General features: G+C 42.5%; 2 protein-coding genes across 2 annotated transcripts; both read left to right on the top strand.

Moving 5' to 3' along the window:
* Positions 1–30,279: 30,279 nt before the first annotated feature.
* Positions 30,280–38,978, top strand: CAV2 (caveolin 2). The gene is made up of 3 exons (XM_072344457.1): positions 30,280–30,518; positions 30,602–30,789; positions 37,460–38,978. The coding sequence occupies exons 1-3, from the start codon at positions 30,372–30,374 to the stop codon at positions 37,608–37,610; spliced, it is 486 nt and encodes a 161-aa protein (XP_072200558.1). The 5' UTR covers positions 30,280–30,371; the 3' UTR covers positions 37,611–38,978.
* Positions 38,979–44,684: 5,706 nt separating this feature from the next.
* On the top strand, positions 44,685–61,773 carry CAV1 (caveolin 1). Its single transcript, XM_072340494.1, has 3 exons — positions 44,685–44,871; positions 45,460–45,624; positions 59,433–61,773. The coding sequence occupies exons 1-3, from the start codon at positions 44,842–44,844 to the stop codon at positions 59,772–59,774; spliced, it is 537 nt and encodes a 178-aa protein (XP_072196595.1). The 5' UTR covers positions 44,685–44,841; the 3' UTR covers positions 59,775–61,773.
* The last annotated feature ends 10,316 nt before the right edge of the window (positions 61,774–72,089 follow it).

Here is a 72,089-nt window from a genome sequence, read left to right as displayed (position 1 = left end):
TGATAAGAGATTTCAAAACTATTGACTCAAAGGGAGTTTCCCACTCAGAAAGCAATATGTTGGAGTTGAAACAGCTTACATGTACTAGTCCACTTTAATAAGAGTGAATTATCCCATTATCTAAGAACCTGAGGAATTTAGGAAATATTTTACAGTTGCTTTTTACTGAGGTAGGAAAGTATTGAATTCAGTAGCAGAATTTGTGGGCTTGGTCTTAAATGTGTGCCCCAAGGCAAAAAAGCACAACTCATCTCTTCAGCTAAGTAAAGCTATCCTTCCCTCCTGGGACACCACCACCGATGTTGTTACAGCTGCTTCCTTGTGGCACTTTCTGGGCCATCGCATGTCCTTTTCGTACAGATCTCCTGAAATAGTTCTGCTGCATTTGTGATCAGGCTGACAGGAATCACAGGGACACGTGGTAGAGCAACAGAGTCACTCCAAAGCCAGCCTGGGTACATGGGGAATTCTGTCAGAATGTCTGGAAAGGGCCCATCCATGCCTCTGGGCTGGCAGTGCAAGTGTAGGGAGACTTCTTTCCAGGAGGAGGCTCCCAGCAATTCTGGTGCAAACAGGGATTTTACCTACATTTTGATTCATAAATAGAGCTCTTCCGGCTCACCAAATCCTTCCCAGCATCTCAAATACTAGACCAGGCTGCCCAGGGCCCCATCCAACCTGGCCTTGAATACTTCCAGGGACGGGGCATCCACAACCTCTCTGGGCAGCCTGTGCCAGCACCTCAACACTCTTGGTAAAGAACTACCCCCTGATATTCAACCTAAATCTTCCCTCCTTAAACTTAAAAACATTTCCCCTAGTCCTCTCATTATCAGCCCTTGTAGAGTTGACTACCCTTGTATATTACTACTACTACTCACTACTAAATTTAGTTGTCATGTTCTGATGTATCCTACAAGACAGTAGAACCCTCTGGAATCCTGTTAGACTAATTGTCACCACATTTAAACCCACTGAGAATCTGAAAGCAGCCAAGACTCCTTATTTTCATCAAAGCGTTTCAGCACACGTGACCTGATCTGTGCTTCTGGGTGTTAATCTGGGGCATTAGACCAATTTTTATTTGGATGAGATTTGCTGTTACTTGTCATAGCCACAGAATGAGTGGTCATCTCGGACCACCTCCCACAAAGTGCCAAACCCAACTGCCAATGGGCAAGGCTGCTAGATAGCACATAGGGGCAACAGGAAAACTCCAGGTATTGCCTCAGTGAGTCAGCCACTCAGAAAGGGTGATCAAATAATGTGTTTAAGAAGAGATAGCCTGAATATAGTCCAAATGTCCAGGTCCAAAATGCAGGACATTTAGCAAACATTTCTACACGAAGCCCCAAAGCAATGTGTAATCTCAAGGCAGAAAAAAGAAATAAATAAGAGAAAAAATTACATTTCAACTGTTGGTAGGACTGTGCAGCATACTGCTCAAGAAATTAGTGTTAGATCAACAGTGTCAACCAGTTTGGCTTGTGAGGCAGCTCCACTGACTTCAGCCTAAGCTGATGGCTTCTCCAAGGAATGAAACTCATTCCATGGCTTCTTTGAACTACTTGGAAGAATTAGAAGCTATAAATATTTGAGAAGATTGCTTCTAAATTGGGCTTCTGAAAAATGAACTGTGAAAATGAAATGAAAGTGGTTAATGTTTTTGGAGGTATGGCTTATATGAAATGTTGCCAAACCAAACACATATGACACGCAAACGCAGATAAAGTACTAAATATCTTGCAGGTAACTAAATTGAGGAAGATATTTAAATAGTAGATGGATGTAGAGTAAATCAAAACTACAATCATACTGACACAGAAAAATTAGTTTAGGGTTGTCACTTTTTTATTTTAGTCCCTTATTTTCTGTCCTCCTGCAGCTGAGGGGATACCGCCTCAAGTTAGATGGGCATCAAGAAGTTATAAAGCAAATGATCAAAAGGATGAACTGCTAATCAAACTGCAGTAAACAACAGGCAAGATTAGAAATCTTTGTGGTTCTTTTTGTTGCTGATATCATCAGTGATTACACTAACCTATGAAGCATCAGAATTGAATGAGTGGAAAGGCATAATAATCCCTCCTACAAAATTATTTTTTCTACAATTTACTGCATAAAAATCCCCTGGAGAGAACTGGAAAACTTCCATTTGTGCATTTATATACTTACGAGAGTCCCATCTGTGTGTTTTTGTTCGTTGACAAAGACGTTGAGGCTTTACCTGATTACGTATTGAGTTTAAAAAGCTGAGCATTCCATGTAGTGTTACTTTCTTCTCATCCAAAGATGAAGAATAAGAGGCAGCCTTGTTTAAAAATCAGCAGAAGCAAATGATGACAAGTTTAGAAAACATGCATACACTGTCTGTGCAAGTTATTGAAATCCCCAGCATTTCTCATTCCAAAGTGGGGAAGGCAGTGCTGCTGGTGCAGACTGTACCACGAGCAGCCCTTCACAGAGGTTGCCCATCACCGCCCTGGGGCTGAGAATGAGGGAACAGACTGCAAAAACCACAAGTTCAAAGTTAGCTTTCCCTTATTTCCCTCACTGGTTTTTAATTATGGTTAGAAGCTCAATTTCTAGAGTTCACTGTGGTTTGTGTACAGATCAACGTTAATATTCTGCTAAAATGACAGAAAAAGTATAATGATTACAGTTCACTTCAGATGAACTGCTGTACCCTGAACCCTTCAGGGTGTGTGGATGAAACAGCAGAAACTCAAGTAACATAAGCCTCATATACAGAAAAACTGTGGGTCTAGGAATCTGGAGCATTCAGCTACATAACAGTGGGAAGAAGGATGGTAAAAGCCCAGCAGGACTAGTTGAAACCAGATGGAGAGACAAATTCTAGAGATAAAAGAGATAAAATAGAGCCATTACCTGGATCTGACAACATTTATGTGGCATTTCAGGAAGCAGCAGTGCCTACAGCCCCCAGGTTTATGGTAGCATCCTTTGGGATTATCCTTCCACTTCTGTATGACACCTACAACAGCTGCAACCTTCACAGGACTAAACATCTCCATTCTAACTGTGAGGTGTTTTGGTCCTAGCAGAGGAATGATTTCAACTTGGTGGTGATGTCCAAACTTGGCTATTGTATTCCGCTTGCCTCTTAAGTTGTAAAGGGAAATGGCTAGGCAGCAACTGGCTGTGTGCACTGAGAAACACATCACAGCTCTGCCACCTCTCACAGGACCAGCATGCCAGCCACAAACAGGGCTCTGCACCCACAATCTGCTGACAAAAACTAGGTCCAGGGAGCTCAGAGCTGCTGCTCCTCTTGGTGGCTCAGAGGTGGGGTGCTCAGCACAGCTGTGCCTGGACGCAGCACAGCAGCAGCACCCAAAAGTAGGAAAAAAATGTGATAATGGCAAATCTGCTGCCAGCCAGGGGCAAGGAATGCCCAAAGGAGAGTTACTCAAGTCTGGAAATGACATTTTCTGCAGGAAGAGCTTTGAAGTGTCAGTAGTTAAAAGGAAGTGAGAATCTTACTGGAGCTTTTTTTATATACTTCTAAAGTTCTCCCATGGGATTTTTAGATAATATGTAAGACTTTGGTATCTGACATGCCATAAACTTCACATTAGCTCTGCAGTGTCCTTAATTTTGCTTATTACTTTTATTCTGCAACATTTGCTCAAGAAAACGATCCTTTGAAGGCACAACACTCGAAAGCATCGCTCATCTCTGCTTTGCCATTAGGCTCAAAGGGGCAGCGCTGTGCACAGTTTAAAACCTCTTTCTGTAGTAACGCAATGTCATCAGCTCAAGCAAAGGAAAAGAATGTTCAGGAAAAGGGAAAAATACCATAGAATCAACAGGTTAACAGTCTTTTAGATTGAGTTTTTTATTTTCCCCAAATAGTTCAGAGATGTTGATGTTTTTACTAAGCTCTTTGTTTGGAGTGACTCACAGCTGTGGCATCCTATAACAGAAGGGAATCCTAGTTGGACTCCCTACAGGGGCACCTCCTTGCTACTTACGTATTAATCAGATGAAGAAAGAGATTAGCAGCCTCATTCCAGTAACTGAAAGCAGCCCCAACCCTTGATATTCATGTTTTTCAGATTTTCTAAGAATGATGCTGTGAGCTGTACAAAATCTTGAGGTGATGGGAGAGGAAAGAGAAGCAAGGAATGATCTCTGAGGAGAAAAACAGTGGATATCCCAGAAATAAAAGTAAAGCTGTGCTGACACGAAACATAAATATACCAGAGTTATCGTTTCCTTCTGATTTTTTCGCTCTGAATAAAAAGAAACAAAAAAGAAGTCAGCCTCCCAGGCTCTGAAGGTGAATGAGCAGCACCATCAAAGGACCAAATTATGCTAATAAAAGCCACTGAACTCTGTGCACCAGGGTCATGCTGTTAACAATCTGGACTAGAAGGTAAACAGAGCATTAATTCGGCATGCAGTTGATTGCAGTGCTGTGAGATCAGGGACAAAACCTAAAGAGGACAAGAAAAGAAAATGGATGGGAAATCAAACTGAATTTGGAGTACCATGAACTAATTCATCTGGGGTGAAATAGAGGGAAAAAGCAGCCATGGTGAACTCCCCAGCCTGGATGTTTGGCTTTGGCTGCAGGGCTTAACAGTGGGTTAATTCTTTACTGGTAGGAGACTGGCAGGGACAGGTACCACCTCCAAGAGCAGGGCAGCCAGCAGCCAGCCCTTCTGGTGCAGGAGCACACAGGGGTGAGGTGAGGTAACATTTTGCCAGGGGCAGAAGGGAATGTGTGTGGCCACAGGGTGAGCACTGATCTGATCTCACATCTGATCCTCATCCAGATCCAGCAGTTACGCCAGTGCAAAACTTGTGTAAATTTACATTAGTATGAAGCTCTTATAAACTGTTTCCACTGAAATATGTGTTTATATTTGACAGTCTGCAAGTCTTGCTCAGGAAACTATTGAAAAGAAGTTATCCCAAAGCAATCTCACTTGAAAAGCCTCCAAGTGATACATCCCAGCACGTGAAACACAGTTCCCATATGAAATGGGGTTACATATCTCTGCATGGGATCAACACTTAATATCGGTGAATTTGCAATATTGCAATAAATGTTGCAACATTACAATAAATGCAATATGTATTTATAAGGTAGATATTAAGATCATCCAAGATGTTTAGGAGCTAAGCAAGAAAGAATGCTGCTTTTAATCTGGAAATATTTTTATAAGCTCTTACTCACAAAGACATTTGCCACAGAACAGAACAAAAATAGAAAATCAAGCCAGTCCTTAGAGCTGTAGATCCAGCATTGGGGAATGCTTTAGACTTCTTGTGTAGCTCCCATGCACCACCTCTATGTTTGCATTTCCCTTCTTTGAAATCAGGGTGTAATAGTTCCCTACTTAGCAAGCAAGTGGGTAAGGTGCTCTCCCACTGAGCATCCCTTCCCAGCAACGTTACTTCTACTGTGTCCAGTTTTGGACTCCCCAGTACAAAAAAGACAAGGATCTCTTGGAAAGAGTTCAGTGGAGAGCCACAAAGATGGTGAAGGGCCTGGAGCATCTCTCCTATGAGGAGAGACTTAGGGAACTGTGTCTGTTTAGCCTTGAGAAAAGGAGACTGATCCAGGTCTGTAAGTATCTAAGGTGTGGGGGGCAAAGTGGCGAGGCCACACTTTTCAGCAGTGTGTGGAGACAGGACAAGGGGAAACAGCCAAAAACTGGAGCATAGGAAGTTCTGCATGAATGTGTACAAGAACTTCTTTACAGTGAGGGTGACGGAGCACTGGAACAGGCTGCCCAGGGAGGTGGTGGAGTCTCCTTCTCTGGAGATATTCAAGACCTGCCTGGATGCCTACCTTTGCGACCTGCTGTAGGGAACCTGCTTTGGCAGGGGGGTTGGACATGATGATATCTGGAGGTCCCTCCCAACCCCTACGATTCTGCTACTCTGTGATTCTCATGCATACTGCTCAGGCACTGCAAGTTTATCTGACAGCTCACCTTCCTCTGGGCAGGTTTGTTGTGAGTTAACGTTAGCAGTGTGCTGTTGCTAAGAGGAATACACAGACCTCTGGATCAAAAATTCATTTGCCAAGCTCTGTATTTTCTTTTACTGATCTTGGGCTAGAGTAAATCCTGCAGCCATTCCTGCATTACCGTGCCTAATAGTAACTTCCTGAAAGGTGTAAACAAGTTATAAATTCCATTAATATCTTGGAGCCAAAGATGATGTTTTCTCATGGTCTCTACTTAAAAATATCATTAAAAACACTTTTATGTGTAGATCTTTCTTTTTTTTCTTTCCCCTACATTGAGAAAAAGGATGAAAATGAAGATGAATCTACTTGGAATCAGAACAGATGCACTATTTAAGACCATCTGAAGCAAAACATTCAAAATTCTATCATGGAGGGAAAGCTTGGGAAAATTGTAAAGGACACTCCTCCAGCAATTGCTTGTATGTACCACACAAATCATATTTGGGCTTCAGGAGCAGAACATGAATCGAAGTCAGATTCAGCTAAACAAATCAAACATAAAAGATTTTCCTTCCCATGGGTCATCAGAGAAATTAAGGGATACTCCAGAAAACCAAGCTGCTTACCGACTCATTATTATATTACTTCTCTTGTAGATTTTATTAATGTATTGTTATTAATAATTTTAATAATGAATTATTGACACATGATTGAAAAAACAGAAGACTAACTAAACCAAAGACAAAACTAGACCTAATTGCCAAAGCATTGTATTGTCCGACTGATAAAACCCAGCCATGATATTTGTTTTGCTTTCTGCCACAGATTAGAAAACTGAAAACATAGAATCAAGTAATCATAGAATCACCGAGGCTGGAAAAGACCTAAAAGGTCATCCAGTCCAACTGATCACCTATTCCCAATAGCCTGCACTAAACCATATCCCTCAACACAACATCCAATCATTCCTTAATCACAACCTTCACATCGCAATCTTGTGAAGAGGAACCATGGAGAGAAGCATTTGTTCACTGCAACAGCACATAGAACGTTATTAGTACAGCAGAGAAAACCAATGACATCATTTTAATGCAAACCATACAAAACCAATATGCATATTTTTTGTTTGCATTTTATGAAAAGGAAACAGCACAAATATCCAAGCTAATACCTTTCTATAGGTATAGAAAGGTATTATTTCTATATTTCTAACTATGCCTATTCGGGGACTATCTAACCGGATACAATACAATATTATCACTCATCAACTAATACATTCATTAATACTTCATTACAACTTCGCCCATATCAGAAGGTCATTTCTTTCAATGGCAATTTATGAATAAATAACATTGTAATCCAAAAATATTCACACTGGCTTCAGCAAAAACCATTTGCTCACAACTGTCCTGAGGGTGTGGCATTTCGAGGACGCTTGGTCTCTGCTTACTGCTGTCCTCTGTGAGTGTGAGGCCTACACAGGGAATCTTCAGACACTTGTATTTCTAATTTCTTCTTCCTCTTTATCAAGGTCAAGGAGAATTGAAAGTGCTCAGGACTCACAAAAGCGGGATCTTTATTTATGATATTTCTAGTGCCAGAACAAGTGTCAGCTGGTCTTTGATCCTGTGCATAGAATGATCTTCTCATGCTCTCATTAATAAAAGCTGGGAACTACCAGTGTTCTTGGCCCTGTGCCTCTCTGAGTCAGAGAGCTATCAGCCCTGGGCTCATTACCTACCTCTGAGGCCCCTGGAGACGTCAACTCAAAAGATGGCAGATGATACAGACTGACATTGCAAAACAATATCAAATTCTCAGAGTTAAAACTCTATTATTTATTAAATATGATTGTAAAGTTACAGGTACGTTTTCCCATCCATCTTGAGATTCCATCCAGGCTCTATGCAGTGTCCTGTTTATTAAAAGTTGGCTGTTGACTGCGGCTGATGAGCAGGACACACACAATGAAAGCAGGACCAGATTCTCCCCTATTTTTGCCTACGTGGAGGTAGTGGGAAGTAAAGATTGTACTTGTAGAGATAAGCCCTCACAGTTAATGCTTGCAGTCCCCAGAGAAGAAAAGTAGGATGTAACCCTCATTTGGGTGGGACAACACATTTTGCAAGTGATTGCTTTAGGATCAAGGGAGCACTTGTATGATGGAAAAAAAGTTTTACCCTCCTTAAGAACAAAAGGAGGAAATACCATCAATCTTTCCTTTGGATGTATTTTGTCCAAATAACATGTGATTTTGTACAAGTGCATGAATATAACCACATGTCCACATGCAAAAGAGCATACAGGCATTTAAGATCAAAGTTGCTTCATGCTCTGGACTGACTGCAATATCACAATAGCTCCTGCCCCAGCCTGATGAAGGAAATGGAACAGAAGAAAAGGACAAAAATGAGGGAAATAATAGGGTTGCCAGTAAGCAAATTGTCCAGAAGGAACAGCTTTTCCTACTTTATTCCCTCTTCTTTTCTCCAGCATGAGTTCCTATTGTCTCACTAATCTATGAGAAGATCATATACTTCAGTCCCCCTGTTTGGGAAAAGGGTATCAAGTCTTTTCGTTGATTCTTGCTTTAGCACTGGCCTTTAATGGCAGCACAGAGGGTTATCGTCTTTCTTATCTCTGAAAAATGTTTAATGTCTTTTGACATCCTAGCCAAAGAAAATCTTAATTCATTAGTCACCTCAGGTTTTCTCATCATGGATATTATTCATAACTTTTGCTAATGGCTAAGTGCATTACAATGGATACATTAATTCCACAGACAGGGTTGATGTATTCAGAAGAGCGGGCACATCGCAGACCTCACTGATGCCAATCTAAGACCACACGTTGCAGTATGGCCCAGAAAACTCGTGACTTATTTAGAGGTAACTCTTAGACTTTGTTGTCCGCTTTCCAAGCTGTTTACATATTCACACTAAATCAAAGAACTCACAGAAGAGCACAAAATCAATAAGAGCCTTCTTGTCCACCCCTTCTTTGCATTCACAGTTTCTTCACATGTGCTATCAGTCTATCTGCAATAGGAAGGATGGAGTGTGACCCCATCCCATCCCAGCACAGACTTGGAAACGGGAGGGGGCTGGGACTTCCTCAGGATATGGCGGAAACTGAATCAGATTTCCTACTTCCCAGGCAAGTGTTTTCCCCCAGCCAATTGGGAAAGCATGGTCACTGCCTTTACCTCTTCCCTGGGTAGTTTACTGCTACCCCTTGCTGTATTGGGAGTTCTCAACTTCCAACAAATCAAGCCCTTCAAGGAAAACAAAGCACTGGGAAGCTTCATTTAGCCAAAAGCTGCGGCCCCATCACATGTAGCAATGCCACTAAGGGTATCCAGATTTTTCATAAGTGAGCACCTAAGCAGTCCTGGTATAAAATCATAGAATCGTAGAATCACGGAATCATATGATGGCTTGGGTTGGAAGGGACCTCAAGGATCATGAAGCTCCAACCCCCCTTACTGCTTGCAGGGCCACCAATCTCCATATCTAATACCAAACCAGACTGCCCAGGGCCCCATCCAACCTGGCCTTGAACACCTCCAGGGATGGCACATCCACAACCTCTTTGGGCAGCCTGTGCCAGCACCTCACCACTCTCTTGGTAGGTTATACATGAATTGCCTGTGAAAGTTGGGTTTCTTAAATTGGGTTTATAAGGGAACACAGGTTCCAGAATTGTGAGTCTAGCCATTAATCTCACTGATTTTGTCTATACATTAAGCAAAGCCAGGAGCCTAAGTGCAAACTGAAGTCTAGACACAGTCATAGCTCCAAGGCAACATGTGGAAAAGCTAGGAAATCATGAGTAAAATGCTTCTGCAGTGTGAATATAACCCACAACATTCTGCCTTTAGTGATTACTCACTGAACACATCTAGCAGGAGCCTTTGCTTTACTCCCTCTTTGCTATGAGGATCTTTTCATTCTTAATTCCTTGCTAGTTTTCACGTCAGATCCAAAGCCAAGGTTGGGTGGAATTTCAGAATATCCTCACTCTTCTTAATATTCTGGAACAGCAAATGTTTTGAAATGGGACCTAAACCTTCCTTTCTGTAAAGTAATATTTATAACTATTTATACATCTATCAAATACCTGCTTTTTCTCCTCTGAACTGGACAAAACAATGGAAAATATCAAATTTTCTACAGAGCAAGTGTGTTTTGTTTTTATTTCTGGATCAGCAGAGCCACTAAAAATGTAGAGAAAAGGACAAAGAGAATGGGATAACAAGCAGATGTATATCTGGTAAGTAGTCTGCATTGCATTAGCAGTTTTAACTGAATATAAATTACTTAAATACATTTCAGCATCATTAGATCAATATTTTGTCATGGAAAAGTTTTTTTCCAGAAGCTTTCATTTAAGTCCTAATCAGAACAAAATAGACCATGAATGATTTTTAATTTGTTCTTCAAATAAAAACTGACAATCTATTTGATTATAAGCTTACAATTCCACTTGAAATTACGTAATTCTTATATACAGTTTCTCCTTTGATTGCATAGCAAAAGTCCTGCTGAGAATCCTTGCTACTTTGTAATGATTCAGGGCTTGCAGAACATCATATTTTATAACTAGAAGATGATTTAGTGTAGAGAACATTGACTCACAGTGGTTTATCCTCTTCCGCAGGGTAATAAAGCATGTCTTACAGTGTTAGACATGGTGGCATGTCCAAAATAATGGCCTAAAAGCAAAAGGATTTGTCTGTACATCACCGCTGTCACTAATGTGTCACTGATTTTCCTAGAAGAAGGACTGGAACCAGAATAAGGATGTATAAACATAACTCTGTGATGACCGTGTGTATAAAGGCCATCAGAACTTTCCTTCTTTACAACCTTGCTATGCATAATGCTCTTCGGGCCAACCACCACTAGTTATTTGGTGAATAGGTGAAAACTATGTGCTATTAGCTCAATTTTAAATATCTAAACCAGAACACACTGTTCCCACAGAGCAATAAAAATGTTTGCATCCTAAGAGCAGTCTTATATTTACATTAGGAAAATATTATTCTCTTGACAGATGTTACACAGCCAAAAAACAATACACAAGTGAAGCCAACAACTTGGAGTGGAAAGGAGCTATTTATTTCCTTGCTGTGGTCCAAGGTGTTTTCAGGATTGTTGAATATAGCTTCCTGTTTTTTAGACAGTTCTTAAAAGTGGACCTTTGGGGGAACAAATTATTCTGAGTGTTGCAGCAACTTGAAAGTAATGTCATTGATTTCCTTAGAATTACTGCTGCTTTAAGTTGCTGTGACTCAGATTCTTTTGTGTATTACAAAACACAATGTAACAGCGATGCATGTTCAAGTATGGAAGTATCCAAACTTCCAAAACTGGGAGAAGTTCTACTTTTATGAAGTTGTTTGCAGTGATCTGTAGAACTGTAGATGACACTCGAGATGTAGCTGGGTGTCCAAACCTATGGCTTTCTCTCTAATGCTTCCCTGCTTCACAGCAAGAAAGCTCCGAGGTGTTTGCCGTGGAAGATACTATAGCATTTCACACTCGTAGGCCTGCAAACAGATGTTGGCTTTTCTAAGGATCTATGCAGTTCAGGGCTCAGTATGGCTCCAGTTGAATGCTGGCAAGCATCTACTGGATATTTGTCCACACAGCTGCTTTATTTATGGTACTGCATGCATATTGCCAGTCGTGGGTTGTTACAAAGGCGTGAAGGCATCTTTGTATATTTGGCACAACAGTAAGACCAAAATCCATCTTTTTCTGTGCAATTTATATCTGAATTAAACTTTGAATTCTTGTAACCAGTGCTGTCCAAAGCTCACATAAGTACAGATATAGCATGCTTAGTCTTTAATGATCAAAGCTATAGTATACGTGATTTTAGATCAGTAAACTAAGTTTTAAAATTGATGTTAAATAGAGATAAGGTTTAGCTCACACTAGAGAGAGGGGAATCTCTGTCTTGTAAACTTCAGCTAGAAAACCCTTCACAGAAATCTGTTTATTCAGTAGGTCAACACTTCTCTTCAAATATAAGTATTTTATGACCAAATAGGGACTGCTAATAGGATGTCGTACTTTTTTAAGAGACAATCTAATGAAAGATGTTGGCTTGCTGCTCTTACTCTTCAGGATGTGTGAATTTATGCATAGCTCCAGTTTTACTTTTCCTGGAGGATTTCCTAGCATTCGCAGAATCAGTGAAATCGTCAGCAAAGATCTACGGAGCAAAACCTCATCAAACTACTGTGGGCTTTTTTGCCATTTTTTTTGTGTGTTTTGCTTCCTTCTACTCATATTCAACACTCTGTAAACATCTGAGAACAAACAGAACTGCAGATTAATTCTTCCTACCTTATTCTGTTCTTAGTTAAACTGTGCAATCCTGCCATCCACAGCTTTGAGCACCTGAGGTTGCCCTTCTATTGACAGCAATGGAGTCAGAGTGCAGAATGAAGCTGCAAAAAGGATGATCAAAAGATGCTCAGCATTTCTTATGAGCCATAGCTTTCTGGAGAAAAATACATAAAACTTACAGGCATAAGTATGGAACTATATAACAATGGGAACTTTACTGTAGTAATTTCTGTATTTAAGAAATTACAGTGGTGAAGAGCTGAGTGTACAGAATGAAAACTTGAAAAAAAAAATTGAAATTAATGTGAACCAGTGAGATTAATCAATGTACTGATACTCTTTGTTAGCTGTTTTCTGAGTGGAAACAATTTTGCAGTTATCTGTATATATTTTGATTCGCTTTTATTTAATTTCAAATAATTTTTTTCTTCTCATGCAAGCCATGTGAGTAACCTATCTAATCAATGATGTCACATGCTTTACAGTACCTGTAGTGGGAATTACATCTAGGCATGTGTACTACTAAACATCATTAACATGGATTCTGTGGTTTTAATAGCAAAGCCTTATTATCAGCTTTTAATATTCTGTTATTTGTTTGCAAAGTATCTTCTTGGTGATTTCTCAGCTCACTTGCAGTAAAAATGCATACCCACTGTTGGAATGATTCCTACAATGTAGAAAACAAAGAAGTTACTGAGTGAAAAATGAAATATAGGAAAAAGAGGTGTCGAGAATATCACTAATGTGGTAATATATTTGTGCAAGGGAATGATTGCTTTGTTCCTCCTCTTATTTTACCAGTCCATGGTAAAAAGAACAGTCCACACATCACATATTCTGAGGAAATGATAGAACTTCCTGTTCTCTCACATCTGGAACATTAGCAAGCTCAACCTCCAAAAAAATAGATGCTAAATAATTTACCACGTTGTTTATTTCAGAGACCTCCTTTCAGAATTAAAGGAAATCTATTTGCATGTTTCTAAAGGCATTGTTTCTTCAGCCTGTGATGTTCATCAGTCAGGTTTGCTGCTTTTGTTTTTGTAATCTAAATAAATATAGTTCAATGGTTTGGAACTCCGTGGTTATCCCAGTGGATTCCTCTGTATCTATTGTGTAAAGCAGAACTAGGGGAAGCAAACGATGACTAATTTTATGTACATGAAATGATGGAAGCAAGTGGAAAATCTCTGCAATCTGCTAGAATCTGGCATTCTAGTAAAGCCTAATGATTTGACAGCTTCTAAATATCTCACAGTTATGCTGGTATTTTACATTTTTCAATGATTCACAACTGAACTAAAGGCAGATATAAGAAATTCTGTGTAGCCAGCACTTGTCCATAGTTTTCACAATAAAGCAAACCTCTGAAAAAGTCTCTCCATCAAAGAACCTGCCCGTACATTGAGAAGAGCTTTGCAGAAATGAGATTGTCTAATTTGTAGGAAATTATACAAACTGTAAACAAGCAATTAAAAATTTCCTGGTATCTCCTAGGAATCAGGCAATTCCAATATTTCCTATGAAAACATCACTAAAATTCACTTATATCTTAGCAAAACATCAAAGAGAAAATAATGAAGCAGTGACAGTTGATGCAGTGCCTAATTGCAGACAGAACCCACCACTTATTCTGTTCTTCCACTGAAACTGAAGTGGCTTTGGATGGAATCACACAATGCAGGACTAAGCTCAAGTCTATACAGACAAAACCCCAGAGGTCAAGATATAACTAAGACAATCTATGTAACAGAAAGATTTTATTTATTCAAAGCCTGTTCTTTGCACTGCCATGCCCAGAGAAGTTGTGGATGCCCCATCCCTGGGGATATTCAAGGCCAAGTTGGCTGGGGTCCTGGGCAACCTGATCTAGTCAGTGGAAACCAGCCCACAGGAGCAGGGTGGAACTAGATGGGATTCAAGGTCCCTACCAACTCAAGTTAATCCATGATTCTCTGATGGAGAAAAAATTCCTCCTGTGGACATTTTATCCCAAGTATAAAACACATATCTAAAATAAATAGCCAAATCGACTTCCAAAATGCTGCTGCAACTGAGAAAAACTCAGGTCCATAAGAGTTTTGAAGACCAGATCCTTCTGTGGGTACTCACAAGATATCTGAAGTTATCACAGTCTCCACACTCTCTTCAGAAGGTCATTCCCAGAAAACACTGCTCAGAAATACTGGGAAACAATTTCTGATGGACAGACATTTTATTAGGTAGTACTTGCAGTTCACGATAATCTTAATTCCAGACTAAAAGTGTAAACTGTGGTCACTTTTTAAGATCATGAACAACGCCAGTAACAGTTGGTCAGAGTCCCGGTAAAATCATACTTCAGCTTCTAGAGAAAAGGCTTGGAAGACAAAGGGCAAATTTTGAATTGTCCTTAAAATTGTGTAGGAGGCCAGTGAAAGGTGACTGGGAAGAAGGGTGGAACATTCCCATTTCCTTGAGTAAGTCCATGATTTAGCCACTGAACTTTGGACACTGAGAAGCTAAGAGAGTTAAGAGCACAAAAGTGGCAGCAGAAATACTTAAGATGGGAAGTGATTAAGGCATGAACAATGTGAGGATGGAAAGTACTGCAACAGGCCATTGGGAAATAACGATTACAGTGTCAGCACTGAAGTGCCAGATGTGTTTTCTGAAGTGGACCCAGGATTTCTTAGTCTCAAAGTACAACACTGCTAAAAGTGAAATATTTTGTCTCAATCACTAAAAGTACTAATAAAGTAGTGTTACCTCCAACCTCTTTGGTGCACATATTCGTGCTAACAGTGGTGATGAACAGCGGCTCATCAGTGTTGATGTTGGCAGCCCATGTTCCTCGAAGTGATTTTTACAAGTGTATAGTAGAAGTGTTGCCTGAACGGTGAATAGAAAACAAGGCTGTGTGCCTTAGCAACATACTTCAGTAAGAAGAAATGCACTAAAAATTCAGTGGCAAAACAGCACTGTATCACTCAAGGGGACCTTTCTCAAGAGCTGAGCTTGTGCAATCTTAAAACTTGGAATGAAGTTTTGACCAGACTGAGCAATCTGTTGACCTTTCAGCAACATGCTCTTGGTAAGCTCATGTGTACCAAAGGTACTGGAGCTGACTGACGATGAAGTGAAGTTGTGCCTGCTCCAAACATACACCAGTTTAATGAGGAATGCAAATTCACTGTTTTTAGAGGACCTTGAGAAAGCCATATCATACTGTACAACATATCAGACGGTCAAAAAAACATCTCCATAGATACAAGTTAGCATCGGATATATTAAAATGCTGCCAGTACTCAGTAGAAATGTACTGGGTAAAATGTTAAGTTCAGCATCTGCTTATAGCAAAAGCTGGGGGTTGAGGGTGTCCATGTCATAGTTTTGCAGCAGTTCCAGAAGCTGTGTTTCATGAAGACAGACACATATTCTACAACAGAGGCCTTTGGAGAAAACTTCCTCTTTTCTTCTGTGTATGGATTTTATGTTTTATTGGTGAATGTTCCTCTCCATACTCTGACATTTTTTTGTTCAATATTTTACTTTCATGCCTCCATCTCAATAAAAATATTCTCAGACTTTGCCACATGCATTCACAGGAATTTATTTCCACTTGAAAATGCTTTCTCATTATTCTGTTGTGTAATAATAAACAACTTGCTTGGTAAAAATGGATTCTTCTGAATAACTAGCACCATTTAAGCATGGCCATGTCTGTTGCAGTAAGTCCAGGTGGTTCCATCACAGAGCATTTCATGAAGCCCTTTTCCTCACCTTATGACATCAAAAATAACAGACATGGAGTAGTCCCTGTGGTCACTTCAATGCAGAGGCTGTAATTCAGGTCAGCCCTGTGGCAGCCCACGCAGGAATGAAGCATTTTCACTTTCTGCACCTGCACTGCCTCCCACACATCAACATACCCAGTCCATGCATGTTGTCTTGCCCGCAGGAGCCTGAAGGCCTTAGAGCTGCAGGACCCACACACCACCCACAGGTAGCAGAGGGCTGGAGGCACTCACTGTCTGCCTCTCCAACACACACACTCTCCCAGAGAAGGCAGCCCAGCCAAAAGACTTGCAGATGGGCTGCTGCACATCCCTGGCACATCCTTTGTACATCCAGGCTACAGGAACACAAGAGGCAGTATCAGCCTTATTCCACTCCCAGATGCCCAGACATCAAACTGCCCCCAGACTTCTATTGTGTAGGGATGGGTAGAACAACAAATGCATCAACGCACACAGGACTATTTCTCCCAGGCATTCACATTTTTCTGAATGTTAAATAATCTCAGGTAGCTTACCCTGGGTGTTTACACTTGAACATTTGATCAGCTTGATATTCCATAAACCTCACTTCACGTTCCATCCATTCACTTTTAAAAATGGCTTGGTTTTATTTCAAGACACAGATGTTAGTATAACACATCACTGACAGATCTCCCTGTCTGAATAAACAGGAATCTGTGTTTATGCATGATACAGGGAATTGTGTAGGGAGTTTTCCTCATTAAAACAGTAAACTAAACCCAGCTTAATTACAGCTTGAAAGCCAAATGGGAAGTATGCTACTATCTTATCCTGCAGGACAGGATAAGTCTCATGCTAACAATAATGTAAATAGAAATAGAAAATCAAACCAGGCAATAGGATTTGATGTGCTTCATAACTACAGAGATCTGCTTCCATTTCCAGATCTGGTGATCTGCTTTCCACTCTGAAAAACAATATACATATATATATAGTTTTCTGAAAGCATCACCTAAAGCATGCTGGAAGATCTCCAAATAATTCCAGGAAAATGAAATGTGTACAATGATTTTTTTTACTCTGAGACGTTTTATATAGGTTCTACATTAATGTTCTGCAGTGAAACACAGAGAAAGCACTCAAAGCAAATCATTTTTTCTATCTTCTAACAAGAAATTAGAAGAAGTAAGCTTTCTCTGTCTCCTCATCTGTTGTAGATGCTAACAAGGCTGAACCTTGTAGTATTTGGACGGGGGGAGATGTTGTAGGCATGTAGGCAGTAGCGGGGCTTTTCGGGATGTGATGAGGCAGTAGCCCCCCCTCTTCCGTCCCCTACCTTGTGATGTACCTTGGGCGCGCATTTCAAATGTGCACCCTAGGGGGCGTAGACGAAGTAATTAAGGTATATAAGGTGTTGATTACTCCTAATAAACGCCATTTTGCCACCTTTCTTGATGAGTCACGGTGGTCTTCTTGGCCCTAGCGGGGGTTTTGCTAGAACCTGGGCAAGGGGGGGTTTGAACTATGATTGCACACGGCAACACTCATCTGATGACAAAAGGCTGTAAAACCGCTAGCCAAGACATTAAGAAATTGGGCCAAAAAGAGACCTAGGTACCATGACATAAAAGTCACAGTACAGCATACTGCGCTGATGCCATGAAAAGCAGCATTTTGGATACACTCTTGGTTTGCTTCATTTTTGAAATGATTTTTTTCTGAATGCAGTTCCAAAAGGAACTGAGCACAGCTTTCTCCCTTGATGCCATTTTAGTAGCAAAACAAATTCACGTTCTAAACAAATCTCCCACTAAATGTTCTAGCTACAAATAACAGTGGTATGCGATACAGTAAGTCAGCCCTCCAACTGGAAGTAAAGCACTGTATTATAAGAGCAGCTTCAACATCTGGCTTTGTCTATTCATTAATTCTCACCTAAAAACTCTTCTTTAATTGAGTGGAGGCGAAGTATCTGCAGCCAAAATATGTAATTCACAAAGTATATATCCTTGCAGGCAGTATGCATTAATAGCTTTAAGCCCAAGATGATGTGTGGTGGTAACTACTTTTGCACAATATCTCTGTGGTTAGCAGTAGCACTCTATAAATAAGCTTAGGGTTTCATGTTCTCGGCTTTTTCAGCCTCAGGTGGTTGGAAATTAAAGCCTGTAAATCATAGGGATGTGCCCTAACCATCCAGCATGGGGAAGCAGGAGGATACCATGGTTTTGGCTGGAGTACAATACAAACAAACTAATTGTTTCCACCTCACTGAAAATGTAGAAAATACCTACTTCTGTCAAAAGTATATAAGAAGCCAATTTTTCAGGAAAAAGAAAAGAAGGCTCAGAAAAAGAAGTGAAAATCATTCAAACTTAACACTGAAACAACACCCAAAAAGCTTGTAAATACAGCCAGTCTATCACACTCTTAAAGTGTGATAAAGCAAACTTCAGATGTGGAGAGTGTCGGAGAACCACATGCAAAAAAAATACACACATTTTGCCACTCTAAAGAATGAAACTGCAGTCCCACTGGTAAAAATAAGAGTACTCTTTAAATGAGAGCAGAGGAGCCAGGAACCACAGAAGCCACGTCTGAGGCTCCCACTCTTTGTTTTATTGGCAGTGGCTGAACCTCTATGTTAAGTCCCTGGAGTTAACTCAGATTAATAACTGTGCTGTGGATTGACATTTGGCCAGCTCTGATCAAATAATATTTATACCTATCTGGTCATGATTTGTTAAATCTAATAACATAATGAAGTTGCTCCTGTGCTGTACGGCTTGCTGGTACATAAAAAACGTGATAAGCAGTGGGCTGAGTCTGAAGTCTGTAATTCTGAGCTAGGGAATGCAACTAAGGGACTTAACCAGCCACTCAGCTATGTGTTAGTGTTGTGTTATCAAACTCAGCCTGATCACAGGGCTCTTCCAGACCCCTTGTGCCATGGGCAGAGAAAGCATTTAGGCTATGATTGATTTAGGCTATGATTGATCACAGTTTAGAATTAGCTCATCTCTTCACGCAGGTGGGCACACTTGAACACACTTTAATGCAAAAAGAATCATAAAATCATATAATTACCCAGGTTGGAAAAGACCTTAAAGATCATCAAGCCCAACCGCATCCTAACCATAGTACCCTAACTCTAACAACCCTCTGCTAAATCATATCTCTGAGAGCCACATCCAAATGGCTCTTAAATGCATCCAGGGACGGTGATTCAACCACCTCCCTGGGGAGCCTAAAAAGGTTTGATACTATTTATTCTTTCTCTTACCAGAGGCTCTACTGCTGCCTCATTCCAGCAAGTGACTCTGCTCCCACTTCTTGAGCAGGGTTGCAGAGTGTGCCACACAGGATAGGTCTTCAGTGACGCTGACTGATGTGCTGGCAGATTGCAGACCCTGTTTGGAAGCTCTGTATGAACAGAAGAAGCTTAAACCCCAATTTAACAGCTTATTTTTACTACCAAGCTCTTCAACTACTAATAGAAACATTCTGTTTAGTTTGCTTGCCCTGACTTCTATTTTCTCCCCTTCTCTACACCCTCAGTGTGAGCCATGCCACTCTATCTCAGCCTCTGCTCCCTTGCAGTGGGGTACCAGGGCAGACCAGAGCTGAGCAGTGGGCAGGATGGGACAGTCAGTGCTGTACCCACCTGATTCTTCAGTCCTTAGTCAGAGTTTGCAGATGTCACTGGAAAAATAACTTTGCAGCACCTTCAAACACTGCTCATAGAGAAGGCTTGTGGCACCTCTGCAAATACAGGAATGTTTGGCCAAGTTCACCCGCTGCACAACTGGCTCTTACAGAGAGCACTCAGCAAGCAGCAGAAAACTGAGGCTGTTGAGAACACACGCATTATAAAAATGTGCTTTCATTAATCATGCCAGATTTTTGTGTTGTTCCTGAATTTCCTTTAGATTTTTACCCTCTGTCCTCTCCTTTGTGAGTTCTGGGTAAATAAATGCTCACATTGCCTGGTGTTGCTCCAGCTTGCCCACATAATGGTAGTTGCTCTGTGAGCAGCGTCTGAACAAAACACCTCTGCTGGCTGGGTCATGAGAAGGGGTGGAATTTATGAGGCATCTTTCTCCAGATCACATCGCCTTTGGCTGTGCTCTGTCAGAGGCACTCCACAGCCCTCTGTAAATGCATGCTCTTTCATGTCACATTGCTCTGGAAATAATCCTCTGAATGGAACCAAACAGAAAGATGTCTTACAATGGCATCCTTAAAAATGTCAGAATAATCTGTATCCTATCTGACAGACAGTAATGTTCCTTTTTTAAATTCTAACACCTTTAGAGAACAGGTTAGACTGCACAGCCCTCGTGTTTTAATTGCATTCACATTTACTTTTAGAGGTGCCTTCTAGCCAGCCTCTAGCAGGAGATCTTCCCAGGCAGACTGAGCATTTTTGGAAAACACTTCCCAGATGATCCACAGAATGTCTTGCCTTAAAGCTTGTTCTGCTGCTTCTATGAGAACAAGGTTCTGGGCAGGTTTATGCATCTTCCTGTGTACTCGTTGTGGAGACTGGCAGGTTCTTCTGCAACACCTTGCACTTCAGCTTTTCCTCTCAGCGTTAACAAAGATCACCAAAGGTGGGGAAGACCACCAATAGCGGGTGGTCAGGCAGTGATCAGTGAGTTGAAAAAGAAATAGCGGGAGATGAATGCTTCCCATAGCACTGTTTTGATCCACAAGTCAAGGACTGGGCAAAATATATCTCCATTTGAAAAAGAGCAGAGCCAGGAAGCAAGGTGATAAAGTGCTCTTTAGTAAAACTCAGTGATGATCTCAGGCCTGAGTTCTTACTGTATTTTCAAAGTCAAAATGAAGATGCAAGATGCATCCATCTCATCACAGACAGTAGGCAGAGTATACTTAGAACAGCTTTTGCATTCCTCGGCTCTACCTAACAAGCTTTCTGAACAGGACTTTGCCTTGTTACAAATCAGTCCAGAAGCAATGTTACCAATTAGGGCAAAGTGTCTGAAAAAATTTGGGTGTTCATACAATGTCGCCAAGATGTGAACTATAAAACAGATCCAAGAGAAAAGGAGAGTCTGCCAGGATGATCTGAATTTTCATGAAATAGCTGGAAGCCATGTGTGTCATACTGTGCAGGATATACTAACAGGTTTTTAAGTGGCACTCTGGGTACATACAGAGGCTTAGCTGATATGCCTTGCACAAGCCTGAGCCTAACGAAACTGAACCACTTCATTCTCATGTAATGAAGATTCAATGAGCCACATAGGTAAAGACAAGACAACACAAAAAGCTCAGATGCCTTGCCTGGCATACAGAAAGAAAAACAAAATCTAGATCTATCAGCTTTTGGCATTCATGCTGGTAGGTACTTCCACACTCATGTCAGAAGGTCCTAAAAGTCTGTGTTCATCCAGTCTTCTGCTTCCCTTTTTCTTCTTTTGAAGTAACTAAAAAGCCTACAATGAAAAGAGTTAAACAAATGTAAAATGCTTGGTCAAGGCACCAAAATAAACCTGGAGCTGCTGAAATGGAAAACAGAATGAGTCATAATCCAAGAAATGCCTCAGGCTTGCCATGCTCTCAGTGCAATATGCCAATATAACCTAATAAACTTGCTATTAAAAAGGATTCAGAGTGCCTAGCATACGTTCTAGATAGTCATCAACACACACAAAAAATGTGCAGATGTATACTCATCTCCATTGCTTCTGTAGTTTGGGAATGAGGCAAAACAGATGCTTCCCAGCTGATTCCTTGGAAGAGCTCTGGGATCATCCCCAGAAGCCTCCCCCTGCGTGTGCTGGTCTTTGAAGGAGTGAAAACTGAGGTTGAGGACAAAGTGTCCCAAAGGGCACAGTGGGGCTAGGTCTCTGGAGTGGCCTAGAATCCAGAGTGTCACCAGGGTTGTTTTACCATACATAGCTTGGGCACAGTCACTAAGCACTTCGGCATTCTGCCCTTATTCCCAAAGGTTCAGCTGGAAAAACTGCAGTGCCAACTTGTTTCAGCCAGAGGGATACCAGGTTTCTCACTGGAGGGTGGAGATCTTTATAGAGAATTCTTTGTAAAGTAGAAAAGAAGAAAGAAACAGAAGAGTGATAAATAGCAGTAGGGAAAGGACATAAACACTCATACACTCACAAAATATTCAGCTACAAACTGAAGCAGTCTACAGAAAATAAAACGGACACACCTTCAGCTGGCATAAATAGGAGCAGCTGAGGCCAAGCATTTATTTTCACTAACCTTAAAGCTATAATGCCTGAGAGAGCCTATAGTAATAGCAGACAGAAAAGCTAAACGCAGTCTGTAAGGTAATGTGGCAACAAAACAATACAGCCTTGAGCTGTTTTCATAAATACATCAAGTCAAAGAGAAAGAAGGTGAAAATCTGTCTTTGTATGAGCTTACCCTCTGTGTGCTTGCCAGGAATTTTACATGCAGTTATAGTCATCTAACTATCAGAAAGACCAGGGGAGAAAATGGAAAGAATCCAGAAAATAGCAAAAAGGACCAGAGAGCTGGAGAGACAGACACATAGTGAGTGATTAAAATAGAACTGGATTCTGAAGACCTTGGCAATATGACAAGAAAAAAAAAAGATAGAGTAATGCACAGTTTGAAAGGCATAAATATAAAAAGCGAGGGACTTTTATGGCAAAAGAGGAAGAGCGAAGCAATAGTAACTAAGTAAGAGAAGAAAATAGTATGTTGGACATCCAAAATAGACTGAGCAGTTTCACAGGCATGGGAGATGTAAAAGATCTACAAGGATTAATATAGGACTGACAATGTTTTCTTCTCTCAAACCTGTCTGCAGCAGGTCTCTTAAAACCTTATTCCTCACTAGTTCACTTCCAGTACACAATGCTGCGTGCTATTAAGACAACATAGCTGGCATTTCATTTAAGGATCATTTAGCTCTGGTCAAAGCAGCTTTGGAGAACTAGCTGAACAAAATGATACCCAACTACTCAATGTTCCCTGCTGTCTCCTACCACCACTGTCACAAACACCAAAGGACATCTTAAGATGCGAGCATCACATACATACCATTTCTTCTGGCATTTGTTGAACCCACTGGGTGCTGCTGACTCACTTAGGCAAGTTTCCTTATTCCATCTGGATTTAATAAAAAGTTAGTTGAAAGACAGAAAGAGAAAAAGCATGTAGAATTGGAAGGGAGCAGCCTGGAGGGGGGACAAAAAAGAAACAACTAAAAACAAACAACTGGAGGAGCCAATTGAAGAGGAATCAGAGTTCACCAGACTTTTTCTTGTGCATTCTGTCTATAAAGTAGCTTTGCATTCATTGTCCTCTTTCCTTGGCACAATGTGGACAGAGCAGAACACTGCAATAGGTATATATTCATACATATAGTACAAACATATTTTCATATCTGATAAAGATACATGTGGCAGTTGCATGGACAACCACCAATCTAAAATCCAATTGATACTAGAGAATTCTTACAGAGAGAAGACACACAACCCAAGTGTATGTTCAAGAATAGGAGCAACTACATGAATTTGACTCAAAGCGTTTAGCAAAAATGCTAATTGCTCACATGGTCAACAAAAAGTTACCTAAATGGATAAGAGTCTTTCTCTCCCGGACTCTCATCTCAGTGTTTCCAAAGTAGAATTTTCTTAATTGCACGATCTTTACAGAATATTCTGAAAATTCTGCTCTCCCCAAAGCAGCAGACATTTTTTTGTAAAGGATTTTTTTAATCTCAAAAATGACTTAATGATTAATTCACCAAAAGAAGTCAAGATTCAAACCAGCCACCCAAGTAAGCCGCTATAAAAATATAGAGAACAAGTAAGGAAAAAGGGGGGTGGAAAGTGCCAACAACAAAATAACACAACAGGAGTGTTTGTGAAGCACTCCTTGTGCAAGTAAAAGTCCCTTGTGAGCCCTAAGTGTATGCCTTGGAAAGGAAGAACTCATCAGTTTTCCACTAAGCCATTCTAAAAGTAAACTCTGAATAGGGATGAAAAGTTATTTTTTCTATATTTTAGCAACAAACAAACAAAGAAATAAACAAATTCCTTTTTCTCAAGGATTGAATTAATTTATTGCTGAGAACTCCTTGGAGATGTTCCGTCTCATCAACATACTGCAAACAGAGCAAAAATGCATTCTTAGGATAAGTAGTTTATCAGATCACAAGAATTTTTTTGTAAAGGCAGAAGAACTGCACAAGAGAATGACCTAATTCAAGCAAAACACGCTCAGTATTTCCCCTCCATATCCAAAGTATGAGAAAAGCAGAAACCTGTGAAAAGATCAAGGAGCATTCAGCATACGTTGTGAGATATTCAGTTTTCACCTGGAAAATTTAGTGGCAGTAAACGGCTGAAGTGTGGTTTAGAAATGCAAAGTAAACCGTGCTAGTCTAAATCGAGCCATTGTCACTTTCTGAGTCAAATTTCAGCTGGACAGCGTTCATAAACTGCTCTGAGATGTATTTGATCTGTCTGCTGAATGGTGAGGAATCTGCACCTTCAGAAAAAAATTACTAAGATTTAAAACAACAGCAACAAAAGAATTCCCAAGCACCGGAGCTTGTGGCAGATACTGAAGAGTTCCAAGGGTTCATTTTTCATTTATTTCAGACTCTCCATCAATGACTGCACACCACTCAGCAATTCCCAGTCATCGTCGAGATATTAGCACCCTGCAAAGCAACGGTCCATTAATAGAAGCATAAAATAACAATTATGAGAGCCCTCATTAAACCAGAGCATTTAGTAATCCTCAGCAAATGCGGAACAAGCAAAGCAAAAGAGCAGGACTCTGCATCACAGAGGGCTAAACCTCGAATGTTTCCAACAGATGATGGCCAAACTGCTACTCCTTTTCTGATTTTCCACCAGAATCCGTGGCTTAACTGTTGGCTGCTCAAACAGAAATCCCTGTCTGCTCCTTCCCATAAGTCACACCATCATCAGGGCTGGTTACATATCTCTTCTTCCATAGTCCTTTCCTTTTTCAACTTAGCAGGCCTTCAGAGCAAGCTCTGAGGTTTGATCAGCATTCAGTTCTGGTTTCATGCTCTATCAAACTTTGAGGGTTACCATATTTTAGCAAGCCACTTCAGCAGAAGCTGTTCAAAGACCATGCTGTAAGACTGAATGAGAAGTTTTTTTGTGGCAACTTTGGAGCACCAACAGGCACCATGAGCTGCCAGTCAGAGCTTTCTATACCTTACATTCCTATCCCAACTTTTCACAACATGCAGCTGGCCCACTAAGCACAAACTTGCCTTAAATCCCGTCTTTGCACCTAAGATACCTCCCTATAATCTTCAACGTACTCAAGCACACAGGAAAAATGTACTGTAACAATCCCTGTCCTGTAAATCTTGAACTATGTATCAGATGTCAGTCAGCCCTGGTGACCAGCCTGGGACCTCTCCCACTAAACTGTCATTTTTTTCAGCATTCAGATCCGGGTGTCACTGAGTGTCAAGGTGAGTTTTACCTTGTAGCATATCCCAACACATTAATAACAGCTCTGCTGATACTTATAAAGTGAAGTGAGAAGCAAAAAACTGTAATAATAATGATAATTAAAAGAATAAAGAAGACACGAATTATGAAAACACACAGAAAGCATCTCAAGGGTTCTACTGATTGGAGAAATGAAACAAGAAACAACTAAAAAATGCCTCAGCTCTGCTCCCTCTGCTATTCCCCAAGCTTTCCATCTCCTCACAAAACTGAATCCCCACTGTTATCGTAGAGCAGCAAACTCTCTCACCTCCACTCTAGAGCGGATTTGAGCACTAACTGGTAAATCAGCAAGACAGTAACTGGGGAGCCCTCATGGGAGCACTTGCTTTCTTCCCTACTCATATTAGACATCAGAGGCTATGCTGAAAGTTATTATAAATATCTTTATTGTCTCCAGCCTGGTTTGGCTGAAAGATTTTCAGAAAATCCTAAAATCATTTTTCCAACCAGTTTTTGACCCGAACACATTTATCACATCATCTCTACTCGGGTTCTGTAAGCAGCTTTCACCCTGACATATACACAAACTGTCTTCATAGAAGCTTTTGGCTTAAATTCAGCAGAGTAGGATAGAATTTGGCAAAATAAATATAAATGTTTATCTGTGGCTTCCATTTGTTTATATTGATTGATCGCTGAAGGCAGCAAAATTTGCACTCCATGGGGAAGAAAACTACAAGAAAAGCAACTGAGAGCAAGAGAGCCGCTACACAAGGTCAGGACCTACTTCTCCTTTTCCTTGCAACAAGTCAAGAGATGCTGGTTCAGGGGTGGCAAACTACCATATGGATAACACAGCTATTTTGGGTGAAAGTCTCCCACCAGTTTTTCTTATGCATACATTTCAAAATACAGTAAATACATATACATACACATACATATATACCTGAAGAAATAGCTAAATCAAGACAACGTGATGGAGTTTTCAGCTTGAACCTCTCCATCTGTATCAAATCTGAATATGAAATCTACCTACTCTGAAATTTAAAATATATATATATAATTAGATTCTAATCCACACCTTTAAGCTCTGAGATACACCGTTTTAACTCATCTCGCACATCCCCGAATGCTACCCAGATTTCTTCACTACACCTGCTTCCTTCATGTGGATTTAGACTCCATAGTCTAAACACATTTCTCAGAAGAAAACTTAGGTAAATGGGTTGAAAAGGGGCTGAAAAGTCTCAGCTGTTCAGCTTCCTCTCCCTCCCACTCTTGCCTTGCGTTCAGCTGAGGGCTGCAGCCTCTCTGCTCACACCTCACTTGCAATGTTCACTAAATACTCAGAACCCAAACGATATTCTGTGTCCCATTAGCCCATCTGTGAAGCAGTAGTAGCAAAAATTCCCCAGACACGTCATAAAGATGTTAAAATAGGAGACTCTTCTCACAGCTACTTAGAAATTCTTAAGATTTTCAGTACTGACTTTGAAAAGAAAATGCCTTACTCAAAGCACACTTTGGGTGAAAGTCCAATGAGATTTACAGGAGAAACTAACATCATTTCTTGTCCTTTAGCCTTGAAAATGTAAAGTGCTATACGATAAGCATGACACAGTCGTTTTAGATGAGGTAAGAAATACATACTTTTAAAAGGGGAAAGAAAAAGGAAAGAGGCAGAAAGCAGGCTGAAAACTGAACTCAACCAGACAAGCAGGACAGACTAGCTAAGATCCAATTGGACATTATTCAGGGTCTTGTTGCAAAGACCGGAGAACTTTCTGAAATGCAAAGTATAACCGTGTAAGCTTTTGCCAAAAGCCATATAACTGACATCCTTGCCATGTTCAGGAAAGATAGTCTCTATTTGTATATAAAACACTACAATAATCAAAGTCATGCTCAAAGTTTAAACAGGAACATCCTTATAAAACAAAGGTTGAACTGACTTGACATTTTGCAATAAAATGACACTCTGGTTAGATGCTAAATGTAACCGACTTAACCCATTCTTTGCCACTGATAGATGTGGAAACTTTTTGGATGAGAACTTTCTTCTTCCAAAAAGCTGTGTGTGAACCAACACATTTCCCCTTCTGCTGCACTTCACTGCCTTAGAGGAATTGCCATGAACATCCACGGTGCTTCTTCATAACCCTTCTCCAAAACAGTTCTTAGGACTCCCTTTTCAACAATGTGTATAAGCTCATGGTAATAAAACTACTGCTCCTGACACAACCTTGCTTGTTTCCCAGGATGCCCCATCTGTGTGTCTGCATCTATCAGACACCTCTGGGCTCGTGCTTCTGATTTCAAGCTCTTCAAGAGACTACGATTAAGTGCTTGCACAGCCTATACTACAGTAAGTTCTTAGTATTCTAATACAAAGAGGTTGTAATAAAGAATAATTTTACCTTTCTCCTTCTTGTTAAAAAATAGAGCAGCAAAATGTGGAATGCTTAGAAAATGGAGGTACAGTTTACTTCCTCACTATATGATGGTATCTTAAAGAACTAACCTGGGCCAATCTCCGCAAAGACTGGAGAGAAAAAAAACATGTCCCAAGGATGTTACAGAGCATTATATAAGACTGGAGAAGATATTCAGGGACCAATTTCCAGCCTGCTTGCAGTCAGTGCTCTATACTCCAGTGTTAGTACTTCCTACTGTCATGCTGGCAGAAAGCTGAGACTGGCAGCCCTGATGAGAGTAAATAGACCAGAGGGGAGAGCTAGGAAACATCTCCTTTCCTGAGCATCACACATGCCTTGCTGCATTCTTCATGCTTGCCAAAGAAACCAAGGATCACAGCTTGGCACTGCTTGTGTTTTACCATCAACCCCATTTGACAATTCATATACAACTCATATCCAAAAAAACACCTGCCTGTTACTGAAAACAGCATATTTTAAAAGGTTCACAAAAAACCAATATCCCAGGATCTTTACGGCCTTCAACATTTATTGCTTTTAAACAGGTTTTTCCCTAAAAATATCATTATTCCAGGAGCAATTGCATCACCACTTTATTTCAAATCCTTCAATCCTCAGAGATCATTGAGGAAAAATCTTCGTTTTCCACAGTGCTCTCTTGACAGACATCATTTCTCAGCTCTTACACTAATGGATCTCAGAACCAGATGGACACTAACAAGAAAGTGCAGTCCTTGTTGTTGTGTAAAGGTGGCTGATACTCCAAGGCCTCTCTCCAGTGACAAGTTGTGATTTGGGTCATCTTGCATGAAGAACTACCGCTTACCTTTTAGCAAACCTGGATCTGAGCATGTGGAGCTACAGGCTCACTGTTTCAGCAGGTTGGTGGAGTGAATCACAGGAGGGGGTGGGAACAGGGCAGATGTGTTCAGGAGCAGCACAAGCACACCAATCTATTTGTCTGGTAAGGAAGAAGGCAACAGTCCTTGACGTTAAGGAGAACAGGCTGACCTCAGTAACCAAAGGGTTAGCTTGGGACACTCTGCTGGTTGCCCCCACCTCGCTTTTCAGCAGCACCAAACCCAAATTTCTGTATCCAACACAAGCAGCCACCAGAAGCCCAGTGACTGCCCTCGGGCTGTGGTAAAGCTGGAGCAGCAGCTCCCACACCCAGAAGTTAGAAAAGTAATTGCTGGACAGAAGGATCCTGAAGGGTATCTGAACCTCGAGCCTGTCAACTGGCCTTTTTGTTCCTCCCACTCACTGAAGAAAAAAAAAGAGGAACTGAGAGCTAGAAATGAAGCTCAAAAGTATATCCTGAGTCATCATTCTGTTTCTTTGCTTGTATTTAAACCAATTGTAAACTGCTTGTGAGCCTTTAAAGCTAATGAGCCACAGCCAGACTGCTGGATATAAACTATTTACGTGACACCGGGATCTCCAAACTCATCAGCAGGGGAGAAAAAAAGTATCACCGGGAGTTAGGCAGAGTTGTGAAGCACTTCTTCAGAAGTTATCCGGTCAAGAACAATGCAGCGCGGTGCAGAGCATTGTGTTAGGTGATTTCCTACCCAAACCTTGCAGTTATTTTTGTATCACTTTCCTGTGCGCTCCTCTCAGCTTAAGGCCGCTCCTAATTTAATGCAGTGGTAAGTAATAAAGAAAACTACCAGTGCTGGATTTGTTTTAATTCAAGAAGTCTTGATCATTGATTAGCAATGACACTTCAGAGATTGTGCCTACTGAGGAATGAGCTCCTGATCGCCCCTGAGCTCAGTGCGTACATCAGCACTGTCAATGCCCCCAGCAGCCCTTACAGGAATCTGTCTGCTCTTATAGGGCATTCTTAGGCTTAAACCATGTAAACTGCACAAGCTGCAGCCAACCCCCTGAGAGGACACAACAGCTTGTAATGATGGATGCGTGACTTTGCTGTGGGATAGACAGGCGGTTTGAGGAATACCAAGTGTAAGGCAAGTTACAGATGCACGCTGGGCACGGCAGCCGTGGTGGGCTGCTCCTGTCCCGTTCACCCTGGGCTGGCTGCGGGTAGCAGACACGACCAGCACGTCTCACGCCTCAGCTTTGCCCGTTCTCTGCCGTCCCGTGCCACGCACGCCCGCTGCCGCACAGCACAACCCAGTCTCGTGCGAGCCCACAGCGCGGCACCGCACATCACCGACCCCGGACGGGGAGCGCTGCGGAAGGCCGGCACGCGTCGCGCCCCCCGCCCCGCGCTGCGCCCGCCTCAGGGCCGCCGTCCCTCCGGATGCCGGGCGCCGATCCCAGCGCAGGCCTCGGTGCGGCCCTGCGGGGCGTGGCCGGGCCTCCCCGCGCCGCTCCGCCCCAGCCCGGCAAGGCCGCGGTGCCGGGGGCGGCGGACGGGGCAGGGCGGGAGCCGGGCAGCGCCGGGCAGCGCTATGGGGCTGGAGACGGAGAAGGCGGACACCCGCATCTTCATGGACGACGACAACTTCCCGCCGGGCGGCCCCGAGCTGTCCGAAGCGGAGAAGTGCTCGGAGGACGCGCTGGAGCGGGACCCCCGCGGGATGAACGCCCATCTCCAGGTGCCGGGCGGGGCGGTGGGGGGAGGCGGCGGGGCCGGGGCCGGGCAGCGGCTGACGGCCGTCGGGGCTGTTCGCTCTTCCAGCTGGGCTTCGAGGACGTGATCGCCGAGCCCGAACTCACCCACTCCTTCGACAAGGTGTGGATCTGCAGCCACGCGCTGTTCGAACTCAGCAAGTACGTGCTGTACAAGCTGCTGAGCCTGCTGCTCGCCGTCCCGCTGGCCCTGGTGTTGGGGATCGTCTTCGCGGTGCTCAGCTGCCTGCACATCTGGTGAGTGTGTGAGCGGCGCGGGCCGGTGGGCGGGGGTTCTGCTCTGCCGCCCCGGTGCCCCGATGGCCGCCGCCGCCGTGAGGGCCTGAGGGCAGCTCTGCGTGTGCTGCCTGCTGGGGTGCTAACGGGAGAGGAATTAAAACTGCGTTTTGACCGTAATTCAAGTCCACACTCTGATCTTAGCAGCTTTCCTGTCTGGGTGTGCTCCTAGGGGCAGAGCGTTAGTGTTCGTGGGGCACCTTGCTTGGCTAATGATGGCTTGTTTTTGTAAAGCAGAGTACAGACGTTGTTAAAACACTTGTGCTTCAATTGAAAGGCTTCAGGGGGTCCAGCTCAGTCTTTTTTTGCTACTGTCACCAAGTCAGCTGTCACTGGCTCACAGCAGGTGCACGGCCATCTGCAGGTGCGGTGCAGAGAACCCCCCCTGAGCTCCTGAAAGCCATGGCTATGGTTCACAGACAAATACAGCAGCAAAGCTGGTGTACCTTATACAGAAACTACTGGTGAAATATTGCGAGCCCAGAGAGACAGTTGATGGAGAAGGAAGAAAGGCAGGGAAAAGAATGATGTTGAGGAAGGAAAATCCATCAGGCTGCAGAAGGAAGCATGAATGCGTGTCATCAGTGTCATTCTTGCAAACCAGGATTTTCCATATACATAAGTTTTGACCTAAGCTTCATTTGCCTTGAGTAGTATTGGTATAATGAAGTGGTCAGTAAGGAAAACAAAATGCTATCCAGAAACTGGGAAACAAACTCAATAAAAATACATTGGTTGTTTGAACCCCTGATTGCAGTCTTTCGGTTGCAGATTTCAGTTTTCAGAAGGAGAATGGAAATTTGGGTTGATGGCATTGTTGTGAGCTGCTTCAGAACACAACTAACTTAAATTTTGGAGCATGCAGAGTTTGCAGGAGGAAGCTGCAATATAATTTAGAGCCGCTACTTTGCTGGGCCTCAAATTATTATGGGCATTTTATAATGGGCCTAGACTTTCATATCAGCCAGTGGTCACTGTGCTGTACTGTACCAGAACTGCAAAAGGATATGGTGGACATATAGATTTCCTATAGTGAAATGTCTGGAAGAGTTCACTGATGATCAGTTTGTTCAGAATGCAATCATTTAATGCCGCAGAATGATCTTATATCTGAATTTCACAGGCTGGATATGTGGACACGAGTTCCACTGAACAGGACTCAGAGGTCAATTTCTATTTGTGCAAGTAGTCCCCAGTGACTCTGTTGGGAACTGTGGTTCCCAGTACATCTGAAATAGAACTGAGAGAACGTGGCACTTGATTTTGAAAAGTTTCCCTTGACTTTCTGCAAACACACTTACTTGTCTCCTCAGCAACTGACTTTCTATGCCTGTCAGGATGGAGTTGATCCTTCATTTTGGTCTTGCACCTGGATGGGTGTGAGGGAGTCACATAGCACAGGAGTGCTGTCTGCGTCCCCATGGACCCTACCCAGTGCTACAGTTGGTAGCACAGCACAGTCTGGTCATCTCACAAACACAGCCTGGATTTGTTCCAATGCAATGTTTGAGCACACTGTGGTTATACTGACTTATTTCTGCAGCTCCCGGTGTTCCATATTTCTTGGGATTAAGGAATTCAAAGTGTATGTGTTTGGGAGGATAGCACAAGAGCAACTGATGCCAGAGGCATCAAAGAGACCCTAAACACTGGCTCCCATGTAAGCCTGTTGGGTTTGTAAAAATATCTCCTCCTTGTTTTGTGGCTGCAGGGATGGGAATTCCATTATAATTCTGTCTTCAGCTGTTTAAACGTCATGGGAAAGCTCTGGGCACTCCCTCCCACATGGCTGTCTACAGGAGGGCTTATCAGAGTCTGTGCCTCGTTGGCAGCATCCAAACCACTGAGATGCTGATGTTGATCAGTTGCAGGGGAGCCTTTCCTAAGAATAAATTAGAAACTGTTTCAACAACACTTGGAAGTCCCAGGGAACGAAGCTCTCTTGGTTGTCACACACACGTTGCAGTCTTGTCAACATGCTAAAAATTCACTGAAGTCTGACAGCATTCCTCATGCTCCAAGGACACTTCATGACTTGCACCCACTGTGTCTTGAAGTGAATGCTGTCTTTCACCAGAAAAAAAAGAAGAGCACTAATAAGGGAAGTGAGCACATGAGGCCTGTGGAAAGCAAAAAGAAAACTTCAGTTTTTATTGCAACCTATTAAAAATGAATTATTTGATTCTGTTCTTATATTGCTTGAGCTAAAATCCAGGTTTACACTGCCTGGCAAAAGATACTGAAGCTGTGGTAGCTAGCATGACCTTCATACAAGCTACTTCAAGGAAAGCTGCTTCTCTCATAGTGATGGCTGTCATTTTTACTGCGGCCAATACATTCAGTTGTAAGGCCAACTTTAACAACTATCTGTGAATATCTGAACAACCTTTTAAACATGTCCCTAGACTGAGGCTGCTAACATTATTGATTTTTTAGTATGAGCAGAGCATTGCTGGTTTGCCAGGCAGCCCATGCAAAATCATTATCTCTGTGGTTGATCCAGAGACTAATTCTTGTTCCCAGCCACACGCTGGCAACCTCTTGAATTTCACATACACTTTTTTTGTAGTCTTATCTTTAAAATGTCCCATTATATGTTTATTCTGAGAATTGATGCATTGTTTGAGAATCTGTAACTTTAGGTTGGAGAAGAGCTCTGAAGTACAAGGAGTCATTCAGCTTTGAGCTCTTCTCATCAGCTTGAGTAGCAGATACTCAAAGCTCCTCATAACATGAGCTTCCATTCACAGCGCTTGGAGGTAACCAGAGGCATACACACAGAGAAGCAGGTTTGAATGTGCATCATCTCCTAAACTCTTTCTCTGCAACTCCAGTTACATGACTTTTTGCTATCATATTCGATGCCAAAAATCTACCTACTGAAATCAAATCTGAAATCAAAAGAAGTTACAGCACTGATGTGCCACAAAGGGACGCCGCATAGTCTGGTGTTGTCTTGGTATGTACCCTTGTCCTCTGAAAAGGGGATAGGTGGGGGTTGTCTTGCTTCTTTTTGCAGTTCTGTCTTTTCCAGTCTACCTGAGTCCTGAGCTATGAAATGCCTGGTTTTATTGTGCTTTGTGTGCTGTGTGTGGGTCGTGGAAAGCTCCAGTGGTTCTCTCTTTGCTCATAAGTAGCCCAACAGTTAGTGGGGCTTTACAAGAAGCTCTGAAACTGCTACCTCATATTTAGCAGGCTGCTTACAGTATTTGCTTATACTGTAGTGCTGTGTAAGACAAAATCATGATGTAGTGCACATGCAAGCCTGGAACTGGGTAGTTTAATTACTGGATGGTTTAGTATTTGAAAAATGTCATTGGGATTTGTCTGAGATTCCGCTCTGAAAAACTTCAGGAGATGTGTTTCTGCACTATAAAGTAGTGAATGATTACTGCAAGCACATTGTCCAGCTCCATGAAAAGCTGAATTTCCTCCTCAGAAATACCCTTATGAATAAGAATTGAGTTGTATTACGTTGTATCGTATCAAGTTGTGTTTTGGTTGTTAACAGTGTTCCATTAGGGATTAGCAGAAAAAAAGTAATGTGAACAAACATGAGATAGGATGATGCATATTAAATAGTAGAAGGCATACCTTGAACAAAAGGAAAAGAAATAAGCATAGGGGGGAAGAAAGGGGGCAATCTGCTCTTTTCAGGTCAACAGCTCCCAAAGGAGGTGAATCATTTGTACAAGAATGGATATTTTATGACATATACATACAGTAGGATCAAAAGACAGGTTATATGAGTAGTTGAAATGCTCTGATTATGCTTCAGCTTAGATATCAAATTCAGAAAAGCTTTATTTTTCAGTGCTCTACCGCTCTACCGCGAGTAGCTCCGAAATTGCAGTAACTGTTGATATCCTTTGGATGGGCATGTTTTAAAAGTAAGGAAAAACTAAGACTGACTTTTATTTTCAAATTGAAAGCTACTTGCATTCCATTGTTTTTTGTCTGCAGTGTAACATAAATATGGGTAATGCGTAAAAAGATTACCAAAGCGATCTTATATTTATATAACATCATTGAAAGATGCTGAGCTGCGGTGCGTGTGGATGGTCTCTATAGAAGTAGCATGTAGTAGGATGGCTGTTTTCTCAGCCTTCCTTAATGAACTCCTGGTGATTCACTGCAACTTGCTGCGAAGCTTTTGCGTAACGTGTTGTTTGCTTAGGTTGTAGTTTGTGTGCTCCTGTTTATGGATGATCCAATAGAAAAGAGCTAGATTGGGGAAAAAGAAAGAAAGAAAGAAAGAAAGAAAGAAAGAAAGAAAGAAAGAAAGAAAGAAAGAAAGAAAGAAAGAAAGAAAGAAAGAAAGAAAGAAAGAAAGAAAGAAAGAAAGAAAGAAAGAAAGAAAGAAAGAAAGAAAGAAAGAAAGAAAGAAAGAAAGAAAGAAAGAGAGAGAGAGAGAGAGAAAGAAAGAAAGAGAAAGAAAGAAAGAAAGAGAAAGAAAGAGAGAAAGGGAGGAAGGGAGGGAGGAAGGGAGGAAGGGAGGAAGGGAGGGAGGAAGGGAGGAAGGGAGGAAGGGAGGAAGGAGGAGGAAGGAAGGAAGGAAGGAAGGAAGGAAGGAAGGAAGGAAGGAAGGAAGGAAGGAAGGAAGGAAGGAAGGAAGGAAGGAAGGAAGGAAGGAAGGAAGGAAGGAAGGAAGGAAGGAAGGAAGGAAGGAAGGAAGGAAGGAAGGAAGGAAGGAAGGAAGGAAGAAAAGCAGGCCTAATTAAATTTAGATGGTAGCAAAGGAGCAGCAGTAGCAGTTTACAAGCTAAATGCAATGGAAAATGGGTGAACACAAGCTGCGTAGCCAGTTCTGGAGTTTTCCTGTGTTGGTTAGAGAAGTTTTTTTCCCTTTGCATTACTGATGTTTATCAACTTTATCATGAAGTTCTTATTTTATTTTCAGTACGTTATCTATTCTATATACAGTGATACTATAAGCGATTAATAAACATGCAGTTTACAGAGTTCAGTTTAATACTACAGATACCGCGTTCCAGTAGCACTCACAACTCTATGTGCTGTGTGTTTTACTAGCTATTTCAACACAGACAAAGAAAGAGAAGGCTTTAGAAAAGCTATTCTTGTTTAAATCCGTCTGGGTTAGCTTGGCGTGCAGCACAGACGTGGTAGCATGCAACTTACACTGTACGATTAAAGCAGAGAATCCAGTTCTACATTGAAAATAATTCATTTTTACTCTTCAGGTATCAAAGCTTTAGTTTTTGTTTAATGCAACAGTTGTTTGTTTGTTTTTCTACCCTGCTATTCGGAGTAGTACTCACTGGAAATACACAATATTTACTTAGATGTTTTTCAGAGCTGTGACAAAATAATAAATGTTTTGCATAGTACTTCCAACCAAAGTCAATGGGAGTTCTGCAGCTGAATTTTGTGGAAGCAAGACCAGGATCTTAAATATTGAATGCAACAACAAACTGGATCCATTATCAAGTGGATCTGTAGCTTCTCCTGCCTCATGTAGGTAATAAATGCATCACATATGGTGCAGAGATCTTTGAAAACCTTGTTCTAATGTGACTTCAGTATTACATATGTTATGTAAACATGTAATTTGTTTGCACCCAAGTAAGAACACACAGCTTAGTGAAGTGGCCAACAGTTTGGGCCAGGAAGTGATTAAGGAAGGAGAATAGCCTGTATTATGTGCTGGTGTGGTCACACTTGCATGTGGCAGCCCTGGTGCGCCAGCTGTATGTGCACGCCTGGCTCCCTTCTGCTGTCAGTGAGCTTAGCTTAAGCCACCAGTAATGACATTGCTTTGGAGTCTGGACATATGGTGAGCGCACATGGATGATTAGTGTGCTCAGCAGACTGAAAGCATGACTCTGTCAAGTATGCAAGGGGATGAAAAGATCTTTTCCCTAAACAAGAGTTTTGACCTTGTTCTGCTTTTTTGTTATGCACTCATAAGTGAAACGCTTCACAGTATCAACAAGCTGCCATATATCGGAGGTCTGGCCTGTCTCTGTGCTACAGCAATTAAATGTAATTCAGTATTGCTCTACTGTTTCTGCATTATTGTAACAACTTTAACAGTTGTCTTCAATTGGAAGGAACGAAGTATGAATGGCAAAGTGTGCGAGCGTGTGTGCAAGAGAGACAGAAAAGAAACACCTGAAAAGACATCAGAGCAGGGGACACAAGAATGCCCTGATGGGATCACAAAGAGCTCTGTTCCCAGGTGATCAGACTGGGGAGTCTGTGGTTTCTGTCAAGCCCTAAAGACCCCCACTCCTGGCTCCTTCAGGGACCTGTCCTTAACCACAAATTGCAGCATCACCTCCAGCACTAGGAGAGAACAGTGAAAGTTCATCCCTATCGCAGGCATGGCCAAAAGTTAGCTCAGTGTTGCCAGATAGGAAGAAGCAGAGACATGACAAGGACTGACGAGCTGTTGCACACAAGTGAGCCCAAACAGAGACCATGTACGTCATGCGTGTGAGTGAACAAAATCAATGGAGAAAGAGTGCAAGATTCCAAAAATAGTCTTGTTTAAGATACTTAGAGTAATAACATCACCTTCCTTTTCCATTATGTGAGCACTTTTCTTCACTCGGTTGCCCTATGCTATGGCAGCAGTAATCTCACAGATCTTCCATTTGCTCTTTTACAGGATTGTGATGCCTTTTGTGAGAACCTGTCTCATGGTCCTGCCTTCAGTGCAAACCATATGGAAGAGCATGACAGATGTTTTTGTCGCACCGTTCTTTCATAGCATAGGCCGATGCTTTGCTATGGTTAATATACGTCTGGATCAAGAGTAACTGTCAGGGTTGCAACACTGCTGTAATTGTAGATGGTTTTATACCTCTTTCTAATGTAACATGCAGGCACTTAACATTCATTCCAACCTGTTAAGATGATAATGGCTGGTTAAGTGGGAACATGCTATTATTCTAAAACTCTTTTATTTTCAGGGAATGAGTTTAAGACTAAGTAGGCAGTTTTCATATCTAACTATTTTAACAGCAGAATAAATGTGGAGTATGTTGGCAACACTTTATTTTAATGGTACGTTGATTGCTGGATTACAGAAAAAATCTCTTAAAGGTTTAATTGCCACCATTGTGATAATGATTGGCATCATTACAGGAAATATTTAAATTGGTAGGCTGGGATACTTTGGGTGAGAATGATCTTTAGGTTTTTACATCGATTTTACTGCAATTCCTACAAGGATCATTTTTGGCCCTCGTTATGCTGAACGATAGACTCAGTCCATTATTATCTGCGTTTAAAATGAAGGGCAAGATGCATAAGCATACAGAGAAGTTAACTCTTCCATAATTCTCCTGCAGTGGGGAAGAAGCTCCCTAGAAGGTTATCCCTTAAAATAAGGTGTTACCTAATGATTTGGAATATCAGCTACTCTGTATATTTTATTTAATAAGAGGTTAACTTTGCTGTATATTTTGTACCTTTGTAAATGGCACCTGGTGAGCTTTCTTTGAAGCATTATTTCTGTAGTATTTGAACTCTTAACAAACTTACTAGGCAGCGAGAGTGAGAAACTGCAAAAAAACAAATGACAAACTAAAATGTCAGTGTATAAATTATGCAGATTTTTTAAGCATTGCTGTGCAATTGCAGGATATCCAGTACATACAGTCGTGTGCAAAAGAAAAGAGTATAAGATTTTTTAACACAAGACTGTGCAAAAGAGCTGGAAATACCTGTTTATGAGAAGTGGTTTTTTGGTTTTTTTTAATTAAAAATGGGCAGTAGTAAATGCAACCCTGCCTATTTCTGTGTATAACCTGTGCGGACATTGTGATATTTGAAATGATGGATGCTATGCTGGCACTTTAACTGAGTAACAAGCTCTTAAATAAGTCAAGTGGGTGTAATTGGTATCCTTGTCTAACTCCTCCTCTACTGACTTGACTCTCCGTGTTGTTTATTACTACTTTAAAGCCTAACCTGTAACAAAGCACTTAATACAGCTTGTAAACCTGAGTAACAGAACATATGCAGAGGTACACTGAAGTTACATTAGCTTTCTAATGGGTTTGTGCTGCTCTTTTTCCTGCCATTGTAAATGGTTGTATGATTTAGAATTTTATTTTCTAAAATGGCGTCGCAGATTTCTTATCAAAAAGGGTATAAAATAAAATAATAAAGTATTGGCTTTTTCCAGTTGTCAACTTTATTTTTCCAGGTTTTTCCTCTTTAAAATAAACAGCAACTCTTAAAATGCTGAATAGAGTGGAATACTTCCAGGGTGTGAGGGAGGGAAAAGAAGTGGATAAGCATCACTACTGCTCCGCTATTATCCACTGTATTTAGCTTATAGAGGAAAATTATGCATCTCTTTGTGTCCAATTACACCCAGACAGAATGTGTCTCTGATGCAGGTCTTTTGGTGCAGAATTTAGGCTGTATCCAGCATAAAGCTTAATTCCTCTTAAGGGTGCATGCTATATTTACAAATGAGCTGCAGAATTTCCTTCCTCATTGGCCTACAGAAGCTGGCTAACACACACAAATCCATATAATGAATGAATTAACCAACAATGTGCCTTAAATCAGTACTAGTTCAGTGGTCTAAAAGGAGGCCTACAGAAGGCTGAGATATGAGAGACCTCAGGTGTACATCCAACCTTGAGATTAAGGAAAAGTGGAGCCATTTAGGTTAGATACTACTGGACATACACACTCAGTAGCTTACTGAAGCCATCCAGCTGTTGCTACCACAGAGAATAAAGGAGAATGATTTCCTGAGTTCTTTTGATTTGAGCCTTTCTCTTTGTCATTAACTGGTTCTGTTTTAGTGCATGTACCCCAGACAGCGCTGGATTCCAGCAGTCAGGGACTTCAGGATGTGAAAGTTGTGGCATATGACAAAGATCTGCCATAACTGATAACATCCATGTGCAACAGGAACTGAATGGGTGCTGGCTCTAAACTGTGTTTGTAGATTTAGGATCCATTCTTTAAATTCATTGCTAATTGTTTTGAAACGTGGACAGATGATACCAGCTGGCACCAGAAAAGCAATGTACAGATAAGAGGGAAAAGGGGAAAACAGACAGAAATAACCCCATTTATCTTCATGGGCTATTTCTTCTTTAACTCACAGGGAAATCCAACCTGCCTCATAGTGAGAACATTTTCCTAAGGTCCTTCTCGTCTGACTGTAGAACTTGGATATTTGTATCCTACCTTTCCACACCCTACTTGTTCATACCACAAAAACTGGCACCAATTCTTAACAGAAACTTTGAGATCTTAGTAAATGAGTGCCCTTCTCCACCTACCCAGAAAGCTCAACCTGACATACACTGAAAAGTTCAGAACATCCCTGCAGCTCTGGGACCTCAGACCACACATTCACATTTAATGGGAGCCAAAGAATGGTAAGCCCTTTATTTTTACAGGGTGTGATCTTTCCCCCACCTGCAGAGATAAAACTAGGGTTGTTAAGCTTCATTGACTCCCTTTTAAAAATACATGGATAAAAACATGTTTTTTTTCAAGCAAATGAATATGGAACACAATGAAATTCTGGATTCTGCTGGCGTTGTCTGTTAGCACACTGTGTTCATGAAGACTTGCAGTGAGCACACACAGCTGCCAGTTATGCATTAAAAACTGAGGTGCTTTTTTCATGCAGGGATTTACAACTGAGGGGTGAATTATTAAGGCTATTTTTAACCAAGTGACACTGATCTTCCAAAGCTTATTTCAACAAAAAGAAAGTCTTCTGTAGAAGCAATCCAGAAGAGCTAGGATAGGTTCCGGCTCTGAATCATCCTCCTGAGAAGAGTTTCTGCAATGATTAATGCAAAATGTTTGTCTTGGCCTGGGTCCTTGCCTCTGCTGCATTAAAAAAGAATCGTTTCCTCTAAAAATTGTGCAGGCCTATGGAAGCAATCTAAGTATCTAAGCAGCAGAACAGGCTCTTCTCCACCTACATCTCTTATAGTCTCCTAGTTTAGATGTTAGGAGGAAATTCCTTAATCAGAGGGTGTTGAGGTGCTGACACAGCTGCCCAGAGAAGCTGTGGGTGCCCCATCCCTGGAGGTGCTCAAGGCCAGGTTGGATGGGGCTGTGGGCAGCCTGAGCTGGGGGGTGGCAACCTGCCCATGGCACAGGGTTGGAATGAGATGGTTTTTAAGGTCCCTTCCAACCCAAACCGTTTTATGATTCTGTAATTCTATGATCTCAGTGACAAAAAATCATATCTTATATAAGCCTCAGGGAGGGGGTGCTTGAGTCCTACAAGAGGGACTGGTTCTCAGATTGCTGTTTCTACACAACACAGTTAATAACTTGCTAGAACTGGCTGAATGGCACAGAATAGTGTTGGCACCAAACAGCATTCATGGCCCAGCTCAATACTGACCAGGAACATGATATTGAAAAGGGTTGAGAAAAGAGTGACCCAAACTGCTCAAGGTCTGGAAAACTTAACCTTCAGCTGACAGAATTAAGGCTTTCAATCTATTTTCTGCACCAACCAAGTGGTTACAAGCTACCTCAATTGAGACCTACAGGAACTAGCTATAATAAAAGAAATATATAACTAACACAGGATTGATAGTCAGGTGTTTAATCCAAAACTGTAATCCCTGCCCAGATGCCACCCAGCTAGGAACATGTTTAAACTCAGAAGGCACCTCCCTTTCATGTAACCTTCCCTCAGTACCTACAGTTCATGCCTAGAACTGCCCTTGTTTGAGCAACTTGGCATCTTACTCACATCCAAGCCCAATCAGAATCCAAAAGTAAAGGAAGAGAATGCCCTGGTCACCTGAAAATAGACTGACTGCATGTCGGCAGAGTGGGGCACTTCCCAAAATATGCTTTCCCAGGAGTCCAAATGCATTAACACATCTCAGAGAGAAAAAACTGATCATCTTGGGTCTCTCAGTTGTCAGATTACACTTCTAGCCCTCAGGCTGTTGTGAAATGTGCTGTGGCAGCAGCATCTCCATTTAAAAGGGAATCACTCATAGCTAGAGGTTATGAGAAGAAAGGAACGTGAGGGCAGCTCACCATCTCTCCTGAGCAAATGTCTCCTCTGACACAAGGAATGAACCGGCCAAGTAACAAAAAAGCATTCAAGAGAGACAGTCCTATATTCTGGTATAGAACTGAGACAAGGGCACCCACATCAGCAAAAAATCTCTGATTCAGTGAGTTGTAATTTAAACCATGGATAGCCTCCAGAGTGGGGACAATGACTGTCGTGAGTCCTCTGAGACTGATAGTCTGTACGTCGTGGAACGAGGAAAGCAATGTTCAGTGCTTTAAGCCCATCGCAGTGCCTGTTATCACGCAGCAGGGTAAGCACTGTATTCAGAGCTGATAAAAGCTCGCTACCAACAGCTCTGGCAGCTCAGGCCTTCAGCCAGCAAACCATCCAAAAATGCACATAAAAGGATGCACTTCAGCAGCTGAACAGAAGACACTAAAACCACAGTGATTTTCCCCTCCTAAGCCTTAGGTTTTGAAGCATGCCGCGTAAGGAAGGCTGCTCGTGGGCAGGCTGTTATCTGACAGCCTCGCTGCTGCAGCAGCTGTACATAAAGAATACAGATTCTTAGCTGATCTGATTCCAATCTCTCCAGCATTGTCATGCAAGTATCAGGAGCATCGCAGAGACCATAATTGGAATAATTACACAACTTTACGGGGAGGAGTGGAGTGAGAGGCAGTGTTTGATACCAGACAAAGACACGCAGTGAGCAGCCATACACATTTAGTTCAGCCTTGTGACTCATTTTCTGACAGTATTTTTTGAGGAATTTTTTCCAATCCAATTTTTGCTGTTTGGAAGATACGTTTCCTGCCAGTACCGAGGCTTTTCTTCTCTATATCAGAAGAGCTGCTCCCACCTCGCACACACGTGGCTCCGTGTTTACAGTCAGCTCTCAATTAAGGCAATTCCAAGATCTGCAAGCTGAGTTAAAGCAAAGCTTTGGAGAATAAAATGGTTTTAAAATTAGACTTGAAATATGTAGAGTTGGTGTGATGGAAAAAGAAGGGCAGCGAGGTGGCCAGCTAGTTACCACATAATTCTGTTCAGCAGCTGCCCTGGGCTGCCAACAGTGCAGCAGAGCTCAGTGAGAAGAAGCTTGGGCGGCATTTACAAGGCCAGTTGGGTGTCTGAGATCTGTGTCAATTTTAAACCACTCCTGAATAATCCATTCACAGCAGGTAGGAGGGGAGCACAGGCTTTGTGCTTCCAGAAGGTTCCTGCAAGCCTTTGCTATGCCCTTTCCACATGAGCTATCCTGCTCCTCTGTACAGCATCACACCTCTTTGCAGAGCTCCTTCACTCCTCTGCTGGGATTCATCTCATGAAGTCTATCAATTTGCTCCCAGTATCTTTTCAACTGTAGCAGTGTTCTATGATTCAGAAACTTCTTCCAAAGGGTGTTGAAGTTCTGCAGAAACCATTCCAGGAATCATTACTGTTTCAAATTAACCAATAAATTTCCTATTTTTAGTCATCCTTGAGACATGCAGTAATACTGAATAAACGGGTCAAGATCTTCCTCTCAGTACTTGAGGGGACTAACTTTTATGGGGGCTGATAGCGATAGGACAAGGGGAATGGCTGTAAACTACAAGAGGGAAGATTTAGGTTAGATATTCAATGGAAATACTTTACTCAGAGGGCAGTGAGGCGCTGGCACAGCTTCCCAGAGCAGCTGTGGGTGCCCCATTGCTGAGGTTCTCAAGGCCAGGCTGGATGGGGCTGTGGGCAGCCTGAGCTGTGGGGTGGCAGTCCTGCACATGGCAGGGGGTTGGAGCTGGGTGGGCTTTAAGGTCCCTTGAAGCCCAAGGCATTCTATGATACTGTGATGTACGTGCAAGAGAGCGTATTGACTAGGTATGAAACGTTTGTTGGCCATATCAGAACTACAGGGACTGCATCCCCAACATGTGCATTTATTTACACTAACAGAGCCTTCATCATCGCAACCAATGGCCTGTTTGAGGGCACTTCTCTGTGGAATTGCCAAAGCTGAATACACCGCATTAAGGCTGTTCTACTCCTGCTGCAATTCTGTGCTTGGTGGCATCATACTAAGACACCTGCTTTCTTGTTCATGTTGTAGATCTCATGCCACGCTCTGATTTACTAGGAAAAAAATAATGGCTGCAAAAATTAAAAATGAAATAAGTGTTAAAAAAAGAGCTGAATGTAGCCTGGGGTTTGTAGTGCCATTGCAGCTGTGCCTTGGACCATGCTGGACCGAGCAATGGATTCCTACAGCTTTTCCCCTTATACGCCTCCTGGGCTTATGAGAGGCCATGAGAGCAGAGCGCAAACACCGGCATCCCACCGCACCTCTCAGAGTGAAGTCCCAGCGGTCAACGTTTGTGGCAGACGTGGGTCAGCCTCCTCCCAGGAAAAACACAGCACAGTTAGCGTGCGGGACCGTTAAATATTCGCATAGTTTTGAAGTGAACCAGTTCAGAAAATCTCTTTTTCTTCAACCCGAAGATGTCCAAGTTTCCACGATCGCTCCCGGGACACTGCGTGGACCATTGTCAGAGGAGGGGGGACTCTACCAACGCCTCTCTCCCGCAGCCCTGCTCAAGTTTTCCATCTCCTCACCCCTTCCCGTCCCCTCTCCCCAGGGGCTCTCCCACACGCGGGCACCGCCGCCACCCGCATCCCAGCAGCGAGGACCCGCTGCCAGGGGACGGCCCGAGCAGGGCAGGGCGGCCCCGGTCGCTGTGGCTGCCGTCGCTGTCTCTGTCGTCGCCGCTGCCCAGGCAGCCGGGGCCGCCCGCTCGCCCGCAGGTCTCCGAGGCCGGGTCGCTTTCCCCTCCCACCGCGGGCCGCTCCCGGGCGCGCTGCGCGATGCCGGGCCGTTCCGCCGCTTGTCATCAGCCCCGGCCCGAGGCGGGGAGCAGCCCCTGGCCGGCCGCCAGCCGCCTCCCTTCCCCTGGCCGGCCGCTCCGCCGAACGGGATCCTCCTGCCTCCGCTCCTCAGAGTTAAAGCGCAGAGCAACCTGCGGCAGCGCCGGGGCAGCATGTCTGGCACCAAATACGTGGACTCGGAGGTAGGGCGGCCCGGGGGATACAGTCGGGCTGCTGCCGGCGCCCGACCCGCGCTCCGCGGCGGGACGGAACGGGACGGGGAGCGGGATTGCGGAGAACGGGACGGGACGGGATGTGACCGGACGGGACGGAGGGCGGGCAGGGGATCGCGGACGGCTCGGCAGCTTCGAGCTGGGCCGGGGCTGCGGGGCGAGGCCACGCGGTGAGGGCGGCAAACCGACGGCGGGACACGCGGGGCGCAGCGCCGGGGGGTCGCTCTGCACCGGCTCCGGAGAAGGGCGCCGAGGCAGAGCAGCCTCTCCGGGAGGGTTGTGAGTTCGGCGGGTGGCAGCGCTCCGAGCCCGACCCGGGCGGCGCGTGGGGGGCGAGCGGGGACGCCTGGCGGCGGCCGTGGGAGCGAGCGTCGCGTCGGGCGCGGGGTGTGGTGAGAGCCCTCCGCACCGTTAAATAGCCCGAGCTGCCGCCCGCCGCTCCGCGCCGCGATCCCCGTGGGACCGGGGCCGCCCCCAGCCCGCCCTGCCTCCTTCCCTCCTTCCATCCTTCCCTCCCTCCCCGCCGGCTCTGCCTCCCGGCCGCTCTCCCTCCCGCAGGGCTTTCTGTACGCGGCGCCCGTCAGGGAACAGGGCAACATCTACAAGCCCAATAACAAGATGATGGCAGACGAGCTGAGCGAGAAGGCGGTGCACGACGTGCACACCAAGGAGATCGACCTGGTCAACCGCGACCCCAAGCATCTCAACGACGACGTGGTGAAGGTGAGGGGCCGGGACGGGAGGACCGCTTCTCTCCACCTGCTGCGGGAGGGAGGGAGCAGCTCGCGATTTCTTTTCAGCGTTGAAGCGAGAGGGGAGGCTCTGAGCCCGGCTGCCCCGAGCCGTGTGCCCAAGGCTGCGGACCCCGAGCGGGCGGCTCCAGCCAGGCTGAGCCGCGGGATGGGTCGCCCTTGGCCAAGCGTCTGCAGAGGTGCTTTGGGTTCGTTTGCTTGGTTTGGTCTGTGTTCGTTTCCGTGCAGTTTTTCCCTCTGTCGGGAAGTGAGTAAAGGAAACCAGGCAAAACCGGACGGTGTCCCTTTCTAGAGTTTTTCTTCTGGTTTTTAACTCACTTGGACATTTCTGACAAATCTGGAGTGGACATTTTTGCTTATACTCGCTTTGGTCAGAAAAATCATGAGGCTGAGTTTTCTCTTAGCGGGAGAATTTTATGCTGTTTGTGTGAAAACAGGGACACTGGCACCTGAGCTTGCCAGGACCCAGCAAAGCCAAGGGCTGCCCAGTCAGCTGCAGTGAGTGAGAAAGCCACGGGGGTGCTTAGTGCCAAGCATGGGCTCCCTGAGCACTGGGGCCATAGAGCAGGAAGACCTGGTCTTATAAAAAGATGAATGTTATATTGTTTCTGTGGAGCTAAAAAGATTGGAATACAGTTCCTAAATGTATGTCAGGAGCATGATTTGTGCCATGTGCGGACAACGCAGAAAGGTCTTGAGTAACCGCAAATCCCACTGACTTCTAAAGCGCTTAGAGGTGCTGAGTATGACTGGCCATGCTGCTGGATCAAGAATTGGAATTTGGGCTGTCTATTTTAAGAGAGTCATTGTCCAAGATCTAGAAAGAAAAGGGATGAAGTTTCCACTTGCTTAGGGGGAAAATAATCATCTGTGCCACTGCCTAGTGGTACAGAACTTCCATTAAAGTGCTTGCTGTTAGGAAGGAGGGAACCATCCTTTTATCTGCTACCCAGCAGCTGGGTAGCAGGAATGTAGGAGCTGGAGAACAAGGCTTCCTCGTGGCTCATTGCGTACATCAACAGAAGGAGTCCCCAAAGCAACCAGACCTTCCAAGGATGAGTCACAGCCCCCAGGCAGGCCGGAATTTGAGTGTCCAGACTTAGCCTGGGGGATAAAGATCCTGCTGGGACAAGATGCAGGCTGCTGGTGGAAAAAACTCCTAATGGACAAAAAAGAAGTGGCATGCAGAGCCTGTCCTGCTTTCTCTGCCTCTTCCAGGAACAATGATTAAGAAAGTTAGCTTGGTAGATTCAATAATCCAAAAGACTTTTAAAGAATAAGAATTGTAGGAATGGAAAAATCAAGCTTTTCAGTATGTCCCTCCAAGATAGCTGTGGACCGTCATATGTGTTCATTGAGAACCAGCAAGTGGCCACAATAGTGGTACCATGTCTTGAATCCATGAGCTCCTGGTAGTGCACAGAAGCACATGGAGACACTGTGATGTACCAGAATGAATGTAAACCACACAGTATCCATTTTGCATTCTAAAAGCAGCAGCATTTTTGTTTTGGTTTGTTTTGTTTTTTTCAAAGTGGACATCTCAAAGCAACTTTTTCCCATCTTGTCACAAGGATGAATAAGAATCACTTTGATTTATCGTAAGCATTTTGTATCTAGACCCAACCCTAGCAATACAGAAAGGAATTTTGCTACACTTTGAATTTGTTTGAATACTTCTTTTAGGTTCAGCTCAGAAGTAGCTGCAAAGTTTAGATCTAGTTCCTAGGGGGCAGGCTCTGACTGAGGAGAAGGCAAAGATTCAGTTCCTGCCTCAGCCACCAGTCTATGACCTCTTCCATTATGTTATCTAGAGAGTGTAAAAGATGCACCTGAGTAACAGGTGTCTTGGGTACTGGAAGACAGAAGAAATCATTCAGGTTTTTCTTTTAAGGCCTGAAGCATGCCCCAGATTTAACTCAGTTTTGTGTAAGGCCATTGCCTTTTTCTAGATCCAGAGCCTTCTGCTTTGTAATCAGAGTTTAATGCATTTCTTGCCACTTGACTATGAGACACAATAGCATGGAAAATAGGGACAAACCAGTCAACCATGAAATAGAAATGATTAGACAGAGAATGAGGAATCTGCCCTGTAAGCAGCTCTCTAAAAGGCCTCAGTGTTGGCTGCATTCAAATACTTCCCATAGCACATTTTAAAAATAACACTTGCTTGTAAGAAGCAGTGCATGTTCCCTTGGAGTGCAACACTGAGCATCTGCAGCTTTGTCCACAGCAGATAAATGGGGCAGGCAGCAGCAGGGCGACAATCCATGCAAAAGAGAGAGAGAGACCTGATCCAGATCCTTTAAAACTGAATTAAAACATTAAATTTTTATTAAATAAATAATACCAAGTGGATACTAAATGCTGTGTCAGGTTTCTAGAAAGGTGGGGCAGGCAACTGACTCCGTATTCAGAAAGGGATGAAAATGAGGCTTTACTGACCTTGTGGTGTGAAAGCTGAGGTCCACAGTCAAAGTTGTTGGCAGCTCCATGCAGGAGGAAGCACAGTCTAGTAAAACCACCAGAGTTTCCTTCCTGTTCTAATTCCTTCAGCAGGGAGCGGAAAGGAAGGAGTTTCTTCCTCATATGGCTGCCCTCATGCGTCACCTTGGGATGCCAACAATGTGCAGCATGGTCCCATTCTCTGAGGCACCAGCTTCTGGGGTTGTCTGTCAAACAAAGCAAAACAGGAATTCAGCAAGGGAGAAGTAGCCTCTGTGAACCTGGGAACTCTCTGAGAGGCATTTTGATGATTATACAGCTATTTCCCTCAAAGTTATATCTATTTCGTATGGCAGATTCCACTCTAGACTTCTATTCCACAGCTTATGTTTATGTGCATTGAGATGGAGCCAGCAGAATAGAAATATTATTCGTTTATGTTTTTGTTTTTGTTTTTGTTTTTGTTTTTCTCTCGTTTATCATTCCCTCCCCCATTGATCTAGGCCTCACATGAAGTTGCCTGAAGTTCTCTTTCACGTCTTGCACAGTCTTTGCTCTTCCTGTTTTCCAGTGCAATATTTGTGTTTTCCAAACTGTGGCTGAAATTGCAGCCTTCCAACTCTTTGCAGTTCAAAGTTTTTCAAAGTATCTGTGGCCAAATCTGCAGAGTTTGTTGAATTAGGTGGAAACATAGGAGGCTGCTTTCCTGCAGCCCTTGGAGAGGCTGGTGTATGCTTTTCAGCGCTTCCTCACTCCTTGCTCAGGATAGGAATGGACCAGGCACCCAACCCAGCAAACTCTACTCCTTCTGGACTAGTGAAGATCCAGCATGTAGTCACATCTGATTACAGTTTTTTCCTGTAGTGTTGTGCTAGGGTACAGCTGTACCATCCAGAACATAATTATTGTTTTGTTTCTGACAAATGGCATCTATCTGCTGCTGTTGTGTAAGCACCTTTTTCTCTGGAAAAAAAAAATAAAAATAAAAAATTTAAAAAATCCAGAACTTGGCTACAGATGTAGCAATGTGGAACTTTTGTATCAAGTTTTAAACAGCCCTGTGCCTGCCTTCTTTCTTAAAGCCAATGCAGTTAAGGGCAGCTTTGCTCACTGCAAGGCTGGGTTTGGAATTTTTAGTCAGATCTTGACAAATACCACAACACCATGATGTAGGCATTAGCGAGCACAGTGCTGCTCAGCCATTGGGAGCCATGCTTAAAGCAATTTATGATTTCTGCAATTTTCTAATAAAGTAAAAATAATTAAAAAATAATAATATTAATGCAATTTTATTTACCTAATCCTTCACAGATGTGGTCACTCACTGTTGTGCTGAGCACAGTGCTCAGAAAACCAACTAGGCCGCACATCACACATCCAGGCCTGGGAGCCTACTGGAAGGAAAGTGGGTGCTGTTCCCACTGTGTTTGCTGAGGTAGGAAGGGTAAGGTGCTGAGGGCTGTCTCTGGTGTGACAGCATGGAGAACAGAGCTCTGGCCCTTCAGACAGATGAGCAGTCTTTAGAGGAAGATTGACGTCACGTTGTGTAGGACTAACCACAGAATAAGATGAGTGGTTCTCTCAGAGTGTGTGCCTCTCTCCATTTGGTGATAAGTGCAGCTGCAGCATGTCACAGATGCATTCAAAGGAGATGAAACTTTGCACCATTACTAATGGCCAACTGTGGGTTTCAGATTTTAAAATGCAGCACTATTCCAGCGTTTTGTTATCTGCATGATACAATTCTGTTCCAACTATTCCCTCCAAGGCTAGTGTAGGATTCAGAGATTAAAGCTCAAGTTGTTACAAAGGCCAGTCTGTGGGGGGACTGAGCGAGGGCTGAGAATTCTGAAATGGATTACTTGCACAGGAACTACAAGTTTCCAGATTGTAACACACCGAATTTTTGTATATCCATAATATTACAGATAGCGATTGAATGAATTTGTTCTAATCAAGTCTCAAATCCCAAACAAAAGTGTTTGTCTTTGAGATTATAGTATTATTAAAGCCTTGTGCATTGCCTTCTTATCAGGATGAACATGACTTGTAACTCCATAGGAAAATGTTCACTTGATGACAATGAGGAAAGAGCCAACTATTCAACATAGGTGTTCCTTTTGTTAGAATTTATTATACACTACCTCAGATTCAGAGAAGACAAATATTTTCTTTCTGTCAGATGCAACACAATCCAGATTATATGGTAGAAAATGTAAGAAGAATTTGAATTCGTTTTAGAATTTCTAACACAATATATGGGTAGAAATACTATCTCCATTGCAGAAAGTAAGGGTGTCTAATACTGACAAAAGTACTGAAATCTAAAACTCTCCAGTGGGAACAGGGAAAATGTGTGTGATAAAGTGGCTTTTCCATGAGATCCCCAATGAGAATTTGATCTTTGGTGTATTTTAAGCAACAGAGAGAAAAATATATATATAAATGAATGTGGATGAATCAATATAATTTGAGATGTTTGGAAAGCAGAAGAGAAATACAGCTCTAAACTAAAGTTTCTGTTTCCCACTGTCCTCAAATATCTTTGTAATAAATAAGTGGGATGAAATCTATATCAGCAAGTGACTTTTTTGAGCTATTTGATCTAGAACTGCCATTTACCTTTTCCATACATTTTTAATTTTAAAAAAATTAATAATAATAATAATAATAATAATAAAGTAGAACTAAAGAGATTTTATTTCCTACTTTGAAGAGAAGTTATTGCATTAAATTTATTTGATTGCTTGGGGGAGGGGGGGGGGGGAAGGGTTAACCCTGCCAGTATCTTTAATTTTTCTAGGAAATTTCTTATGAAAATACTTTTGAATAGTTTCAAAACTAACCTCTAATCTTATGCTGTATTATTCTTGTCAAAATTATGTCATCAGTTTAGTATTTAAAAGGACATCTCAGTACCACTATGCCCACTCTAGTGAATACATCAGCTGAAGTTCGCACCCTGTTTTATTCATGATAGTCAAGGAGTTATGTTATAGATGCTAGTGGAACTGTTCAATGAGGCATGCCTATATTCTACTCACCTGACTCATGCACTTCCATTTCAAATAAATGGGAACTGTTAAACTCAGCTTCTCAAATGGGAAATGAGAAGATGATACCACTGCAGCTAAAGGTGGAAATATCACATTCCCTGTCCAAAATCCTGCTGTGCTGAACGTAACTCAGAGTTTCCAAGAAGCCAAGGGAGCCCCATTAAAGGGCTGCAGCACTTCCTCTGTAAGCTCTAAAACACCTCAGAACTGAAACAGATACTCTAGAAACATATTCACATTTCCCTCAAGATCAAGTTAATGTCTCCTGTAGGCTTCAGTCTCAAAGTCTCCTATCATTTTAGGAAATCCAGTTTCATTTATCTCTTTTCCAGTGCAGTTTATGATAAGACTTTAACTGTAGATCAGTGAAATCTTGATCTTTATGAAATAGTAAATAAATAAATAGTTGCCTCATAATGAAGAGTCAGTAACTTAAGATCTTCCAGTACAAAGAGAATGTTCTAACAGAAGAAATGCAGAGGCCAGTCTCTTTGGCGGTAACACAGAGTTAGCTGGGCACACTGCATGCTCACTGTCAGCAGTGAGCAATCCAGACAGAAATGAGGGAAGTGAACAGGTCACAAAGATGCGCTAAAATAATTGCAGCAATTAACAAGAATGTGTATATGCATAGTATATAGTATGTATAGTTAAGAGTCTTCTCGCATTAGACCCCCTTAAAAATGAGAAAAAGGAAAAAAAAACAGTCCTAGAGCTAAGCACCCTAATGCAGGTGCCCGTCTCTCTCCATGTGCCTCTAAGAAGTCTGAGGTCACTATAGTTCCATTTCCCATTAGTGTCCATAGGAGGACTGAAGCTAGAGCATGCTCTAAAAAAGCTTAAAGCAATTTATTAACATCAGGTCTGTGAAACCACCAACACAAAGCAACATAATCATTTAAAAATTTGTTTGGAGGATACCTGTTCTTTTATTATTGTTTCTGAATCCTGGTTAAATCCAGATCCCAGAAGAATAAATAGAAGAGCTCTCATTATTTTTAGTATCATCCAAATTCCACCTTGCTGTTCATATTGATGTGTGTGCATTCTTAAACATACTAGCAAGAACAAACATATGAACATGCACATACACAGAGACATATCAGAGTTCTTTACTAAAGTAGCAGCATCAAATGAGGTGAAACTGTGCAACATGAAACAAATAATAAAATGAAGAAAGCTTTGTAAAAATTCAGTTTGTGGAAAATTGCAACCACCTCCAAGCAGCTCAGTTTCCAGGGATGAAAACAGCCACTTTGTTTTCTAACTGCTCACTGACAGCACTAAACTGTTTTCTATGGAACTGACTGATGTGATATCCCCACCTGCACAGGAAGCTTAACTGTGTTTCAGTGGAATACAGATGTCTCCTTGAAGCTGCTGTTCTTTCCTTCTGCTGGACTATACTAAGAAGCACAGGCAAGTGAGGTCTCGAGGATGCCCCCTTGCTTCAGTGCTGACCCTCTGCCACAGCAACATTTTTACCATGAATACTTCCATGGATTTAGATGGGCCTGTCTGCTAAGACAGAGCCCATCACAAGGGCTTTCTTAGTATGTAATCAGTAATTCAGCATGGTCAGAGCTTGTTCTCTTGGTAATTATTACCAAATTTTGGCAGTTGTCATCGATTTTCAGGTTGTGAAATGGTGATCTTGCAGTCATGACTCTTTTCTAAGTCATGGCATTATATTAAGTTGCTCGCAGTCCAAATGAATATTTCTTACTTACCTCAAAGAACAAAGTACTTCCACTACTCAGTAGCGGTCATTCCTGACAGGAAATGGTTTTCTTTTCTAGTCAGTAGAGCGTAATCCTTCAATCCTTCAGTCCTTCAATTCTGTTTTCCAACACGAGTATCCTTGTCTGTTAAAACATGCTTTGCTTTTTCAGCATTCTCTGTAGCATTCAGGAAAGTTGCACTCTCTCCACCAAGAGATCCACAGGCAGAACGCTCAGTTCTTGCACTGTGATGGAAAATAGACACAAGGAGAAAGGAAATGTAACAAAATCTCATTGGTCAGTTTGAACACCTAATGATGGTCACATGGAACCTGCCTCATTCCTGGATACAGCTGGATGCTCATGTTGTCACCGTGCCATAAAGTATTTTTTGTGACACACCCGGCAGCATCTAGTAAAATGTTATTGAGCTGTATGTTTTCAGGCACAAGGTACCAGCTTCTTTACACAACGCAGGTAAATGTTTGCCAGGTGTATGCCGCTGAAAAGGTGAACTTTTTTAAGGATTAAACAAGTGATACATGTATGTAAATTATTCATCAAAGACTCAGCTTTCAGTCTGGCTTGGCTACAGCCCTTGTCTGGCACAGCATTTAAGCATATTGACATCAGCGAGACAGTTGCCATTTTTTGGGTTGTGTAAGTGGTTTGCCCAATTGGAGATATCAGTGATCAATCAGAAGAGATGCAATAAGGACTCTGGTGCCTTTTCACTGTCTCCAAAAGATATTGATGGCACTCAGAAACACCGACATGCTGAGCTCCTGGTTGAGTTCCTCCCCAGAGGTGCCTGTCTGTGCAGGCTGTGTGGTAGGAGCACAGCAGCAGCACACAGACACTGCACACAGCAATTTGAGTCATTGTAGTTACGCTCACAGAAATGTGGCTTAGGCCAAAGCCTCCACGAAATGCTGCTGGCCTTAATATATGTGTATATATTTCTGATAGACCCAGCACAGTAAATTTCAATGAAATTGATACCTCAAAGAACAAATTTTGAGGAGAAGTGTAATTGTTATGTGGGCAGTTAGAGGATGTGGTTTGACACACCTTTACATTTTGATTCATAGGGACCAACACGACAAGGTCATCTATTTTCATATGTAATAGCTATTTTCCTATATAAGGCATATATTCTCGACTCAGCTGTTGGGATTTTTGTTGATTGGTTGTTCATTGTTTTTTTTGGTTGGTTGGTTGCTGTGTTTCTTAGAAAAGCAATAAATTCACAATGTTACATTTTTTTAATTAATAGGTATTTGCTGTAAACAGGCTTTGAAAACAAAGAAAATTTTCCATACCATTTCCCTTTATTGTAAATAAGTCTCTTTAAGAATCAAAGGAGATTCCTTAATTTCCTGATAGAAGTTTAATAAACACATGTAGAGCAAAAGAAGCTATAATAATTCTCACAGCAGAATCAGACAAAAGCTTCAAATAATGTAAAAAGTGGCTTTACCAAACTGAATAGTAGGAAACAAAGAATAGCTGAAGTCAGGAAGTGTATTGTAGGCATGGAACAGAAGTTAATAGCATTTAATAGCTCTGGGTGAAGCAGGCGGCTGTTGTGAATTATTAGCGTCCTGTGAAGGGCTGCAACAAATTTCCTTTGCTTCTGCCCTTGTCACAAGTGAACGTGCCTGTATTTTCATTACCCTGGCAAATAACTCACAGTTATTCCACATCACACCCTATACACTGAGTATGTAATCTTCAGGGCAGGACCTATGGCTAACCTAAGTATGTCTTCATGTAAATGAAACAGAATCCATCACAGGTTTACACATACTTGATGCTTTGGTAAAAGTGGAGTTGTGAAAATACCCTAAATGAATGTATCTTATCCTTGTGAGCCAGTTAGGTCCATTTCCAGAAATCCGCAGAGAACCGCAAAGTGTCTGTCTTCCCTAGAATCCCATTTCTGGCCACCACTCTTTCTCCTGTCACTCCTATTTTTACTTTACTTAGTTCATTTGGACTCCCATTATCAGCCTGATGACACTCATCCTGATGACACCAGCTGAGTGCTGCTGGACTGGAATACAGAGGAGAATGATAGAAGAGGCTGAGGATGGTGTAACTGAAAGAATTATAACCCTTAGCAAAACAAAGCTCATCTATCTACCTATTCTTTATGTTGCTTCTGCAGAATGGGCCTCTGTGAGATAAAAGCAGGATCTTTCATGGGAATGGCTCAGTGCAGGAAGAATCTGGGTGATGTCCGAATTCCTGTAGTGCGAGGAGTTATCTATACTGCCCAAATGGTGAAACAACTGGAATCATTCCCAGCCAGGAATTCATTTGTGATCTGCTAGCAGCTGAGATGCAGAAGAACCCAGCTTACCTCAACTCACTGCCTGCCTTGGTTTAGGCTCCATGTTGTTTAGAGTAAGCCTAATTTTGGACAGTACTGCATTTCCATTGTAGCTGGACACTCTTGACACATATATAATTTCATAAGATTATTGTGGTCCGTAGACAGACAACGGATGCACTTTAATGCTGTGCTTATCTGAGAGCTTTTTAGAGCTGCCAGGCTGCCTTTCTGTCTATTCACTCTTCAGTTCAGTTTGATAGCTCCCTGATTCAAAGTGGAGCACTGGGGAACATGGAACTTGAGGAATGACAAAATGGAAAATGTGCAGTAGTGACACATTGGGTATAGCTCTTGTGACACCATCTATATGCATTGGTAGAAATGTCGATAACACTGTTAAAATTACTCTGGGAATGTACTCCACCATCTCTCCATGACTGTTGGTGGCATGAATGCACTGTTATTACTGTCTCACAGACAGATTGATTCCCAAGTACTTTTAGGACAACTGTGTCTGACTTGAGTTCAGAAACCCTGGCCAAGGATATATCATGAATGTTCTAATATTAGCATCAACTCCTGGAATGAGGACAGTGCACTCCATCTGGAAATGTGTTGTGATCTGATTCTTTTGTTGGCTCCCCAGCATTAACTCTCTGAACATCTTGAGGTACGCAGCAGACTAAAACCGTCTGCTTTTGAGAATCACTATCATAGAAAGTTTACTGTATGATCTGAAAACCGTTGAGTTTTTCAGCTTCCATTTTTCAGTGTTCACTATAATTAATTATTTAAAATGAATCAAATTACAGGCAGTCTTACTATTCATTTGCAAAGCTCTATGAGATTTACATTAACTTATCGTTTCTTTTTACATGTCAAAAACATGCTTTGCAGATAAAAGTAGGTCCCACTTAGCTGAACACATAACCATGAAGAAGCTGACAGAGCTCTGTGCAAAGCTGCTTTCCTGGTAATTTAGCATTTCCCTTATCAGCTAGCTGAAAATAAGCAAGATAGGCTCTGCCGTATTGAGCTAAATAAAAAAGATGTTAGGCACAACCCTGAGTAGCCCTTGATGCACTGAACTGCTGTTTGCCAGCTATGTTCACACACTGTCTCTGCCAGTTACCACAGCATCAGCTGGTGGGAAGCACACAATAAATTACCAGTTTTGGAATATGAGGGCTATGTGAAACTTATGAGAAAAAATGAAGACTTCATGTAGTATCATTTTCTGAGAGTCTACTTTCTATTGCTCAGGTCATCTTCCTTTTTTTGTCATCATCTGCATGTTGTTATCTGGTTTCAAGGCTAATGTTGCTAATAAGCCAAGAGCACCCATTTGCCTTGAAAATGAGGAACCCTGTGATATAATGCTTTAGAATAGCTGCAGAAACAGATACAGTACAAATGCTTGCTGGCATATTTCAAAAAGTAAATAAAATCAAGCATGCATTTCCAGCACGTGCACTCAGTTGGATAAGATTGATTTCAGTGAATAATATGCAGTTCTTGCAAACCTTTTTTTTTTCTTTTTGAGAATTGATCCGAGACAATTGGATACCATCGTCAGGAGTTAATATTGACTTCTCTATACAGATATCTACAACATTTTCTTCCTCTTTCTGTTATAATGCAACCCTAAAATCCAGTAATTTATACAAGGACATGTGATTGTTTCATTTGATGCATGAGATCACAATACATCTTGGAAGGTTTCTTGCTTTGGATGGCAGCTAACTTCTAATGACCAATTCCTATAAGTATTTTATGGCCAATGTACTTCATAAAGCTAATACCGTGTCACTTATGTAGTCCCCAGATGTGAACTTTTCTATCGAATCAGGCCACAATGAAAATATAGAACACATGGTCTGTAAAGCTCATCCCAGAATCAGAGTTATTTCTACCAGAGCTTCAGTGTTGCCCACTCTGAAATTCCAGAGCCCAAATAATTTCAGATTTCCCATCTTCATTCAGCAGTTAAAATTACTGTGTTCAGTTGCAGAAATTCCAGATAGACTTTAATGTCTGCATGCCTTTACAGAGAAATGCATGGAGCTGCGGTGTGTTTGTTGGCTACTCAGCCAATGCAGATCCCGCTCTTGATTTCCATAGAGATACACAGAGTTTCAATCCAAATGCTATCTTTTGGTGCGATGATGATTCCCATCCAGAAGAACCACATACCACTTTCAAATCACTAAAGCCTCATTAAGATAAAGCAGCAGATAAAGAAGGTTTATAGTTTACCTGATTCCTGGAGAGGTGCACTGGCCTGAGCAGACGTAGTGACACTGAGACCCAGTAACAAGCTGAGTTAAACCTGCATGACACTAGGCATTCAAGATGTTTGATATCACAGCTGATTCAGAAATGGCTTGGGTTGGAAGGGACCTCAAGGATCATGAAGCTCCAACTCCTCTGCAGCAAGCAGGGCCACCAACCTCTCCTTTCAATATTAGACCAGGCTGCCCAGGGCCCCATCCAACCTGGCCTTGAACACTTCCTGGGATGGGGCATCCACAGCCTCCCTGGGCAGCCTCTTCCAGCACCTCACTGCACTCTTGGTAAAGAACTTTCCCTTGATATCCAACCTGAATCTTCCCTCCCTCAACTTAAAACCATTTCCCCTTCTCCTGCCATTATCTACCTTTGCAAAGAATTTACTCCCCTCCTGTTTGTAGGCTCGCTTTAGGTACTGGAAGGCTGCAGTGAAGTCACCCTGCAGCCTTCTTTTTGCCAGGCTGAACAAGCCCACCTCCCTCAGCCTGTCTTCAGAGAGGAGGTGCTCCAGCCCCCTGATCATCTTTGTAGCCCTCCTCTGGACCCTCTCCAACAGCTCCCTAATGAAGAACTCAATTGAATTCATGTGAAGACTCAGAGAAAGGGAGAAGGTTTTTTTTCAACTTCAGTCTGTATTTAATCAAACTTATTTTGAGCTTTTTCCTACAGCATAGGTGATACACTGAGTATATTCATATTCATGTCCCTCCAACATGCTAAGGTCCTGTTGCCTGACTTCCTGAGACCTCTGGCCCATATCTTCACTTATGGAAGCAGTATCATTGGACACTGGGATTCAGTCCCAGGAATGCATTTTCTTTTTTTCTTCCATCTAAGTTAAACAATCATTTCATTTCTTAGAGAGGTATAACTTGATGTTCTTTTTCCTGTTGTATGCAGCACCTATGCAATCTGTTGCACTGCCTAAATTAAATATCCTGTATGGTGGGTTATATCAAACCCGTTTGTGTGACACGGAGCCGAACTGTCATCATAATTCTGTTAATTTTCTAATAGAAATGTTATGACAATTAGGCTTCCTGAAAAGCTCAATATTTCAACAGAGCGTAGTAAAATATGCACGTTGGAATGTACTGCTTCCTTAGATGACTTTGCGAACAGTTTATAAATAATATTCAAAACTATGAGATATGTGGAAGAGTGTGTTCCTTCTAAATATTAATACGTTATCCTGACTATGTCTTCCACTAACAGTGTTATCATGTAAACAGAGCAGGTTAGAACAAAATGGCTCTCATGTGAAGAGCCTTCTTACGCTTAATAAAATTGAAGGCTCCCTCACTCTTTTACAATAAAGAGAAGTTCCATCTTAGGCAGATCTAAATCCAGCACGTTGTTTTTCAGCCAATCAACAGCTATCTATGCCTATTTCAAAGTATATTTAGATGTCCTCAACATTTGTTCGCTGTCAAAATTCAGCAATACTATATAAGGGAAGGTGGAAAAAGTCAGACAAATAAAACACATTTTATTGATGTGTTAAATGTCAAAGCAGTGTCTGCATTTGTTCCACTTATAAAGATGTGAGATGGTGAAAAGCTAGACAAAGAAAACATAATGTTTCTATCACCTTTTCATGTCTTAAGTAGAGTTAAGGGCATTCCTTACCCTTAAGGCTTCAGGAGAAGTGGACAAAATATTCAGTTCTTTGGATAGCTCTTCTCCATCTAAAAGTTAGATGTCTATCATTGATCTAATCATTAAGTGTCACTTATAATCAGTGGGGGAAAAAAAAAGACATGACTTACTCGTGGCTTAGATGATATTTTAAAGTGGGTTAACTCATATTGGGATGTAAGGAGCTTCAATGTTTGTTGCAGGCGATCATTGCTTTTGAGGTGGGGGCTTTCTGGGCTCCACACTTGATGAGGATGTTTGACTGACCTGATTTTTGTGTTCTTTGCTGCAGATTGATTTTGAAGATGTGATTGCTGAGCCAGAAGGAACACACAGCTTTGATGGGATTTGGAAGGCCAGTTTTACCACTTTCACTGTAACAAAATACTGGTTTTATCGCTTGCTGTCAGCAATCTTTGGCATTCCCATGGCACTCATCTGGGGCATCTACTTTGCTATCTTGTCATTCCTGCACATCTGGGCGGTGGTGCCGTGCATCAGGAGCTACCTGATTGAGATCCAGTGCATTAGCCGTGTCTATTCTATCTGCATCCACACATTCTGCGACCCACTGTTTGAGGCTATGGGCAAGGTGTTCAGCAGCATCCGAGCCACAGTACGGAAAGAGATTTGAGGGACATTTCAAAAAGCACCATAAGCCTGGAGAAGGGGTGGGAGTTTTGTGTTGTTTGGGGTGTTTTGGTGCCAGTTTCACATTTCCCACAGCAACATTCAGCAACTGGTGGATATACTGGCCCAAAACAAAAAATCACTTGCTCAGTTTCCTTTTTTACTACGTATTCATACTGGACTACTTGCCTATTGTGTTTTCTTTTTTCAGTCTGTATTTCAAACTAACCTTACATGGCTATTCCTCCATGACAGCTGCGTATCATTTTGCTGGCTGTTCAATTCAGAGACTGAAATGTTGTTGGATGCCTTTTTATCTCACTGTTCATTCCTTGTAAGATAAATCCACAGAGTTACCAAAGAATGACAAAAATGCTTTCCAGTGCTGTAATGCCATTCATTTTATTGTGGCCAAAGAGTGAAGAGCTGCTGCAGCAGAATAAACATGACAAGCTGGCAGGTTTTAGCAGAATGTTCTTTTTCAATTGTGTAGTCAGTTGACTACAGCAATTTGCAATCATGGTCAGGTATGGTGTACTATGAATACATTGGTTAAGTAAACAATGTGCTTAATTAATGAATGTCCTGAAAAACTAACATTTCATCAGGTTGGAGACACTGACATGTGAAAGCTTTGCTCATCCATAAAAAGGCTTCTGTTAGTGCCTTTGTATCTCATTCTTTCTTGGAAGTTTGCAGCCAGTTGTAGCTCAACCTTCACTAAAATGTGAGAGGTGAAGTTGAAAACTAAAACTGGTCATTATGGAAACGTTTTCCTGACTGTGACTTATGACACATCCTTTAGCTAGCATTTAGGTGTTTATCTCGTGGGCTTCATTTTTTTTTTCCAGAGTATTCATATAAAAGCATGCCAGAGATAACCCTGAGTTACAAGAAACATGAAGGTGTGCCAAACACAAGCCACAAAATGCCAAGGAGGGGCTGCCTCTGAAGGAAACTTTCCGATGAGCTTTAAAAAACTTTCCTATCAGCAGAAGTCAGCACGCCACTAGCACACATTATTTTCCGAAGAACTGATGCTTTGCTGAATCTAAATTAATCCATCATGAGAGATGGTTTAGAAACTTTACATTGTGGATTAGTCTGTTTTCAGCTGTGCTGCAACATCAGGAAGTCTTAAATGGAGGGTGTTGTGTCAAGCTTGCCTATGTAGCAAGGTTCAAGATCTTCAAGGCAAAGTCCTTGCTACACGTTCTGATGCTGTGACCTACAGGAGCTTTTAGCCCTCATGATAGTACTGTGTTGAGAGATACGGCCTGTATCCTCATGTGGTTTGCGTGAAGCTTTTGTAAAAAGAGTTGTGAGGCTGATCTGCTTTATTGTAACCAGCCTGGGGCCTGAGCCTGCTCTGGTTGGCATCTACTGCAAACCAGTCCTTGACCTCCAAGAGAACAGGGCTTGGCCCTTGGGATTGAGCACGGAGCTGTCTGGTACACCTGCAGCTTTTTTATCTAGCGCTGATATTTCATCTATTGCTTTGCTTAACACGGGAGTGCCTTCAGTTGCATTTCTGCCGAAGCATTGAAAACTTTAGGAAATGCTGCATTTTTTTAATGGGGCTGGGAGGGAGGAAAAGAGGGAGGGAAGAGGGGAAAAGGTGCACAAAAAGTTACAAAGCTATTAACTACTATTGTTTGCATTAAAAACAGACACTGGTATGGATATAGTTTTATGTTTTTCTATGTACATAATGGAGAGTGTACTATTATAGATTTTTTTTTTCTGTACTGAAACCAAGAAAATTTTAAACAAGATATATTTTATCTTTTTATGAGGAAGATCATTCTGAAGAAAACTTTCCTGATTTACCATATAAACTGTATATCCTGAAAGCTGTCTGTTCACTTAGATTTATTAGTCCCTAATCCAATACATTGCTGATCTGAGACTTTTACATTGTTGTTATATGCTTACAGATATAACGGACACTTTTTTAATTCTGCATGTGCATTAAATAATACAATAAAACAATGTTTAATGGTAGCTACTGTCTGACTTCTTTATCCTTTAAAGTCATGTGAGCAAATCCCATGTCATGAGGAAGAAGAAAACCAATATATCATAATAAAGAAACAGAAAGCAATGCCATTCATTTGTCAAGAAAAAAGCATTCTTGATTTTTGTTTCAAAATCTGGATTTAGAAAGGTTCTTCCCAGCAGAAGATTATGGTTTTTCTCCCAAGTAAATATTTTGTGCTGCTAAAGAAGAAGGCAGTAAAGCAAGCACTGAATAGTGAACCTGAGTATCATCATAGTATCATAGTATCGTGCGAGTTGGAAGGGACCTTAGAGATCATCAAGTCCAACTCCCAAGTTTCGAGCCTCCTGTGTAGCGAAGCGGCACTTCTACCCCTGCACCACAGGGGGGATTCGAACCCGGGCCCTCCGGTGCCACAAGCAGCAGCTCATACCACTGCGCCACTGGGGGCACATGAGTATACTCAACATGAGTATACTCCTGCGGTCCATCCTGCTCTGGATGAGTATACATTAGTATAATTCAATACTTAATGATGATAAATTCCTTTCCATTCTGGTTCCTCAGTTTGCCTACGTGTCAAATCCATGTAGTGAAGTTTACATGTAGAAAATTTTAAGACCCAATAAATAGAAATGTATCTAATACAAATAGATGCTTATCTTTCTTCTTTGTTTCTTTTATGTAAGTCATTCCATAGTTTGGAGTAGATCATTCAAATAGATTCTAGCAGCTTTTCAGAAATGCTGAAAGCCTTTCTTCTGAGTCCAGTGGAAACACAATATTTCTTAATAAAAGTTAATTAGCATAAGCATTAAATGTGTGGAAATGGGGGAATTATAGCTTTTTGTGAGCTGTACACAGACCTAATTTGTATCATGACAGTTCTTTTCTGTTGGGTTACTGCATAATACCAGTCACACCATTGCTTCATAAACAGAAGTCCAATAAAACAGACGATCCCATTTTGGCCTAAAAATCAAATAACCAGATTTTAATGCTCAAATGAGAGACACCAACCTAAGGTATCTGCCATGTATTTTTTCAGTAGCAGGACGGTGTAGTTAATGGTAGTTAATAGCCTGATGGTAGCAACTGGTACACTGGAGTGTACTGCTAACTGGGAGAAAAAGTAAAAGATTTTAAAAGCTTAAAACGTTACAACATTCTTTACACCAGAGAATCAGCTCAGAGAAAACCTAAGAGACCACAGGATCTGTAGTTGTATAACTTTTTGGCAACTACCAGAATGCAGGCGTTCATCTGTGGCTATTACTCATCAAAACATGCAGCCTGCCCATCTCCAGCAAACAGGGCAACAGATGTAGCTTGCCAGATGCAGACACTGCCAGAAATCCTACTTGCAGAAAACCCGAAGTTAAAAAAGAGATGCAGAAACTAAATAGCTGGTGCTAAGAGAAATAAAATGATAATAATAATAATAACAAAAAGGAACAGACATAGCCCAAAGAGAGAATGGTCGGTTGGATGAGACTCGCAGAGTCTTTTATAATCAGGGGAAAAGGAGGAGCCATAAACAGCAGGCACAACTCCTTTTGGCAGTGACAGATGGAGACTGTGGGGAGGTTTAAAAGCAGGGAATGACTCTCCATGCCCTCCTCCAGTTTCTACCTGTTATATTTTGCAAGTACATTCTGATCTAGAAGTGAATCACACTGGAAAGCAAATATGAGCTGTGCAGAGTTAAGCATTAGTAAATACAGCAGTAATCAGGGCAGTAAGATGTCATTAGGATGTGCAAATTTCTTAAGTGTTACTCACCTAGTAGGAAAATGACTTTGGATACAGTCACACAGAGCTAGGTACTGATAAATCAGCTGAAGACTTACCTTGCACTTGTGTACTACCAGACTTACACAACACGAGCCAAGCTGGGTGGACAACTGAGCCTGCAAACTGCTTTCCATCCCTGAGGCTGGGGTACCACCTCAAGCTGCAGGCAGCCATCAGGACACAAGAAAGATTGCATGCAGTCCCAGCGCTCAACTTGAAATATGCTGGTGGGCAACACAGTGTGTGTATTCCCTGCAGACAGCATGCACTGCCTTTGCAGACGACTTATTTTATAGATCAGTTTTATCTCACTGACAGAAATCCTCCAGTGTAGGCAAGGTTTGTTGTAGGACTATAAATAGCTCCATAATTGCAAATGACAACTGAAAAAAAAAAAAGTATGTTAGCTCCTGTATGTTTAGACAAGCACCCTCAAGGTTTGTTCATATTTTGTCAGGTCCTGACTTTTCATCTTCTGGCTTGTGCAGCTTTTTATCTCTTTATTTCATTATGTGTAGACTCTGATTCAGCTGTTACGGGCTTCTGTCAATTCAGCTGTCTTCTTTCAACAAGAGTAGATGTTGTTACTCCCCTATTAGACAGTGATCCAACTATATTTGGAAACAGCTACAATTCTGCCTATTTCATCAAGTGCTGATTTTCTGAAATTGTCCAAGGAATTCCATGAAACAAATATGTCTAGGAACAAAAAGCTGGAGCTGTTTCTGTCAGACTGTAGCAGGATTACTTATTCTGTTCTGCATTTGAGTGTCTTTGAAGCATCTTTTCTGTAGTCACAGTAGAATTTCTATATGAATCCCTAACAAGTACCCTTTGAGGGAAGCCATGCAGCACAGCCCAACCAGATACAACATTCAGCACTAACAGGTTACAGACAGCACTGCCCAGCTCTTCAGCAAGAGACTTTCTGCCACAGAGCTCTTCAAAACAGTTGGGTTTCTCAGTTCATCAATGTATTCCTTCCGGGCTGAGGGACTAATGCTTTTAGTTTGAGACTATACTGTGGTCAGTTGCTGGTGGATAGTCATCCAACATAAAAAAATAATTCTTAGTTGTCTATATCCTGTTAATTCATGGATTAACGAGGTCTGAAACTCATAGCAGCCATGTTGTTGACAGCAATGAAAACAGGGCTCATGCACGGAGGGATTCTTCTCCATATTAGCAAAAGCCTCTGATTTGAAGTCTCACCCATGAGACCCCAGGGAAGCTGAACACTGACTCTGTTGATAAGTAGCATTTGTTACTTACAAGATTGGGCTTGCATAGAGTCAGTGGAAAATAAAAAAGCAATGCTGAATTCATCACATATTTGTATAGCAATGTCTGAAGGCACATACAGTATTTCTTTGCACTAAGCTTTTTACTCAGCTTCACAGCTACAACCGTAATACTTGTCCCAGTTATGGTCCCTCTGAGGTCACTGTGTATTTCAGTTAGCGTTTCTCCCTGTTTGACCAACAGCACTTACACTGCCACAGTGTCCACAAAGTCCTTCATTTTGTGCAGGAATTCCTTCCTGTCGCTGGCTCACACGGAGGTTTGGCTTTACCACACTTGTTTCAGTAGACATATGAGTTCACAAAGCCCTGGTTCTCTTCTCAGAAGCTTTATCTCAAAGTATTATTCTCCCTCTGAAACTACCTCCATGTAAGCTCATCACAAAGTCTGCAGAACGAGGTCTACAATTCTGCAGAAGGCTTGAAGTCCTTGTCCTGATCCCATCTGATCTCTGTTCTTCTCTCCCTATAGTCACAGTGAGCTTCCAGAAAGCCATGTAGACAAATATGATAGAAATAGTACCCAAAAATATTACTCATACTTGCCCAGAGAGATGGTGGATTTTCTCCTCCTTGGAGACATTCAAGGTTAGGCTGGACCTACTGTTGTAATTTGTACTTACTGTAGATGTCCCTGTTCACTGAGGAGTTGGATGAGATGACCTTTAAGGGTCCCTCCCAACTCAAACTATTCTATAATGTTATGATATTATGGCTCTACTTACTTTCCTCCCTGTTCAACACTATTTCAGAGCCTTATCTTAGTTGGAGCTTACATTAATTTTTGTCTCTGTTTACAAACACCATCTAGAAGCAAAAGGCATTTATTCCATTTGCAGGAAGCCTCAACAAAATCAACTCCCAATTACTAGAGAGCCATTGTATTGCTCTGTCCTACTATCTTCCCAAATGTCCATCAGACAATGACATCAGTACAAGACCCAACTCTTTCAGTGTATGATATTACTTGCAGGGGCCCAATGAGCAGTGTGTCAAATGCAGATTTTGAATTGTTCCCAACAGCTCAGCTGTCCTGCTGGGTTACCAGGCACAAATATTGCTGAAAGCAAGTCAAGAAATAACACTTTTATCTTAAGAAATAATGATTTTCCTATCAATCACGGCTATGTGGATGGTTGCAGTCCATATGAGTGGCCGTGTTGATCCCTTTTCATGGCACGCAATATCATGTTCCACTACATATATACAACCAGATGATATTGTAAGGTAGAATGTAAGCCCCCTAGGAGCTTTGTGAAAGAATCAGTGGCTTAATTCTGCATAAGAAATGTAACAGGTGCAAATAATTGGTATAAGGCATATCTGAATATTTCTAAAGACAGCTCAATAGTCTTGAAAAAGGACATGAAGTGGGATAGTTCTCACAGAACAATTCTGTTTCCAGAATAAATATTTACGCACTTCACAGAAATAAAAACACTTCAATAATGTCTGGCAGAAATAAAGGTTTTTTAGTTCAACACTGAGACCATCATCCCTCTAAAGTCTGTGTTGCACAGACCTAGGACTGAAGCTGGAGCCAGTTCTGCCACAGAAACCCCTTGGAAGCCACAGGGCAGTGTTGTGATCGTGGTGAATGTGATGTAAATTTAAACTCAAAACACTGTGGTTTTCCAACACATGGAATCTCTCCAGGAAATAATCTCTATTTACTCAATTAAAGTTATAATCATTTTGTGTGTGTTTCAGTTACTAGAAACTTATTTGCAGTTAAACACAAAAACTGCACAAAAGATTAATCACAATCTTAAAAAGTTTGCAATATTTTTGTCGGATGCTTCTAGTTCAAGCCCACTAATTCATGCCGTTGCCACAGATATTGTTTAACAATCATGGGTTTGGTTTCTAAAAGAAATACTGTAGCAAGCCACAAAGTCATATGGAGGTTGTGCAGTGTAGCACTAAATCATCAGCTAATGAAGTATCTCCCAAGCACAACTGTAATCCAGCCAGAACATAAGTCCGACTTAACCAAGCATGTATGTGGTCTCATTTAATTTGCTGGGAGAATTTATGCAGGTGTCACTACATTAAAGCCTTGCTGAAAATGGGCCTCATTTGTAGATACTTGTGTTCACAGTGCTTTCACCATCCATGTAATGAACTCACAATAGAGGATGAAGGTGGAATCTGGAAATAAAGCAAATGTTACCTCTGTGATGGTGAAGGCTCCAACTTCTATGTCTCTGCATAGCACTGAGACTTCTGGGCTTGTTCAGCTCGGAAAAGAGAAGGCTCTGGTGAGACCTCATTGCCTTACAGTACTTGAAGGGAACTTACAAGCAGGAAGGGGACCAAATTTTATGTGGTCAGATAGTGATGGGAGAAGGGTGAATAGCTTTAAACTTAAAAGAAAGGAAATTTAGGTTGGATGTCAGGCAGAAATTCTTTACTCAGAGTGTGGTGAGGCAGTTGCACAGCTGCCCAGAGAAGCTGTGAGTACCGCATCCCTGGAGTCAATCAAGGCCAGGCTGGATGGGGCCCCAGGTGGGTGTCAGCTCTGTCCATAGCAAAATGTTGGAACAGAGTGGTCTTTAAAGTTCCTTCCAACCTAAGCCAGTCCATGATTCTATGGGAAGAATAGGCAAGGTGGTTGAGGAAGTCAAAGCCCGGCCCAAAGCACACAATCAGGATCCTTGATGCTTCCATCAGGTCCACAGAGCCCATGAGGAGGAGACAAGATCTCCCCAGGAGGGCCAATGGGATGGAGCCAGCACCTGAGAGCTGTCACTGCATCACTGTGTAGCTGAGGGACCCAAGCAGACTGGTCCCAAGCAGGGGTCAAACACACTCAGAGGAACCTAAAATTGCTTTGGCTCACTGATTAACCTCCCTGGTGAAATGTGGTATAATTTAGGATCCATTTTTCTGGTTCCTGTGACATCAGAATCATTCTGAGTGTTTTATATAATTATAAAAATGTCCCTCTGACTTCTTGTTGCTGAAAATATACGAGCTGATTTGTTTCAGGGAAACCAAAACAAAAAAACAAACCCAAACAACATAAAAACAACACAACATGTTCCCTCCCTCTTGCTTTTCTATTTCTGGCATGCTTTGCCATGGGAGCTGTGGCAACGACTGCAGCTCAGGCTGGAGCAGACTTCAAATGGCCTCCTCTAGCATGGAGCTTCACAAAGGTACCAAGGCTTCAGCTTCCCTCCAAGGATTAACACTGGCTCATTCGTTTATATGGCACTGCTCAGCAAAGCGTGGAACACACTGCTTGTTTGTAACTGGTGCTGTCTAAGATCTCACTAGCTTTAACCACAGAGTTAACTAACACCACAGAGGGAGATGCAGAGTGGCAGAAAGGGAGTAGGCACCAAAATACACCATGCAGGGGCCTGAGTAATGGGCAAAAAATGGGAGTGTAACCCTATGACCATATTTAGTTTCCACATGTGAATCTTGGCTGGCTGAAAGCTACCCTGAATGCCAGCAAAGCCTGAGAAGCTGGAAATCTTTTGCTGTGCGCATACAAGCAGAATCGTGACTCATGCAGAAGAGAAACAGTTTTCTTCTGCAAGGGGAACATTTTTCCCTACTGACCAGAGGGACACCCGAAAATAGCTTTGCTGTCTGAGTGGTTCTGTCAAGTCACGGCAATGCTGCAGAGATATAAAAACCGAAGAAGTGTTTACAGCTCCAGGATTTGCTAGTAAGTAGTAGAAATCTGTATTTAAATAGCGAGCCAAATTCACTGAGTATGCCAGCTCCTTGAAGACAAGGAATTAAAACAAGGATAGCTGGTGATGTTCAGTAAATTCCAAATGTTAGACAAAGAAATAAAACAAAGGACCAAAAAATATTAATGCAAGATATTTAAATGCTGTGCAATTTAATCTCTTTGAGTAGAGATCTCAGTGTATAATCTCATTTACGCTGTGCTTTACTTCTGATATCATGCATTTTCAGCACCGAAAGCAAAGAAGCATTAGAGTTCTGTGAAAGACGGAGCCCTCTGGATCTCCAAGGAAAGATATTTCTTGGAAAGGAAGATCACTTCCGAGAATTCCAGATTATTTGAGCCCGTTTCCACCAAAACCATTGGAATTTTCCAAGTTACTTCAATGGAAACTGAAATAAGCCAAGGAAAATCCCACCCAAAAGTGGGGAAGCGCATCACTAAAAGGTGTCAGCCGTCAGAGGAAGGCTGTCCTCTTCTCACACGTAATGAATGATACAGATCTGAGCCAGATGAAAATTAGGCTCTCCAATGAGGCCCACGGGAACGAGCTGCCACCTCACTTTCCCTGAGGCACTGAACATCACCCAGAGGGTGAGAGCGCAGCCACCCCGGGCAGCCCTGCGGGCTGTCTCCCCGTCCAAGCTGCGGGCGCAGTTTAGGGCAATTCAGCACAGAGAGCACAATGTGGGGAGGCTGAGCTCAGAGTGCTGATGAGGTAAAGTCGAAAAGACCGCTTTGTGTGTATTTTATTTGCTGTCCTACACGCGCTCTTCCGAAGCGCGGCACTGAGGGAGCGGCGGGAGCGCGGGACGCGGAACAGCAGTGCGACCTTGAGGGCGCGGCGCGGCCGCCACCTGCTGGGCAGAGCGGGCGCCGCGGGTCCCGCTTCATCCCTTACAGCGCTGTTATTTCTCCACACACGGCTCCCTCTAGCTTAAAGGGGGTCAGTTATGCGCCTGCTGTGTCACACCTGCTTGCATGTTGCTTGGAATAAAGAAGTATTTCCATACGTGCTGAAGGCTAGAAATCAGAATAAGCAGGCTGTAACATAGTGGGAAGCAAAGCTCCTTGAGCGTCCATTTCATCTGCAAAACAAATGCTGAGCACTCGATCAGTGGAAATGCTCTCTCTGCTTTTACCCTAATCGAAGCATTTCTGAGAGCCATCTGTTACTGTAAGGAGGGGGAAGTAATCTCATAACGCTCCCCTCCAGGGACAGCGAGTATGGATCCAGCAATGACTGAAACCACAGGGCTATTTGCACCAGCAGAGTGCAGGCAGGAGAAGGCACAGCACACACTAGACAGGCCCATCTCCCACCCGGCTCTAGTATAGGAACCAAGCCAGAGTAAGACTCTCTGTTTGAAGGGTTACTTTTTTTTTCTCCCTATCTTCCCTGGCATTTTACCTGGGGTCTTGCCAGGCAGTGCTGGAGTGATGGCAGTGTACCAAGCGGAGCTGGCCTAGCCATGTGTTGTATTCCCTGTCCCAGCACAGAGCTGCCACCCCTAGAAGTCCTATGGCATGGTTAAAAATTATTCCCATGGGGGGAGGTAGTTTTCCTGGTAATCACCATTTTTTACATGAACAACTGATTCTCTGAGGAGCCCAGTGCCAGGAGGTGCAGAAGCAATGCTGCTGGCAGCCAGCTGTAGGCAGTTGCACATGTTCTTGGGTTTTAGAGAGCTACAGGCAGGGACTGCAAGCTTGAGTTGTTGCTGGTTGACATCTGGTTGCTTCGTGCTGTTCCCAATATCGTGAAACAGCCCTAGGCCCCAGCTTGGCAGCTGGGCTAAATCAAGCAGGCAGATTCTGCTTTCAGCACAGCACTTGGGCATCAGGAGCAGATTGGTGACTCTGGCACAACATCTATTAATAATAGAAGATCAGGCTTTGCATTTGAATAGGCTCTTTTCTTTGGCAGATCTCAAAGTAATTTCTAAAGAAGGGCAAATGTTATTATCTCTGTTATGGTGCTAGGTTATATGACAAGCTCGCAGTCAGGGACTGGGCAAGCATTGGCTCTGCAGCCAGCAGCAGCTGCTCTCCTTGGTTAAATACCACACGCCAGCAGCCCTCAGGATGTGAGGTCCTGGCCAGGAGCACAAGGCCCCTCAGCCAGATGGGCAGGAGCAAGTGCTGGAAAGCTGCTCCCATTTCCTTGAGGTAAGTCAAACGTCACAGAGGCCTTGTTCAGAATCACAAGCAGGCAGGGATACCAAAGACATGCCCTGCCTTTGATATAGTTGCTGTTTCCTCCTTATACCGAGTTTCAAAATCCTCACTTTTCCTTAGGTAAGGATCCTAACAAACATGCTTCTAGAATGAAATATTCCATTTTATTTGAAAGCATCCCATCAGCAAAGTTTTGAACGTGTTTGCATTGTGTAGGTTTGCTGTACAATTCCAGACACTAGATAACTAGGAAAAATTGAATATTAGGAAAGGTTTATTCTCAGAAAGAGTGGTAAGGTACTGGATTAGGCTGCCCAGTGAGGTGGTGGAGTCACTGCCCTTGGGGATGCTCAAGAAATAAATAGATGTGGCACAGAGGGACGTGGTTTAGTGTGCACTGTGGGCAAGTGTTGATGGTTGGACTAGGTGATCTTAGTGGTCTTTCCCAACAATACTGATTTTACAATCCTTTTCCAGTGCTTGAAAACATGGCAGCCTTGCAGAAGGACCACCCTGCAGGTAGTCTGCTTCATTCTCAGGTACTTGCACTTTATATATAAACACCAGAGGTAACTATCACAGCTGTGTTTTAGGCACTGAATTGTGCTATACATTACTATGGTCATTTCTGATTCTTAGTCAAGATAACCAGCTGGCATCTCACCCCAACCCCTCTGCAAAATGCAGATAGGATGTATTTCTAGCTAAACTGATTTGTTCATTTGGATACTTCAACACTGGCATGTAAGCCACAGCAATGCAAAACATTGTTTGGAGGCTACTATGTTCACTAAAATGCATTTTTATGGGAGCCACTGGAGACGCTCATTAGGAGGAAGAAGAAAGCAGCTGCCCAGCACAGAGGTGCACAGGACACAAACACATACACACAACGGGAGCAGGCTCCTGCCATTGTACACTGGCATTTGTTACCACTCACCAGCTGCTTGGAACCAGATGGGAAGCAGGAACTCCAGCTCTGCCCTAAGCCATGGCCCCACACCAGCACTGCCACAGACTCCCAGGCTGGCAGTCCCAGTCACTAAGGAGAGGAGCAAGGGAAAAAAGGGAGCCAGATCCCTCCAGGAAAGGGATGAGGCATGTTTGGAGCAGAAGAGGAGCAGAGAGACACAAGCTATCAGATGCTGCTCTCTGAAAGCTGTTGCTACACTTGGTCTGTATGATGGGAACAGCTGGATCCAGTGTTGACAACCTGGCAGCAGCTGAAAGCTGTCGAGTTAGCTCAGATGTGATAAACAGCAGAGAAAAAGTAACAAGTCATCACCAAAAGCAGTAGTTCCCAACGCATGAGTCAGATCTTCTGAGTGAGGCATGACA

This window comes from Excalfactoria chinensis, chromosome 1 (genome assembly GCF_039878825.1).
Source record: "Excalfactoria chinensis isolate bCotChi1 chromosome 1, bCotChi1.hap2, whole genome shotgun sequence".
NCBI classification, from domain to species: domain Eukaryota; kingdom Metazoa; phylum Chordata; class Aves; order Galliformes; family Phasianidae; genus Excalfactoria; species Excalfactoria chinensis.
Note: the sequence above shows the minus strand (reverse complement) of the source record. Positions and strands in the feature narration are given on the sequence as shown.

Coding starts and splice junctions, on each gene's coding strand:
- CAV1 (XM_072340494.1), top strand. CDS start 44,842: ATGTCTGGCACCAAATACGTGGACTCGGAG. Junction 44,872..45,459: donor CCAAATACGTGGACTCGGAG/GTAGGGCGGCCC, acceptor TCCCTCCCGCAG/GGCTTTCTGTACGCGGCGCC. Junction 45,625..59,432: donor TCAACGACGACGTGGTGAAG/GTGAGGGGCCGG, acceptor TCTTTGCTGCAG/ATTGATTTTGAAGATGTGAT.
- CAV2 (XM_072344457.1), top strand. CDS start 30,372: ATGGGGCTGGAGACGGAGAAGGCGGACACCCGCATCTTCATGGACGAC. Junction 30,519..30,601: donor GGATGAACGCCCATCTCCAG/GTGCCGGGCGGG, acceptor TCGCTCTTCCAG/CTGGGCTTCGAGGACGTGAT. Junction 30,790..37,459: donor CTCAGCTGCCTGCACATCTG/GTGAGTGTGTGA, acceptor GCTCTTTTACAG/GATTGTGATGCCTTTTGTGA.